Genomic DNA, 72,089 nt, shown 5'->3' with positions numbered 1-72,089 from the left:
AAAGAAGAAGTTGAATTGTCCTTTGAAGATGCACGCCCTATTTTTTCTATAGAATCATCCTCAAGAGAAAAACCTATGGATACGAGTGGTCTTCAACTTTTTGCTGAAATTTTGGCCAGTTTCCTTGATAATACTGCTCTAAATCCACCAATTGTTAATAATTCAGTACCTAATGTTCCTTTTCAGCAGCAACCTCATAATCTAATACCTCCAATAATAGCACAACCTACTTTTCCATTTCCTCTCCCAAGCCTCAAAAAATATTGATAATCTTAAGAATATACCTGCAGCTACTCTTCCAAAGTTTTATGGCCTTGCAAACTAAAGACCCTCATACTTTCTTGTTTGAATTTGACATACTCTATCATAGTTTTTGACTACAACACTGATGCCCATAAGCTCAAATTATTTCCAGTAGCACTAAAAGATTCAACTTTATGATGGTTCATGGGCTTAGGAGCCAATGCAACATGAACTTGGGATGAAATGCAAACTCTATTTTTGGATAAATATAAAGAGTATTGCAAAGCATCTAGTTCAAGAGGAGATGATATCTTTAGGATATCACAAAAGGAGGAAGAAACATTGGAAGACTATCTTTCACATTTTTTGTATACACTGCAGAAGAACCCTCAGCATGTATTGTCTGAGGATTCACAAAAGCTAGTCTTTTTGAGAGGTGTGAATGATAATTGTTTAGAAGCACTAGACCTGATGGTTGGTGGTGATGTATATCAATCTTCCTAGGCTGACCTCAAGAAGATCTATCAAAACTATTCAAGGTCAACTATGAAGAAAGACCGAGGACCTTGTTCCACAGCTACTAAAGGAATTAGTCAGGGTATTTCAAAGCTCAAGATATCTAACCTATTGTCAGATTTCAAGTAGGACATCATAAATGATGTTGCTACACATCTCGACACAATGAATGCAAAGAAGAAGCATGTAGAAGTTGAAATACAACTAGTTGAATACTGCCTTCATTGCCAAAAGCAAAAGAAGGATTGCCAATGCAAACTGGTTGCGAACATGGAGAACCAAAATCTTCCAACTGAGTACATCAAGGTAGATGGAGATGATGAGCAAGTATTCTTTATTTCTCAATGCCGACCATGGGCCCAACATTAAGGTATGCCTCAGGACCCTTTGCAAAATCCAAATTTATATGATAATCAATGGAAAAATGTAATCAATGGCAAAATCGTAATCCCCAAGGCCCCCCACAATATAATCAACCTAATTGGAGTAATGCTTGGCAAAATAATCTACAACATCCCCAATGGCCTTAGAACTCCCAACCATCCTGGCCCAACTAATAGAACCAGTGGCAGAACTAGCAGAACCAATGGCAACCATCCTATGGGAATTGGCAGTCTACAAACCAATGGAGAGGACCTCAATAGTGGGCTAACCAAAATACTAGTACTCCACAATTACCACCCCCAGCTCAACAACTTGCATTAATGCCACCACCTATGAATCTTGGACCTCAAAAGTAGACACAATTACCTACACAACCTCAGCCAAATCCAAATAACTAGTAGCTACAACAACCCATGTGTATTATTGATGCTCAACAATATCCTTCTTATGCTTTGAATGTTGCAAATATACATCTAAGATATGGTACAACTTTATGAGCACCTAAACTGCCTCTTATAATTGAAATACCATATACTCCTATAGCATTAGAACCCCAAGTCCCTAAAGAGGTTGACCCAACCAATGTCACTATCTCAGCCCAAGCTCAGCTAGTGGTGGAACCTCTTTTTCCAAAGAAGCTTGTACAAAGTAAACCTGTACAAACAGAGGAATAGTCTTTTGATATTGTTGATGAGTTGAAGAACATGCATGTGCAAATACCCCTATTCCAAGCTATTAAAGATGTTCCTATCTATGGAAAATTCATTAGAGAAGCCTACCTGAAGAAGATTGGGAGGAAGAAAAAGGACCCAACTATAGTCAATGTTGTGGGACAATTGGCTGACATTATGTTAGGAAAATTGGTCACTCTAAATTATTCTGATCTAGAGAGTCTAGTTGTGAATGTGAGTATAAATGGTCAGTCTATTAAAAATTCTTTAATAGATCTTGGTGCTGCTATAAATGTCATGACCAAGGATACTGTGAAGAATTTGAAAATAGAAGGATTAAGGGCTACTCCAACAATTCTACAACTTGTAGATAGTTCTACTGTCACTTCTGATGGAATGATAGAAAACATAGTTGTAACCTTAGACTCTCTAGAGTATCCTGCAGATTTCATGATTCTATCTTTCAAGAAATACGACCATATGAAATGGTCAAGCAACAAAGAAATTTGATTTGTATCCTCTAGCACAACCATTACCAGATTTAAGCACATATGTCTAGCCAGATTTAGGGGATGAAGAAGAAGAATTAAACTCTATAGCACAGCTTATGATGTTACATAGACAATCCTTTCTAAAGCTGTAGGAAGAGGATTCAGTACTTCAGAGTATTCTTACTAAAAATTGTATGGTAGAAAAAGATGTATCTAAAAGTTCCATGTTAGAATTAACCACATATGAGGAATGTGATGAGAATTGTACTTTTCTCAAAGAACCAGACATTCTTCATCAACTTTTACCATGTGAATTAGATACAAGTCCAATTTTTGAAGCTACTATGATAGATTCTACTAGTATTGTTGAGCTGTCCAAAGGTCATAATCTTCATGTTAACCCCAAATTATCATCCGCACAAATGGAACAATTAACAAAGTTATTTCAAAAGCATGAAAAAGCTTTTGCATGGGATTATGGTGATATGAAAGGTTTGAGTCCTACATTATGCACTCATAGAATATACATCAATGAAGGGTGTTGACCGCTCTGTTAACCCTAAAGAAGGATAAATCCAAACCTTAGAGAAATAGTTCAAACTAAATTGCAAAAATTGCTTGTTGCTAGTTTTATTTATCCTATATCTGATAATAGACGGGTGTCACCCTTCGTCATAGTGCCCAAAAAGGGAGGGAAATGGTGGATTTGTGTAGATTATAGAGAATTAAACAAGGCCACCAAAAAGGATGACTTTCCTTTACCATTCAATTTCAAGTTCTAGGCACTCTAGCTGGAAAGAAGTATTTCTCTTTTCTAGATGGGTATAGTAGTTATAATCAAATCAATATTGCTCCTGAAGACCAAGATAAAACCACATTCACATGCCCATGGGGTACTTTTGCATACTCTATTTTTCCATTTGGTCTATGTAATGCTCCTGCAACATTTCAACGAGCTATTATTAGCATCTTTTCTGATATATCACATGATTGTATGGAAATATATATGGACAACTTCACAATATTTGGAATCACCTTTGAAGAAGTAGTGATGAATCTTGAAAAAGTTCTGATAAGGTGTCAAGAACATAATTTGGCACTTAATAGTGAAAAATATTTCATGCTCATGTAGGAAGGTGTGGTACTTGGTCATTTCATATCAGCTACAAGAATACAAGTGGATCCAACCAAGATAGAGGTAATTCAAACATTGCCCATACCTACAAAACTGAAAGATGTAAGATCTTTTCTAGGTCATGCTAGATATTATAGACGTTTCATAAAATTTTTGAGCAAAATAGCTAGTCCCTTGTATACATTATTGACTAAAGAAGTTGAATTCATTTGGACATCAAAATGCAATGAAGCCTTCCTACAGCTTAAGAAACTTCTCACTACAACCCTAGTATTATAAGGCCCTAATTGGACTTTTCCTTTTCACATTTATACAGATGCTTCTGACTATGCCATAGGTGCAGTTCTAGGACAACAATCTCAACATCTTGAAAATACAATATATTATATTAGCAAGAGCCTTTGTGGACCAGAATTAAACTACACAGTGATTGAAAAAGAGCTATTAGAAGTAGTTTATGCTTTGAACAAATTTTGGCATTACATAACTGGCTATCCCATATTTGTTCACACTGATCATGCAGCAATTAAGTATCTCATGAGCAAACTTGCTATAACAGGTCAGTTAGCAAGATGGTTACTATTGTTGCAAGAATTTGATATCACCATCATTGATAAGCTCGGAAGAACCAATGTGGTAGCTGATTATTTATCAAGAATCCACCATGATGAGAATGACACTGAAGATTTATTTTATATTGTTGTTCAAACTCCATGGTATGTAGACATTGCTAACTGCAGTGTAGCTAATAAAATGCCAGAACATTTCTCATATAAGAAAAAGAAGATGCTTGTAGAGAAAAGTTTCAATTTCTCTTGGATTAATAATATCTTATTTTGCACTAGACCTGATCAAGTTATGTGAAGATGCATGAGAGAAGATGAGACATATGACATTCTACATGCATGTCATAATGAACCATGTGGAGGGCACTTTGTAGCAAAAAGAATAGCCTTGAAAATTTTAACAACTAGTTTCTATTGTCCTATGCTTCACAAAGATACAACCAACTATACACGGAAGTGTGATAAGTGTCAAAGGATGGGGTAACCAACAAGAATAGATGAAATGTCTCTCAATTCACGACTGGCATTAACACCATTTGACAAATGAGGTATGGACTTCATTGGTCCAATTGATCCTCCATCCAATAGAAAATCATATATCCTTGTGTGCACTGACTACCTGAAAAAATGAGTTGAAGTGAAAGCCATGAAGCATGCTCATGATCACAAAGTTGCAAAATTTCTATATGAAGAAATATTTGCTCGCTATGGTGTACCCAAAGAACTAGTCACTGACCAAGGTGCTCAATTTACTTCTAATCTGATCATAGAATTAATGAAACAATATAATATCAAGCACTAGAAATCAAGTCCCTATCACCCTCAAACTAATGGACAAGCAAAAGTCACAAATTAGGAGATGGAGGCTATCTTAAAAAAAATAGTTCATTTGCACCATAGGGATTGGAATAGCAAATTACTAGAAGTTGTTTGGGCCTATAAAACAACATGGAAGACTACTACAGGGTTCACACCATTTGAGCTCCTATATGGGAAAATAGAAATGCTTCCCATTGAATTTGAACAAAAAACTTTAAGAACCGCATTGGAGTTGAACATTGAACTTCCTGTAGCACAGAGAGAACATCTTCTACATCTTAATTCCTTGGATGAAATGAACAAAGCTGCTTTGGAACACACTAAAATTATATAGAAGAAAAGAAAACAATGGCATGACTCCCACATTAGTAATAAAAAATTTCAAGTTGGTGATTGGGCACTACTATATGATTCCAAATTTAAAGATATGTTAGGAACACTACAAACAAGATGGTTGGGTCCATATGAAATTAACCATGTCTTTGCAAATGGAATCATCCAATTAACTACCCTTGATCTAGTGCCTTTTACATTATTAGTCAATGGCCATAGACTCAAGTTATATAAATGGCCCCAAACAAAAGAGGACTTCCTGCAGTAGTTTCAACGACCCAATTCAAATGCACACCAAGTAACTCTTCCTGCAATAAAAGGTACTGACCTCCTACCTGTAGCTCTTCACTATTAATTTCTTTGTGTGTGCCCATAATAAAAACTTTATGACCACATAAAGTTCAAAATTTCTCCATTTATCTTTTAATTTCTTCTTTTCCAACTCATCTCACTTCTTTACCGACCACCCACCCACCTTCCACGTCATTATTTTCCAATGCTTTCAATAAACATTGCAAGTTTGTTGATGTATTTTGTCAATGCTGATGTACTTTTTGCCACTTTTGGTACATGCATCAATCAACTCATAGGTATAATCTTTTCAAATCTTAATTCATTTATAGTACATTAATTTTTTTGGTTATATATAATACTACATTATTTATATTATGGAAGTGTTATGCCAGTTCCATACCCCATACTAAGTCTGACAAGTGTGGGCACTTGTCCATATTTCGTAGGGGGCAGGGAAGGTTACTAAAACCCAATGACATTTATATTTATTCATAAAGATTTTTTTCCAAATCTTTATACTTCCTTTATGAAACTCAATTGTTATAAGTATGCAAGTGTCTAGGTGTTGTACCCCTTATTCTTGAATGATTCCTTACTATCAGGCTATGATGTGACCCATATTTAATTTTTAAGTGATCCAAATTCCATTTTTGGATGATTTTCACATATCCATGATAAACCACATTATTTCTACTCATAAAAAATTGTTATGACATTAATTAGCTAAAAAAACAAAATGTGAAAATGGGTCTAAAAGCCTAAATTCATCGAAGGGAAATAGCTTAAACAAAGCAGAGAGTGAAATTGTCAGGCAGAATGGGTGGACAATTGCAGCGATGAGAACCAGTGGAGCATACTATTTTACTCTTAGATGTAGAGACAGTGAGGAGATTTAATGCATGTGACTGGTTAGGGTATTTCCTAAGTTTAACTATGTTTGATGAAGAAACAACCACAAAGTTTACAAGAACATTTAATGAAGGGGAAGCTATTATATGGGGTTTATTAGTTGTTGCTATAGAAAGTGAATAGAAAAAGTAACTGGGTTACTAGCAATAGGAGAACATTATCCTAATATGCATGATGCAAGATCAGCTAGGCTTAGTTTGTCATACCAACTAACCCTTAGTTGGATATTACCAAGCAAGGTTGCAAAGGGATGTCTCTTCTACCACCATACAATGAGCTGGCTATGCACATTATCAGGTACCTCACATTTGAAGGAAGATTTTCACATTTACATGCACATCATTTTAAATTGCTTAGTTGTATAAGGCACAATTGTCCAGTAAATGTTCCCAATTTCTTTTATAACATGTTATGCATTAGTGCTAAAGAAACCCAAAAGGGAAAGGACAATTCTGTCACCTATCATGCCCTAGTTAAATTACTCATAGAAAGATCACTTAGGGATGTCTCTCCTTTGTCATGGGCAAAATTTTTCCAAGCTAAAACCCTACAACCCCATGTTGTCCTTAATGAACAACCTAGTGAGGAGAATGCAGTTCCTACTAATGAACCTACTAAGCAAAGCACTCAAAATGCTGAAGCTGGCAATGTGCAAGAAAATGTGCCTTTACCTATTCAAGAGACTCAAAAACCTACCTCTGCTTGAGCAAATAGAAAATAGAAATTATAAGAGGAGACCTCAACTCCAGTAGTAGAAAACCCAAACCCTGCAGTCGCAAAATAAAAGAAAAATAAGACAGGTCCTGCAACAGTTACTCCTACAGTAGAGACACCAAAAGGAAGAAGTAGGAAGAAGGTTGTGATACTAGAGGAGACCCCTGTGAGAAAAAGTCCTAGAATGAGGAGACAAATTTCTATAGTGATAGTAGAAGCTCAGTCTACTTCATCCTAACCATCTACTAAAGAATCCTCAGTACAAATTATTCCTGATAATTCTCCTTCTCACCCTAAAATTGCAAACATTCCTAAAAACCCTAATGAGGAATATAGGGTTGAAGTAAATGAAAAGCAAAATGATCCTCCAGTAGGCCAACAAACAGTTCCCATAATGAATGAGTCAGTTTATTCAAACACTAGCCTAGTTCCCTATTAACCAACATGGCATACAGATTTCATAAGGCAGTTATGGAAGAAATAGAGGAAGAGGAAAAATAACTATCAAGAGGACAACAGTTCCATTACCCTGCAAAAACTTCTTTTCCAGTTGTTTGGACAACATATATTTGTTGCAGCCCTATGGGAAGAAGAGAGGAAGAAAATGAAGAAAGACATAGTGTCCCTAGGTGAGGAAATTATAGATTTGAAAGAGCAATTAGCAAACCGAAAATAAAGAATGGATCATGCCCTCAAATTGGCTGATCAAGCACTTGCTTGTAGACCACCACCTTAGATTTATGCTATGTACTTGAATGAGCAATTCCTTTTATTCCAACTTATGCTAACCCTCAAGAACATAAATGTAGAATTCAAATCAGCTCAGGAATTCTATGGTTTATACCAGACTCTACCATCCTGACAGCAGAACTTGCTCTGTGAGTTATATGTGCACAATTTTATCATTCCGGTAGAAATCAATGGAATCCATTACTCTATATAGGGGATATAGATCTGAGGGCTTTGATGTCCTAGATGCATAATGAAATTAATTATGACAGAAAATTGAATAATTACAGAGATGAGGAAAGAACAAAGCCCCTGTCATTAAGAGCTGAGAGCAGTAAACTAGAAGAAGTTCTTAGGGACTAGTTTAGATTAACTTATGGGGATAAAAACAAGGGAATAAGGGACAGAATCTTCATTGCTAGAACCAAGGTGTATGCAAAATATGAGAACCTACCTTACTTTTCCTTTCAAAGAGCCATGGTTGGTGATAAAAGTAGGTGGGCTAGATTACCTGAGACACTTAAAAGATTAGAACCACATAGTTCTATCAACTTAGAGGTCACCCTTCATCGAGTTCCAAAGTATATAGAGTTGGGGAAATAGGCTAGTCCAGAACCATGGAGCCCACTCGCTATGCAACCTCCAATGCTCATGTGGCCTCTATATGATATTAATGTTGATAGACTTGACAAGCTGTAGGAGGACAATAGAAGGGAAGTTTGGGAGAGAACATCAAGATTCTACTATACCTTCAAGAGTAGTAGGAAAGGAAGGATTGAAGTTGGGGAATTTAGGTCACTGATTAGAAAATGCAATGCTTGAGGACAAGCATCAGTTTACTAGGGGGCAAATGATGAGGCTAATTATTGCCTCTATTTTATGATAGTTTTAAACACTCTGTTTTACTTCCACAGAGACATTTTTGAACTTATGTTTGCTTGAACTAATGATTAACCTACGGGTAGATAGTATGTTAGATTTTTCCAATATTTTATTTAATGTAGTATTTCATATAACCATCAGAATGTGTGTTCTCATATTTGAATTTAATTTGATAATGCTTATTTGCAAATATCTCTGCATAATAACTAACCTATTAGCAAAAGGAGTTGAAGATGATCAAAAGCATTCAAAGAGAAATGTTGAAGACAACTAATAGCATTCGAGGAGAAAATACATTAAGCTGCAGTGGAAAGAGTCATAATGGTACCAAGGGACACAATCGCTAATATGGAGGAGCTATGAAGAACTATTATATTCCTCTGCATTTATTATTGTGACAAAGTGGTTGTGCAGACTTTATTATTCCTGCCTTGAGCTATTATCTTTTCTTCATTTTTCTCTAGTGGATTTGAAGTTAGTTAGTTTTTCTTTTATATTTCTGAATAAGCGTCGATCTTCTATTTATAGAGATCAAACCAATGGTGTTAAAAAGTTAGAAGGAAATTTATGACAAGAAATTGTTGACTCTTGCAGTGAGTTGCTTTTACAACTTCATGTATTGTTCTCATGTAATGAATTTTTGGAACATAATGAAATAGCTCCTGGTTTGTATTTTGTGTTAGTAGATTAGTAGAAGCCAACCAAGGGGACCCACTTAGGAGGTGGATTAGGTTAAAGTAGTATAGATTTGTTTTCAAGCATCTTTAGTATTGCAGGTAGAAGTTATAAGTTTCTTCCTGTAGCATCATACTTTGTGAGTGTTCCTGCAACATCTGTAAGAATAGTTACAGTAGATGAATCAAGTTGGAATATATCTTAGTATTTAATTTCATTTCTAGTATTCATTTCAGTAAAGAGTTATGTGTGTTAGTTTCATGTAGCGCTAGTGTAGGTTCTTTCCTTGCATTTTATTTTCCTACAGCATAAGAATAATGACTCATTTAAGAAACCTAGTGCATGTACTATACTGGCCATTTCAAGTATACGTCCCTAGGTTGAAAAAATTAAATGCACCTCATGGTTGGAAAAAATAGTCCTTAGATTGAATACACTATTCCTAATTATGGCCTTTGGCATGATTATTATACACCTATTGTGAAGCGGATCAGTTACTGGTGGTTTTTCCCAAATTGGGTTTTCACATAAAATCCTACTATCAAATGTGTTATTAAATTTGTTATGTTTCATGTTTACATTTCTATAAAGTTGTTTTGACCTAGAGTAGTAATCTACAAGTTTAAGTGATTGTATGACCTAATGGATGCATATATAAATATGTTTTATGGATATGGGTTCACTAAGATATGAAAATTGTTATTTGTACATTTGGACCTTGGATAACTAATTCACCCCCCTCTCAATTATTCTAAAGGATTCTAATAATTGGTATCAAAGTCATCTGCTTAAGTGAACTAGTTTCAAGGTACTAGAAGAAAAAGATGAAGATGTCAAAAATAGATGTACCCAAGCTTAACAAGGACTACCTTCCTACACAAAAAAGTCTGATGAAGTTACACCTAGGATGTCTTGGAGACCATGCACAATCTACCATTGCCACTAAGCATGTTGATCCTATTGGAGCCCTAATTGTTGAAGATCTAGAAAAGAAGAAAGAACACAATCAAGAAATGTTGAAGATTTCCTCTGCCCTAAGTTATGCCAAGTGTGATGACATCAAGGGTTGTGATCGTGAAAAGATGTGGGATGCTCTTCACACAATAAATGGAGGAGATGCAAATGTTTTGAGAGCCAAATCCATAAGTCTTAGAGGTAAGTTCGATAATATGAGGATGTAAGAAGGTGAGAATGTTGCTCAATATTTCTCTAGAAAAAAAGATGTTGTTAATGCTATAAGAGGTTCTACTAGTAAGATAGATGATGATATTGTATTAAGCAAAGTTTTCAGAACACTAATGTCCATCTATGCTATTAGAGTTTTTGCAATACAAGAAATGAGATGTATACCAAGTTCTAATCTGACTCTTGAAGTTCTGGTAGGTAGGCTCATTGCTTTTGAGCTATCTAATTTTGATAACTTCAAATCCGACAATGTTGAATATTCTTTCAAAGCTAAGTTGTCACTTAAGGAACCTAATGAGAAGGAGAATAAAAAGGTAAAATATGTTTCCAGTGATAGTATTACAGATGAGGAGGATGTAAAAGAGCTTGAAGCACTACTAGAAATGAGATTTCACAGAGGCAAAGGAAAATTCAAAGGATAGTTACTTATCATGTGTTTTAATTACAATGAGGTTGGTCATATTGATGGTAGATGTCTAGAGAAGAAGAACAATAGAAGTGGAGACAAATACAAAAGTAGAAGAGATGAGGACAACAAAGATTACAAAGACAAAGATAAGAAGTCTCACTACATTGTGAAAGAGGAAACCAAAAATGGATCTAACGATCATGATGATGAATTGGTGTATGTTGCAATGAAGGATGGTTCTGATGAGGATGAGACAACTGCACTAGTGTCTTGTGTGAACAAGATTGATAGATGGATCATTGGCAGTGGGTGTTCACATCTCATGACTAGAGATAAAAGTAAATTCATTACCTTGAATTATTATGATGGAAATAGTGTAAAGTTTGGTAATGATGCACCCTATCTAATAAAAGGAAAAGGTTATATCAAATTCACATAAAAGATTGTATGTGAGAATGCTTATTATGTTGAAGGACTTAACTATAATTTGTTGAGTGTGTCAAAACTGAATAATTTAGGTTGCAAGGTTGAGTTTGAGAACAAGATAGCTAAGATATATGATACTAATAGAAAACTAATTGGAAAAGGTGATCAAACTAGAGGTAATCTATTCTACCTTGATATGGATGATGCTACATGTCTAGTTGTAGAATTTGATGATGTGTGGTTATGGCAAAGAGGTTATGTCATGTTAATTTTGATAACTTGGTTAGTATTAATAACATCAGAAGAGTCAAAGGTTTGCCTAAGTTGAAGAAACATGACAATATAATTTGCAGAGAATGTCAGTTAGGTAAAATGAAAAAGTCTACTTTTAAGAATAAGACTCGCACCTCTAAAGGAATTTTGGAGATTGTTCATACTAACTTGTGTGGACTAATTGATGTGCAAATTTACAAAGGTGATAAGTACATTATGATATTTGTTGATGATTATTCTATGATGTGGAGCATCCTAAAAATAAACCAATTAGTGGGATACATGTTGCTCCCTTCAAAATCTATGAAATGATTTCATTAGATAGAGCCATTCTAAAAGGTAAAACATTACATGTTTTAACAAAAAAAATATTGACCTTTCTCCATTTGCATATCTGATTCCATTAGTCGTAACTTTTGTTCTAAATGTCTTCTTGCAAAACCTTCAAGTGGAATTGTTCCAAACTAGACCTATTAAAATATATCCAAATATTTGTACATTTCAATACACCAATTAAAAATTATGTTGTCTACATCGAGACCCATTTTATCTATCAAAAACTAGAAGTAAAATATGTAATCTTGGTTAGGGCATCCAATATCTTTTAGAAACCAACTTCAAATGACACAAAACCAATTCCAAAATGTACATTTGTGATTATAGTGTCCAAATATGTAAGCCATTAATTTTTCCAATACATAAATCATTATGTATGCACAAATCTTTTCCTATAACACCATTGAAAGCATGTAAAAACCAGTTTTCACTCAAATCTTCATAACATTCACAAATCTGCATAAACATGTCTCAAACAAAAAGGAAATGGAAGATAATTGACATATATTTCCAATTAATCCATTTAGAGTTCCTTAACCATCCATATGTGTCTATACTAAATTTTGCAACATGACTATTTTGTAAGAGTTCTCAAATTTGAAAACAATAACTTTCACCAAAATGATCATAACTTCCTCAAAACTGAATGAAATTACTCCAAACCAAAGAGAGAAGAAACATAATTCATACCATTATTAAAATATATAGATTATATAGTGTTTCCAAGCCATAAATGTCTATAAAAATCCTAGAAACCAACACAAATCTAGAAAAAAAATCAAAATAGCAATAGTATATAACACCAAAATTACTCCAAAATGATTCTTTCTTCTCCTTATTCTCATTAATTGATTTTTAATGACCATTAAAATAATTTTATAGGATTTTTGATAGTCAAGAACTTCCCAACCAACTTGCTACATTCTTTAACCCTTTTTTGCACTTTTTGCAAAATTTTAAAGTTGCAACATTTAAGCAACTTTTACATTTTAGAAATTTTGACCCCACAACTTTTTTCCAACCTTAAAAAAATGGAAAATTAATCACCATTTACAATAATTTTACCCTTCCTTGGGTTTACAAACAAATTTTGACCTCTTGACCAATTCATGACCTTACTAGGATAACTAAGGCAAATTCATAACTTTTACAATTTCTGACAAAATGGATTCATAGCCTTTACATCTTGACCCAAATACAACATAAATGACTCAAATGGATTTAAATATCTCAATTAAAGAATCTTAATCTTCTCATGTTCGTGTACTTTAGGTGCTCTTGCACCATTCTAGGATGATGACAATTATGTTTCTGAAACAGAAATTTGATGTTTTCCAAATGTTTAAGTGGTACTAAGTAAGAGTTGAGAATGAAATAAGTAAAAACCTAAAATGTTTGAGATATGATAGAGGAGGAAAATTTACATTAAATAACTTTGATATTTTTGTAGTGATAGAGGAATCAAAGGACAAACATCTTCATGTAGGACCCCTCCCCAAAATGGAATTTGTTGAAAGGAGGAATAGATTTGTAATAGACTATGCTAGGACACTCGCGATGGAGAAGAATGTTTCTTTGAAATACTAGAGAGATGTTGTAAGTATAGTTGTCTATACCTTGAACTATGTGCATGTCAAGAAAGGTATTCATTCAACACCTTTTGAACTATGGTATGGATACTCACCTAATATAAAATATTTTAGGATATTTGGAAGCAAGTGTTATATTCTCAAAGATTTCAGGAATCATAAATTAGATGCAAAAATTGAATAAGGTATAATCCTTGACTATTCTACAAGAAGTAAAGCTTATAAGTGTTTAAATACTAACACCAACAAAGTTGTGGAAAGTGTAAATATGAAATTTCATGAACATATAGAAGTACATGAGGTTGAACCTATGAAGGAATCAGAGGAATACAATTTTTTTGCATACTTTTATGAAAGTATGCTTGTTGATGAAGATATTGTAAATCAAAAAGTTTCAGTGATTGTCAAGTCACACACAATAAATATCGAATTGCATTCAGGAACCGAGTTACAATTAGTTGTCGATTTGCAAAATGAAGTTGAGGTACATTTTGATTCTGAGATTAGTGTACATGAAAGAGATGTTGAATTAACAAATAGAGAAGTACATAGTGATTTAGAAGTTAATAGACTAAATGAGGAAAATAGAGCAAAACCAAGATTGTCAAAGTATGTCAAAAGACATCACCCTGTTGCACAAATTATTGGAGATAAAGATGCAAGACCAATGACAAGAAACAAGCTAAGGAGTGAAACATGTTTTCTTAATATGCATGAACCTAAAATAGTGAAAGATGCCTTAAAATATATGGATTGGAGTAAAGACATGAAATAAGAGATTGAACAGATTTAGAAGAACAAGACATGGACTCTAGTTCTTGGACTAGAAGATAAAAATGTGATTGGCACCAAGTGGATGTACAAAAACAAGTTAGATGAAAATGGTGAAATCACAAGAAATAAGAAAAGATTATTTTGCAAGGGGTATGCACAAGAAGAAGGGATAGACTATGGAGAAACATTCACCCTTGTTGCAAGATTGGAAGGACTAAGAACTTTGCTTGCTTACTCTACATACAAAAGTTTCAAACTTTAGTAAATGGATGTTAAATTTTCATTTCTTGATGGCATATTGGAAGAAGAGGTCTATATAGAATAGCAAGAAGGATTTGTTGATGCTAACAACAAAAACATGGTATGTAGACTACACAAAGCTTTATATGGTTTGAAGCAAGCACCAAGAGCATGGTATGAAAGGCTTCATAATTATTTTATGAAAATTGGATTTAAGAGGACTAATGATAACATCAATCTTTACTTCAAGATAGAAAAAGGCAAAGGTATTTTACTATCTGAAATTTTTGTTGATGATATCATATTTGGTGGTCGAGATACTTTATGTAAAACCTTTGCAAATGAAATGAAGAAAGAATTTGAGATGTCTATGTTTGGAGAGATCAAGTTCTTTGTAGGTTTGTAAGTACATCAAATGAAATATGGTATATACACCACTCAGTCTATGTAAAGGCGATACTAAAAACTTTTAGATTGGAAGATTCCAAGCCAACAAGCACACCTATGATGATAGGACACAAATTGACAAAGAATGATGATATAGTTGAGGTGAATCAAACATTTTTTAGGTCTATGATTAGAAAATTGCAATATTTAGTGCATAGCAGACTTGATATTGCATAATTTGTTGGGATAGTTGTAAGATTTTTTGCCAATCTCGGGAGAATTGCTTAATGTTGTTAAGAGAATAATGAGACATTTGAAAAGAATAGAAGACTTGTTGGAAGTATAAGAGGAGTAACTAAGAGGGGAGGTGAATCAGTTACCACTAAAACAAATTCTAGATCCCTTAGATGTCAACTATAAAATTCAGACTGGTAAAACTAATTACTGTTAAAACTCAGCAAACACATAGAAAATTATTTTAACTAAGTAAATGCAGAGTGTGAATTACTTTAGTAAATCTTAAGATGTTATCAGTAATTACTTGCAAGCATGAAAGAAATAACATGAACACATAAGACACTAGGATTTAACATGGAAACCCAATTTGGAAAAAACCACCAATATAAATAGTTATTGTTTTTCACTCTTCTAAAGTGAGCCTTGTTAGGAGCCAACCCTATTAAAGGTTACAAAACACACTGTTAGGTGTGACCCTGTTAAAAAATTTAATCACCTTGTTAGGAGTGGCCTTGCAAAAGGTCTTGAAACAATTCAATGGAATTGCCACCTTGTTAGAGGATTTACAAATTGTTGTTAAACAAACTTTGTTAAGAGATTTTAGTCCACTGCTACAATGGTTAGAGAGTAACAATGAAATGACCTGATTGTGATGCAACTAAATTGCTGATTATAGATTTCTATTTTGGTTCATATTTGATCCTTCCTGATTGAATAACACTTTTCTATTCCACAAGGGTATCTGTTTATCCTTCAAGTTCACTTCTTCTCTTTTTATCTCTTCAACTCATTCAACTTGTATTTCACACACACTAAAATCACAACTTGAAATTTTAATTATACGTTCTAGATTGTCAAGTCAGCTCAAATAAAAATTAGAATAACCAATATCCATTACCTCAGTTGGCTAGAATCAATAGGTAAAATAATTAAGCTTTACATGCCAAAATAAGAAAATCCTTTGGTAGCCGACCCAACTCAGTAAAAACTAATTTTGAAGTGATTTCATGTGTTAACCAACAGAAGCTCAGTTAACACTACAAACTTACAAAATTCCTTTGGTAACTGACTGAGCTTGGTTAACACTGACTCTGTTTAATTTTCCCTTTGTTAACTGAGTGAGCTCGGTTAACACTCTTTTTTTCATAACTTCCTTCTTCACCCAAGTGAGCTTGGTAGATATAGCCTTCTATATAGAGTAAACTCAGGAAAGCTCAGTAAACTAGGATAACCGTTTTCACTGATCAAGTGAGCTCGATATGCACTGACTATCAATTGATATGGCATTTGTGTAACATCAAAGATAATGCACAATTAATCAATTGTATCCAACAATCTCTCTCCTTGGCATTGATGGCAACATAATATGTCATAACACAATGAAATTTTGAGAACAAGACTCCCTCTGTCAGAAATTTTCTCCCTCTTTGATTTTATATAGAAAAATTCTCCTATAGTGTTCTCCTTATGTGAAGGAACTACTTAACTTCTCCTTCTACAAAATTTCAGAAGAAAAAAAATGACAGTAAATTTCTCCCTCTTTGACAACACATGCCAAAGACAATTCTAATTAGTTCCCATGTACCTTAAATACAAATTCATCTGTAATATGTCCTTGCCAATACTACATCAACTAATTGATCTTCAACTTGGTTCCTGTTGATGCATCACTAAACTTTATTTAGTGAGCTTCAGATAGGGGAATGACCCCTAGCTTACCTCTTAGATACAAAAATGCATCCTTAGGTAGTGGCATTGTGAATATATCTACAATTTTTTCTTTTGTATACACATATTCTAATCCGATTTCATTGTCTTGTACTAATTCTCTTACAAAGTGATATTTTTATAGCAATGTGCTTTGTTTTGGAATGCATCACTAGATTATTTGACATGTTGATTGCATTGGTGTTATCACAATACATGACTATTGGCTCTTTGATTTCAACCTTCATTCCTTCCAACAATTGTTTGAACCAAACAATGTTAGAACAATTCATTACTACTGCTACATATTCTGCTTCTATTGTGGATTGAGATATGTAGTTTTTCTTCTTGCTTGTCCAAGATACCAACCTTTTACCAAGAAAGAATGCTTCACCATTGGTGCTCTTTCTATCATCAAGATTTCTTGTCCAATCAACATCAGTAAATACTTTTAGGTCAAGGTTGTCTCCAAGTTTGTACCATAAGCCATAGTATTCAGTATCTTTTAGATGTCTCAAGATTATTTTTATTACCATCATGTGGTTTTCTTTGGGTTTAGCTCAGAATCTTGCTACTATCCCAACTGCGAAAGCAATATTAGGCCTTGTATGTACCACAAACTATAATTTTTCAATCATTGATCTATATAAGGTCTGATCTACTTCTTTGGAGTCATCATCTTTTGTAAGCTTAAGTCCAATACACATGGGAGTTCCAATTGGTTTTGAATCTTTCATTCCAAATTTCTTGAGTATCTCTTTGATATACTTGGATTGAGTGATATAGATATCATTTCTATTCTATTGTATCTGCAATCCAACAAAGAATTTTATTTCACCAAACATGGGCATTTCAAATTTTTTATTCATTTGTTCTAAAAATGCTTTGCATAAGTCATCATTTCCTATGAATAGAGTATCATCCACAAATATTTTTGCCAGTACAATCTTCTTATCTAGTCCTTCCCTAATATATAGGCTACTATTATCATTTGTTCTTTGAAAACCAATCAGTATCAAATAGTTATGTAGTCTTTCATACTAGGCTCTAGGAGCTTGTTTTATACCATATAGAGCTTTGTGTAATTTGCAGACCATGTCCATTTTGTCTAGATCAACAAACCTTCTAGTTGTTCAACATAGAATTTCTCATCAAGAATTCTATTCAAGAATGCAGATTTAAAATCCATTTGATATACTTTGAATCCTCTATGAGCTACATAAGCCAGTAAAGTCCTAACACCTTCTACTCTTGCAACAAGGGAAAAAGTTTCACCGTAATCAATACCTTCTTCTTAAGAATAACCTTTACATACCAACCTTGCTTTGTTTCTTGACACTTTTCCATATTCATTCAACTTATTTCTAAATACTCATTTTGTACCAATCACATTTTTATCTTTGGGCCTTAGTACAAGAGTCCAAGTTTTATTCATTTCTATCTATTCTATTTCTTCATTCATAGCCTCAATCCAACTTTCATTTTCCAATACATCTTTAACACTTCTAGGTTCAAATTCAGCAAGTAAACATGTATCTTTTAGTTTTCTTGTTGTCATTATTCCATTTGATTTGTCTTCAATAATCTGATCAGGTGCATGATGCCTTTTGACATAATTAACCAATACAGGTTCTTTGACTTTTGAATGAACTACACTGTCTTTATTTTGAATCTCAACTTCAGACTCGGGTCCTTCTATCTATGGCTCAAGTTCTTCAAACTATGGCTTGGGTTCTTCAGACTCAGTATGCATTAACTCGATAGCCTTTGAATGTGACTTGGGTCCCTGTGACTCAGTTTGTACTTCCTGCAACTCAGTAACTGATGGAGATTTGGAGAGTTCAGAAGATGAAGTCTCCTTTTTGTCAAATGTGTTTATCAATGTATCAGGTTCATAGTAGAAAAATCTTCTGTAATCTTATGGCTCCTTTTTACTTTCTTCTTCAGTCTTTTCTGCAAACTCATCAATTCTCACATGTGCACTTTCTATGGTTTTGTGAGTGGATAAGTTTAGACATTTGTATGCTTTACTTCTGCGGGAATATCCTAAAAATATATGTTCATCACCTTTTACATCAAATTTTCCTTTTCTAGATTCTTTCAAGATGTAACATTTGTTACCAAATACTTTTAAGTAACTTACATTGGGTTTGTAGCCATACCATAGTTCATAGGGAGTTTTGTTTGAGTCCTTCAACTGAACTCGATTCAAAGTATGAATTGTAGTGTTGATAGCTTCATTCCAGTATTTGATAGCAACATTCTTTTCAATCATTAGTGTCCTTACACAATCCATAATGGATTTGTTTCTTCTTTCAACTATTCCATTCTGTTCAAGAGTACTAAGGGCTGCTACTTGTCTTTTGATTCCTCTTTCAATGTAGAAATTGTTGAATTCATTTGAGATGAATTCACCACCTCTATTTGATCTTAAGAATTTCAATCTTTTTCTAGTTTCTTTTTCTACTCTAGCCAAATACCATTTGAATTTCTCAAAAGCTTCTGATTTTTCTTTCAGATACATAACAGTCATCATTCTAGAATAATCATCAACAAAAAGAATGAAAAAAATTTCTCCACTGTAAGTGTCTATTCCAATGGGTCCACATAAATTAGTATGCACAATTTCCAAGACATATTCTGACTGATAGTTTTTGCTTTTAAAACTAGTCTTTCCCATTTTACCAATTTGGAAATTCTTGCATAATCCAACATCAAGTTTCTTCAAACTAGGAAGACCTCTTACCTTTCTGAGTTTTCTTATCTTGACCATATTATCAAAGTTTACATGACATATTATTTTGTGCCATAGCCAACTTTCTTCTACTTGAGCAATAAAACATGAGCAATCACCAAGGTCAAGATAAAATAGGTTACCTTTTGTTTGCCTGCCTGATCCAATCAGATTTCCTTGGTTATCCAGTAGTCTTGCCTTGTCATTCATGAATTCTACCTTGAATCCATTGTTGTTTAGCTATGTCATACTCAGTAAATTATGTTTCAGTCCTTCAACCCAATAGGCATTGTCACATACAAGTTCATTGGTTAATGAGATTTGACCTTTTCCTTTTATGCAACAAGGTTCATTATTTCCAAACTTTACACTACCTCCATCATAGTGTTTAAAATGTTCAAACTTATTTTTGTCTCTAGTCATATGGTGAGAACATCCACTATCTATGATTCATGTGTCATTTTTGCTAACATGAGAGACAAGTGTCGTCTTATCTCCTTCATCATCAGATTCATCTTTTACAGTAATATATACTATTTCATCTTCACAATTATCAAAATCTTTAGCCATAAAACAAGTTTTCTTACCTTTGTCTTTGTAGGATTTGTAACCTTTGAATTTCTTCTTGCCTTTGTACTTGTGGCTTTTCTTCTCTTTCTTGCCTTCTTTGTTTGGACACCTAGCAACAATATGACCAATTTCTTCACAAGAAAAACAGATTAGAGGGATTTTACCTTTGTATTTTCCTTTCCTCCTAGAATATTTCTTTGCAAGTAGAGCTTCAACAATTTTAAGATTACTATTAGAAATTTCTTCAATTTCTTCCTCACTTTTTGATTGATTATCTTTCATTTTCTTGCCCTTTTCTTTGAGTGAGAGTTTAGCTTTAAATGCAAACTCAATATTCTTGGAAGCAAGAACATAGTTGTCAAAGTTGTCTAGTTTAAAAGCTATCAATCTTCCTACTAGGGCATTCAAGCCTATCTTGTTATTTGGATCACATCTCTTTTCTTGAATAGTAGACACTTTGACTACATAGATGGGAAGCAAAGTTCTAAGAATTTTACTTACAACAATTTTTTCTTTGATTTCTCCTCTAGATGCTCTAATTGCACTAACACTGGCCTTGATTCTTTCCACATATTTTGTAACATTTTCATCTTCTCTCATCCTCATTTGATCAAATTATCCTCTAAGGCTTTCTACTTTGGTTCTTCTTACATTGTCATCTCCTCTATAGATTTCTTTCAGTTTGTTCCACATATCAAAAGTAGTTTTACAGTCTTTGATCTCATCAAATTCAATATAACTAAGAGCAGATGCAATGTCAATCATCATGATGTTATGGTTCTTCTTCTCAACACTATCTTCAACTGATAATGTTCTAGTGGGAGTTTTATATTCTTCATCAAGATATTTGCATCCTGAATCATTGATGGTAGCCAAAAGAAGCCTCATAACTCTTTTCCATGCTGCAAAGTTATCTCTATTCAACTTTGGAATCTCTCTCTTGTAAGACATCCTGATCTTTAGCTTAGGTCCTTGAAACCTTCTCTGCAAGCACCAAAAGCTCTGATACCAATTGTTGGAAATATAAGAGGAGTAACTAAGAGGGGGGGTGAATTAGTTACCACTAAAATAAATCTTAGATTCCTTAGATGTCAACTATAAAATTCAAACTGGGAAAACTAATTACTGCTGATACTTTGTAAACACACAGAAAATTATTGTAACTTGATAAATGCAGAGTGTGAATTACTTTAGTAAATCTTAAGATGTTATCAGTAATTAATTGCAAGCATGAAAGAAATAACATGAACACATGAGACACTAGGATTTAACATAAAAACCTTCTTTGGGAAAAACCACCAATGTAACTAGTTACTATTTTTCACTCTTTTGAAGTGAACCTTGTTAGGAGCCAACCTTGTTAAAGGTTACAAAACACGTTGTTAGATGTGACCCTATTAAATAATTTAATCACCCTATTAGGAGTGGCCTTGCAAAAGGTCTTGAAACAATTCAATGGAATTGCCACCTTGTTAGAGGACTTACAAATGGTTGTTAAACCAACTCTGTTAAGAGATTTTAATTCACTACTACAATGGTTAGAGAGTAACAATGAAATGACCTGATTGTGATGCAACTGAATTGTTGATTACAGACCTCTGTTCTAGTTCATACTTGATCCTTCCTGATTGAATAACACTTTTTTGCTCCACAAGGGTATCTACTTATCCTTCAAGTTTTCTTCTTCTCTTTTTATCTCTTCAACTCATTCAACTTGCATTTCACACACACTGAAATCACAACATGACCTTTTACTTGTACCTTCCAGATTGTCAAGTCAGCTCAAATACAAATTAGAATAACCAATATTCATCACCTCATTTTGTTAGAATCAATAGGTAAAATAATTAAGCTTTACATGCCAAAATAAGAAAATCCTTTGGTAGCCGACCTAGCTCGGTAGAAACTAATTCTGAAGTGATTTCCTATGTTAACCAACAGAAGCTCAGTTAACACTTGGAACTTACAAAATTCCTTTAGTAACCGAGTGAGCTTGGTTAACATTGACTCTGTTCAACTTTCCCTTTGTTAGCCGAGTGAGCTCAATTAACACTCTTTTCTGCATAACTTTCTTCGTCGCTTGAGTGAGCTCGATAGATATTGCCTTTTGTATAGAGTAAACTTAGGAATGCTTAGTAGACTAGGAAAACTCTCTTCATTGAGCTCGGTATGCATTGACTGTCAACTAATATGACATTTGTGTAACATCAAAGACAACACACAATTAATCAATTGTATCCAACAAGACTATGGTCTATACTTCAAGAAAAATGAGAAGTTTGAGTTGAGAGCCTACACTGATGTTGATTGGACTAGAAATATTGATGATAGAAAGAGCACTAGTGAAGGAGCATTTTTCTTAAGAAAAAGGTTGGTTACATGGACTACCAATAAACAAAACTACATATGTCAATGTACTAGTGAAGCTAAATATGAACCAATTGATTGCTATCACAAATAGAGAGAGCTTTAAAACTAAGGAAGCTAAATGGTAGGAACCATAAATGATAGCTAGCTATTTTAAACAATGTGTTAAAAGGAGATCATATTTTTATGTACATGTTGAATCGGAAATTTTCTAAGATTGTAACTTGATATGATTGGTTGGTTTCTATTGGGATCATTAAGAGAAATTGAATCTATAAGTCAAGGCCAAATTCATATTTATGAAAAGATAGGTAAACCATTTGAGAGTTATTTGCATCTAACGTCACCCAATTTATTTCAATTTATTTTTTATATACATTTGAGACTGACAACTAAAGATGCCTTAAGGGATAACTGTTATGTCACAAATGAACATGTTCGCATTGGTTGATCTTCAAATGTATGTGTGCAAGATTAAAAGACAATTTGATTTCAACCGCACATAGAATGCAAAATGATGCAATTAAGTGTCAATTTCTTTTTAATATACATTTGAGACTGACAACTAAAGATGCCTTAAGGGATAATTGTTATGTCACAAATGAACATGTTCGCATTGGTTGATCTTCAAATGTATGTGTGCAAGATTAAAAGATAGTTTGATTTCAACCGCACATAGAATGAAAAATGAATGCAATTAAGTGCCTTAACATACAAGGACATAAGAAATAACATATTTAGAGTGATAAATGAGGAGTGATGAGTGGGAAAGGGAGCGGGTCTGGAGATTTCAAACTGAGGGTTTCTTATAGATACGGGAGTGTTGTAGGGGTGTCTGAGATTGGTGATGGGGAAGATAACAATGATGATGAGGATGATGATGCGCTTGGTGGTGAGGGAGTTTTTTTTTGTGAGCTTTTGGTGGACTTTTCCCTATTGGACCTAGTTGTCTTATTGTCCTAGTGCTCTCTGTTTGTTGGTTTGAAGGCAAGGGTTTTCTAGACACATCATCTTGATCTTGTGTGGTGTAGTTCAGCTGGGAGTTTTTTCCATTGAGTTGGAACTCATGTTGATTGTGGCCTTCATTGTTTGAGAAGGATGTGTAGAGATTGGGGTTTGGTCTTCGGTACCATTCCTGCTGGTGACAGTGTTGATGGGTTCCTCCAGGGTGTCACTCTTTGTTGGGGGCAACTTTCTTTTGAGGGTTGTTGCTTGATTTTTGTGATGGTTGGTTCCACCCTTCTATGGCTATGGGGAGAGAGGTTTTCCCCTAGATCCATAGCAAGTTGTGATGGTAGCATGGGCAAGGGTAGGGGTATTGGATTTCAAAACTTGTTCCAAGGCTCTCATTCTCCTTGGTTCATCTTACCTTGGAACGACATTTTTTGGATCAAGTCTTTTGGATCCTGTGTCTTCCCAAGCTTTGGTGGGCAGTTTAGCTGTCTACATGGTACTCCTCACTTTTATGTTGGTAAAGACTAGGTTGGGATGGTTCCTCACCCCCTCCCTATGCTAGATGGTATGATGGGTTGCTACCTTTAAGGAAATCTTGGGTTGTGGAGGCTCATGCGGCTTGTCTCTCTTGGGCACTAGTAGTTTCAAGCATTAAGTTCTTGTGCCTTTATGCTAGTTGATCAAGCTTGGGTTTCCCCACTAGTGGGTGGTTGGTTCTTTGTTGGGAAGGCTCTTCATTGTCTTCTCGTTATGAGTAAAATGTTGTTACAAAGGTGGTTGGCTTGGATGTTTGTCTTCGCTCCTTCTCGCATGGCTTCTATGGAGGTGAAGCTTCGCTCCTTCTTGCATGGCTTCTATGGAGGTGAAGCTATCTCCTATTGAGGTGGAGATCTGGTGTGAGTTGTTGGTTGTGGAGGAGACTCCTATTAAGGTGGACATTCTTAAGGCTGCTATTTTTGATAGGTTGGAGGGTTGGTGGTTCCATCTTCCTAACCTTGATGTTTGGTTCCTTGTTGGGAGGGCTCTCCATTATCCTCTCATTATGAGTAAAATGTTGTTACAGAGGTGGTGGACTTGGATTTTTGTTGTTGCTCCTTCTTACATGGCTTCTATGGAGGTGAAGCTATCTCCTATTGAGGTGGAGATTTGGTGTGAGTTGTTGGAGACTCCTATGGAGGGGGACATTTTCAAGGCTGCTACTTGTGATAGGTTGGGGGGTTGGTGGCTCCACCTTCCTAACCTCAATGTTTTGATCTTCTCCCCCCCTGTTTCTGTTGTGGGGGACCCTTTCACTATTGAGGTGGGAAAGGAGACTGCTGTGTGGTGGAAGATCTTTGAAAGTGCTGACTTGAGAAAGGGGCCAAGATGGTTATGGATCTCTGGTTCTAATAGAGAAGAAAGGATAGGTAGGTTGCTGCCTTGTTTAGTTGTTCAATTTTTATGGTGATGAAAGGACCTCATTCTTCCTAGTTCTTGTCTTCTTGTGACTGGATGTACGCTGGAAGTTTTAAAGGGCTCATCCAAGTCCTTGGTTCTTGTTTTTGGTTATGTTTCATAGCTTGTATGGGGGCTTGTCCCAGGGTGTGTCATTCTCAGACCTTTGTCTATGACAGAGGTAAGTCTATTGTAGATCCTTGGTGATCCTGGATTTGGCATTAGGTCCTGTTAATTCTGTTTAGCAGTATCTAGTGTGAGTTGTTTGTACCACGAGCCAACACCCTCTTGCTGCTTTTCTTAATAAAAAACATACAAGGACATGACAAAAAATTACACTAATTGCATGTTTTGTTTACCCTTAGCACCAAATGAGGTAAGGAGTAAACCAATTTTTTAAAACTTGAATATAAAAATTCTAAGGGTCAAGTCCTTACTATGACCTAGGCCATAAAAGAGTATATAGAAAGGGAAGTGTATGGATAAACATTAACTATTCAAAACTATAGTTAGATAGATCTTACTAAATGAAATTATAGTGCAAAGGATAGAAATAAAAGTGTATGGATAAGCATAACTATTTCAAAACTATAGCTAGATGGATCTTACCAAATGAAATTTTAGTGCAATGACCTAATAGATACACCATGAAATTAGGGTTCATTATTCTAAACAAAACTCAAAAAATAAAATAAGTTTGATGAGCAAGAAACCCTTTGTAAAAGATGAAATAGAGGACTTATTATATTACAAACCAGACAAAATAGATGAAAAATTGGGCATTTTATGCGAATGCCTCAAGTTTATTACATTATTAACTGCAGTTTTAGATTTAATAAAGTTTAAAGACCACCAATAGCAGTGCACAAATGGGAGTTTTATAAAAAGGTCTTGAGTTGAAATGACGTTTATATGAAACTATAAGTTGTGTTGATATGTGTTTGTTTAGGTTTTGAAGCTATAAAAAGATTAATAAAATAGTACTAATTTAAAAAAAAAAAGAAACATTGACTTTTAAAATGGAAGAAACCATACACGCGAAGATCATAAAATAAAGATTTGATAAGTAGATTACCTGGAAGACGAAGATTTATATCTATTCTTGTTCCTTTGTTGGTGCTACCTCCTCTCTGTAAAAGTTATCAAAAGAATAACTATCTTTGTTATCAAAAGAGATGAAAACAATTTCAATTTTAGTAACAATCTATAGATATTGCAAAAAAAATTAGATTGAATAAACAAAAACAATAACAACGAGATAGAAGACATACACTTAGGCTTTATGGTCGATGGACGGGTTCCACTGGCAGCAAACAGACATAGAAGAAATCCAAAACAAAGTCAGCTTCACAAATTGAAGTCCACCAACTTCTCCGCAATGTAACCCTATTAATACACTACTTCCCTTCACACCCAAACATCCAAAACTCCCTCTTTCTGCAGTGTTTATATTCTACATGTGAGGACAACAAAAGTGACAAAAGCGGCTATGAAATAATTTCTGGTGTTGGATGGGTTGGGCGTGTCAATGGCGGTACTGGAGTTTTTGGCAAGCAAAGTGAGTCCTCCCCACACTCACCCTTGCGCTTCTAAACTCTTGATGCACACAAATCTCGCAAATGCTAAGCGTAGAAATAATGGCCAAATGGACGCACCATAGAAGCCCATGGATGATTTAAATTCACATATATGAGATATTGGTTAGGTATTTGACAGCTGTCGGTCATCTATCTAACCGTCAAATGCACAGCTGTCAGTCCCCAACTAAACAATCAATCCCCCATTAACCACAGTCAGGTAACAAATTGTGATTGTCTACAGACCGTCTATTTCATGCTAAGGTTAACGCGGCATTTTCCGATGAGACGATGACTAGCAAATTCTCATACTCATGTTAGGGGTTCGATGCACTGACAAACTGCAGATGTTGCAGCTGGTATCCTAAAGTACTAGTACTAGTGTTGATGTATATGTATGTCTTAGGCATGCACAATTATGATGGAGGATAGCTAGTCCTATGATAATTTTCTACATAAACACTTCAAAGCACTATCTTATCCATTTTTGATGAATAGTCCTTTTCAATTAATAAAATTTACTAAGATTACAATTCACAAAAAAGGGTCGGGGGATACAGGATCACCCCGCGAATGAGTTCAATCGGCCGAAGCCGGAGTAAACAACATGGCCGCAGCCAGGAACTATAAACTATTCATAAAAAAAAAATATTTAAAACAACCTCATGCTGCCAAGGTAGTACCGGCAGAGGGAGGAGGATCATCTTTATCAGGAAATCCCCACGCATCAGTGGGATTGTGAGGCGGACTAGGAACAGTCCAGCTGTCAGCAGCATTTGCAGGATCTGGGGTAGTTGCAGTCTTCGCATCCTTCTTGTCTGGCCGCGAAGGAGAAATTGCTAGGGTCAGCTGGGGAAACTTGCCAGTGTGCGCCCGTCCAGGGGGAGGAGCCGGAGACCAGCCAGAAGCCCGCCCAGGGGGGGGAGCTGGGGACCAGCCAAAACCACCATGTGGTGGGGAAGCGGAGCGGCGCCTCCAACCACCATGACCACCGCTGGGAGAGCGGTGGCAGGGACCCTGGGAGCGTAGTGTGTGTGAATGGCGACCAGAGGACTAGCGTTTGAAACGGCGACCGCGAGACGAGGAGGCATTAGCTAAGGCATTCAGAGGCATTTTGGCAATGGTACAAGGAGCATTGCCCCAGTGGTTTAACAATTCCTGTAAGTGGGCAACCTCCAGGGCAACTTTATTAGCTTGCACCTGTATCTGCATAATGACATTGTTACAAATGCATGCCTTAGTGTACATTGCAATGTTAACATCCAAAAAACTGTGAGTGAATAAAACTGCATTCCTATCTTTCCATAGAGAAAAAAAAATTTCTATCCTGAATGTATGCCAAATCTGGGAAAACTTTCGACGAAATCTGAGGGAATCACCCAGTGCAAATAATTTTGAGCATGCTTGCAAAACCAAAAAATATGCAAAAAGGACTCAGGTTGGCCACAGAAGGGGCATCTGGGATTAGGAACCCCAATGTGCTTGAGCTGAGGCCCCAGGGGAAGACCTTGGAAAGCAAGGCACCAAGCAAAGTGAGCAATCTTGGGTTCTGTAATGGCACTCCAAATGGTGTCGAACCGTTTTCTCCATTGAGAAAGCGAAGAATGCAAATGCCACCGTTGATTAAGCGTGTCCACCATCGGAAGGTGGGGCGAAAGCCATCTGTATCCCATATTGGGCTTATAATTGGTAAATGGAGTGGCAAGAAACCACTTCCAATCATACCACCAAGGTCGAACAGACTGAATCCCCACTTTATGAAGTAAGTGCACAGGGATGGAAGACAACAGAAGCTCATAAGTCTGGCGATCAGCAAGGCGGTATTGAACTTAAATATCCTTCCAAGACCTGAAATTCATGGTGACTCTTGAAAAAATGTCCTTGGTAGTGCGAATGCCACGTTTATAGAAACGCAGAGCACTGGCACCTTGAATCTTGGCAAGAGGAATACCCTGGAAAGCAAACAAGGGAGACCACCAAATGTTCTGCTGATTTAAGGACAACCCATTGCGAAACTCATCACCAGCCCAACGAAGCCAAGGTTTAACAGCTTCCCAGGCTTTCCAGATGCTCTTAATAACGAAGGAGCCCTGTATGACCACTGGCTCACGCATAGTGAGAAGGGTCTGAAAACCAATTCCCTTCCACGTCGGTCTGTTAGCAGGGAAGCCGGAAGAGATGCAATGCCTGACAAGAATTTTCCAGGCTTCATCTCCAAAAATAGCTCTGATAATCCATTTAGCACAGAGGGCAAGGCCCTGCTTTCGAGTGGAAAGCAGGCCGAGACCCCCAGATTCCCTTGGGAGACAACAGAAATCCCAAGCAACTCTGTGAAAACCATGATGGTCTGAACTAGAGGCCCAAAGAAAATATTTGAGCAAACGTTCTAATTTGAGATAGGAAGCTTTAGAGGGAGCCCAACAAGAAGAATAAAACACATGGGTAGCAGCCAAAATCTTAGAACAAATCTGGAATTTACCAGCCAGAGAAAGTGGCTTAGTGATCCAATAATCAAGCTTTTTGGTAATCTTTGTAAGCACAACATTCCAAAGTTCCACAGGGGAAGCCTGGAAAGCAAAGGGAATGCCAAGAAAGCGAAAAATTTCTTCATGAGTAACCCATTTCCATTGGAATTGGTTGAGCCAAGGTGGAGCTGGCAAAAAAGACTGTCGGTAACAGAGCGTTTTATGCCATTGAATGGCAAAGCCAGAGGCTTGACAAAAAGTGTCAAGACAATTTAAAGCATTTTTGATATTTTCTTCATCTTCAAGAAGAGTAAGAAAAGAATCATCAACAAAATGACCATTGACTAACTGGGAGGAAGAATCAGGCAAGGAAATGCCACGGACCAGCCCTGAAGACACATAGTGAGCAAGTAAATAACCAAAACCTTCAGCAGCAAGGACATAAAGCGTTGGAGCTAACGGACAACCTTGTCTGATGGAGCGAAAAAGTCCAAAAGCTTCAGATTGCAAATTATTGATGGTGATGCAAGCATTAGCGTCACCAAAGAGCATCTCTACGGACTAAAAGAAATTGGGACCAAAACCCAGAGCTTGGAGCATAGCCAAAATGAAAGGCCATTCAATGCAATCATAGGCTTTAGCAAAATCTATCTTTAAAAAGATAGCCTGCTGCTTGGACTTACGGGCCCATTCCATACCTTCCTAGACAACAATGATGTTATCAAGAATATACCTGGATTTGATGAAGCCAGTTTGTTCAGGCCGCACAATTAGAGGAAGCATATGGCGGATTTTGAGAGAGAGCGCCTTAACAATGATCTTATAAGACACATTCAAGAGGGTGATGGCCTCCAGTTGCAAATGTCCTCAGGATCACCAGCTTTAGGTATGAATTTAACATTGCCTTTATTTATGATCGCTCCTAAGCTTTTAGAATGGTATGCTTCAAGATAGACTTTGTGCAGATCAGGACCAATTTGCTCCCAAAGATGTTTGCAAAATTCATAGGAAAATCCATCACACCCAGGGGATTTGTCATCTGCCATGGAGTAAATTGCCTCTTTAAGGTCTCAGAGGGAAATAAGTTGCTCACAGAAAGCGCGTTGCTCAACCGCAAGGCGGTTTGGAGTAACAGTAATACACTTTCTGAGAGCCTCCTCCTGAGCAACCGAATGGCCCTGTAAAGCAAAAACGTTCTCATACTGAAGAACAAAAGCTTGCAGGATGTCTGGCAGACTGGAAAGAACATCAGTTCCCTGTTTTATCTTTTTAATCCCAATATTGGTATGACGGGCTCGGAGAGCTTGGAAGAACTCCTTCGAGGCTTTGTCGCCAACCTCCAACCAGTGGAGACGGGCTTTGATTTGAGCTCCTCGGGCAGCATAGTTATCAACAATTTGCTTTTCATGGCGAAGCTTGGCAAGCTGAAGTTGAAGATCCACATCAAAGGGGTTGAAGGTGAGCGCTTCAGAGGCTTTTTTGAGGGCAAGGGTGTTGGCTTCATAAGATCGTTTTCTGAAAATTGCCAGCTGACGCCCGTAGATGTGCAAAAAACGAGCCGTTCTGGTAATGGCATCATTTCACCATTGAATCCAACCTCGATGGGAATGTGGACGTGGTTCCAAATTCTAGACACGTATGTGGGAGATGGTGGAGGCATGTAATAGTACAGACGTGTTGAGGAAGAATTGAGACTTAACCACTTTGGGGACAGCTGTTTGCCAAGAAATGCTAAAATAAATGGGATAGTGGTCTGACAACGTCACATCTGTCAGGGGAATGACAGGTAGATCACGATCTTCAGAAAAATAAAAAAAAGATTGCATCGAGATCATAGCACGATCAAGACATTTCAATATGCGGTCAGGACTGGCTCGAAAATTGGACCAAGTGTGCCAAGCCCCATTATCATGACGACGGCTAGTATTGGGATCAAAGAGGCCCAATTTATGACGCATGTAAAACCAGGCTTCTCTTTCCCCAGCTATCCAACGGACAGGCAGAATGCCATCTTTGTCAGAGGCCACTTCAACCATATTGAAGTCCCCACACAGGACCCAAGTAGCTGGCCGCAGGTTGTCAGCAAGCCAAACCCACATTTGCGCCCTTTCCACAGCATCATTGGAGGCATAAACTGTAATGGACACCCAAGAATGCCCAAAAGCTGAACCAAAGCTCGAATTATATTAATTCTAAAAATGTTGCAATCAAGTACAAAGAGATGTATTCCAAAGGCCAAACCTAAGGGAATGACGTCTAGAATGTTACAAGAGAGGATGAACGTCCTCTAATGCCGAGAAAGATATGTGATTCACACATCCAAACTATTATCAAATGCAATTCACAATCATCCGATACAATAATCCCATGCTAAACAATGAGACTTTCAGCCCTATTTATCCTTTTCTTCATCCTTTTGGAAGGAACTAAAATATTAATTAATTGCAAGAGCTAAAAGCTTCTCCTTCCAATAATTAATGCATACCCCACAAATTCCTCCTTGGCAATAATTAATTAAATCACGAGAGGCTTCCGTCCTTCCAATAATTAATACATACCCTAAAAGCTACTCCCTTGTAATTAATAATTAAATTAATTAAATACAAAGTCACCTTTAAATTGAATGACTTTATAAGAAATTAATTTAATTTTTTCTTATCCTCCACTTAGACTTTGGAGAACGTGAGAGCTAAAAATGGGATCATTACAAATCCGCCCTCCTTGAAATTGCTTGTCCTCAAGCAATCTGGCAATACAATGAACTCCAACCTCCACCCGGATCCCAATTGAAGTAGTATGTGATATCCATATGGACATTAAACCAACTACAAATCAGCATCATCAGGACCAACCACATGTCGTGCAACCTAGCACCCAATACTTGTGCTGATGGTGAAGAAGTCAGAATGTCACCAAAAGGTAACTCCATATAAGATCTATGAAATCTCTTCTTCCCAACTGCTGCAACAGAAAACTGTATCTTTGTAGATGGTGAAAACTCATAATCATCAACTTGTGTGGCTTCATTAGAAAATACATCAACCACTGCATTTATACCATTAAACTCCTCATTGGATGCTTCAACTGACATAGAAGTGGCTGCTGATATGATAGTATCTTCGCATTCTCCTAATCCCATTATTGTTGCATCGCCATCCGCTAACAAAGCTTCATATGTGGACTCCTGACTATCTCCAATAGCATAGCCTGGTGGTGTCTCGATCCCATCTGAAGAATCAACTACCTTCTGCTTTGGAGCAACATACAAATCATCAATGTTGATGCCCATCTTTCTAGCCATAAGTTGCAACATCATATCCATTCGCCTATTCTGCTCCTGTTGCATACGTTGCCTCTTCTCTAATGTACCCAATAACTGGCTGAACATCACATCTTGATCTGGACTAATATACATCTTTATCCGGCTATCAATATGATCTCCACAGGATGGCAGGACTTATAGCTCTGATACCACTGTAATGGACACCCAAGAATGCCCAAAAGCTGAACCAAAGCTCGAATTATATTAATTCTAAAAATGCTGCAATCAAGTACAAAGAGATGAATTCCAAAGGCCAAACCCCAAGGGAATGACGTCTAGAATGTTACAAGAGAGAATAGACGTCCTCAAATGCCAAGAACGGAGCTGCAACTCACACACCAATTTCTTCTCATATTCAACCTGTCTAATGAAGTCACAAATGCTTCCTTTTATTCTATTTCCAAGGGTCCGCTCAACTCATATGGGCAATGTGGGATAAAAGATGTGTAACATATAAAACATATATTAAAATACCCCTTATGTCTCCCTTGGGTACACATCACCATAAAATAAATATTAAAGTAACACTTTAATATTTTACAATTAAATTAGATGTTACTTTAACAAAACTTCAGGCATTAAAATGTATTAGCAATCGGACTCCGAATAATGCGAGTGATAGCTCATCGGAAAGCTCTCACCGAAGAGTATCAAATCCAATCACCAAAATTGACCTGCACTGTGTCCTGCCAACTTACTAAAAAATAGTAAGTATGCCTGAAACTGAGTAAATCAACTTCGTTTTGGTCCAAACTGGAAATGACTAGGCCAAAACACTCCAGGATCCCATTAAACCCTTCGTTAGCCTTCGGGACCATGTAGAACAAGGCTAACGCACACACACTTGGTCAACTACTAAAAGAACGTGAAGGCCAAAAGATGGGATCATTACAAATCCGCCCTCCTTGAAATTGCTTGTCCTCAAGCAATTAAGTAACATAATGGACTCCAACCTCCACCTGGATCCCAATAGGTGATATCCATATGGAAGTTAAACCAACTGCAAATCCGCATCCTCAGGACCAACCCCTGTAGCCTAGCATTCAAAACTTGTGCTGATGAAGTCAGAATGTCACCATAAGGCAACTCCATAGAAGATCTATGAAACGTCTTCTTCCCTTTATCCATCCACATAATATATATTGGACTGGAATGCATATTATCACCATCATGCATTGAAAAAGATGTAGTTGTAGGTGAACCATATGTACTCATGCTAACTGTATCAACAATAGGTGTTGCCGCATCGAAATATATGGACATAGGAACAACATTAACTGCTACAACAGAAAACTGAACTGAATTTGTAGTTGATGAAAACTCATAATCATTAACATGTGTGGCTTCATTAGAAAATACATCAACCACTGCATTTATACCATTAGACTCCTCATTGGATGCTTCAACTGATATAGAAGTGGCTGCTGATATGATAGTATCCTCGCATTCTCCTAATTCCACTATTGCTACGTCATCATCCCCTGACAAGGCTTCATATGTGGTCTCCTGACTTCGCACGCATGTCTCTACTGACTCTGCCGAAATGCCCACATCACCAACATCATAGCTGGCTGGCTCTATACGTGTCTCGATCCCACCTGAGAAATCGACTACCTTCTGCTCTGGAGCAAGATACAAATCATCAATGTTGATGCCCATCTGTCTAGCCATAAGCTGCAACATCATATCCATTCGCCTATTCTGCTCCTGTTGCATATGTTGCCCCTTCTCTAATGTACCCAATAACTGTCTGAACATCACATCTTGATCTGGACTAATATACATCTTATCTAGCTATCAATATGATCTCCATAGGATGGCAGGACTTATAGCTCTGATACCACTGAAATGGGCACCCACCGGTTATAACTTTATGAAAGACTTTGCAAGGAAGTTCTGATACCACTGTAATGGGCACCCACCGGTTATAACTTTATGAAAGACTTTGCAAGGAAGCTCTGATACCACTGTAATGGACACCCAAGAATGCCCAAAAGCTGAATCAACTGCTGAAATTATATTAATTCTAAAAATGCTGCAATCAAGTACAAAGAGAGGTATTCCAAAGGCCAAACCCTAAGGGAATGACGTCTAGAATGTTACAACAGAGAATGAACGTCCCCTATTGCCAAAAAAGAGAGTGTGATTCACACATCCAAGCTCTTATCAAATGCAAGTCATAATCATCCGATACAATAATCTGATGCTCAACAATGAGACTTTCAGCCCTATTTATCCTTTTCTTCATCCTTCTAGAAGGAACTAAAACATTAATTAATTGTAAGAGCTAGAAGCTTCCTCCTTCCAATAATTAATGCATTCTCTAGAAATCCCTCCCTAACAATAATTAATTAAATGACGAGGGGCTTCCGTCCTTCCAATAATTAATACATACCCTAGAAGCTACTCCCTTGTAATTAATAATTAAATTAATTAAATACAAAGTCACCTTTAAATTGAATGACTTTATAAGAAATTAATTTAATTTCTTCTTATCCTCCACTTAGACTTTGGAGAACGTGAGAGCTAAAAATGGGATCATTACATAAACATTAATGACTCCAAAAGAATGATTGTTGATGGAAAACAAAAGCCAAATAATACGGTGTGTGGGGTCAGAACCGTGCGAAATAATAGCAGAATGAAGGCGAGGTGACAGGAGAGTAACTACACCACCTCGGCCAGCTTTATGCTGAGAAGAAAACATGACGCTATCCTGCCAAATGACGTGGCATGCAACAAAAAGCATGAAACCAGAAACCTTAACTTCTTGCAGGCAAAGAAAATCTAAATTCCCAAGTCTATGACGGGTATCCCGGACATAGAATTTTTTGGGGAGGTCTGTAAGACCTCAAACATTCCAAGAGAGGAAGTTCATGAAAACTCTTCCATATCATCCTCGTCCTCGAGAGAGGAGTAACTATTCTGCAAAAAGGTAGAAACCGGGTGAAAGTCAGACGGAAAATCCTCTGGACTTACAGCGTGCCGTTTGACCCCTGATATCTCCGCACGTCCAGGAGGACTGTGAGAACGCCTTGTTGCTGGTGGTACTATGGAAGAAACTGCAAGAGGAGAACAAGCCCCAGCCAAGGACGAGGTCCTGGAGACTACCTTAATCCCCTGCGAGCCATTAGGGTTTGAAACTTGCGAAACCGAAACAAGTGCAACAGAAGCCGCTGGCGTCTCCACGCCAGCAGGCACTGACACTTCGGTGGAAGCAGGCGGAATCGCGGTAACTGCCGCATAGGATGGCTTGGGGGCCAAAGGATTCAAAGCAGGTTTGCCTTTGCGCCCAACAGTAACCCATTCTTCTTTTTTTCCTTCGACCTGCTTGACAGGCGTCGCTTTTGTATATTGTCCAAAAAAACAAATAAAAAAATGTAAAAGACCAGTCAAAGAGGAAAAAAACATTGAATCCCAAACTAATAAAAGTTCAACGTGGGCCACGTGGCAGTTGCAGGTCACACCTAATCTGACCGTTTATTCAAACGGCTCCTTTGACAACAAAGCCAACCGATCCCCAAGGTTAGAAGCACGCGCATACAGCTAACCCCAGGTTAACAACGAGGGTTAAAAATACATGGTCAGCGCTCAACTACGCAGAAATTAGTGGCCGATATCGATGATGGGACTGCCTAAACGCCAAAAAGACATTAAATTCAAGTTAATTTTTTCCTCGTTTCTGAACAATCCGTCTCATATTTGTTTCTTACCCAGTCTTGTTTAAATCTGTCGTGCCTGTAGTTTCAGTAATTGTTTTCTCTCTGTCTTTCTTTCATTCTTTCTTTCCTTTCAGTCGATCAGTTTTTTTCGTTGAGTTGTGAAATATAGTCTAGATCTGTTAGTAATGGGAGGAGCAGTGCTTGAAGGGTTTCATCCTACTTCTCCAATGACAAGGGGAAATCCAGCAGAAATTGATGGACAATTTGATGTCAGTGATCTGCCCGGTGTGGAGAAGATCGAGTGGGAGAATGTAAATGGGCTTGCAGATCAGCAGAGGCGGGCATTAACGAGATTGAGCTCGAAGGGAGTTTATTGGAAACACCCCTCAATATCTTCCTCTGTTTCTGCTCTGTATGCGCTCTTTCACGGCGGCGATGTGGAGGCCGACGGGAATTGTCTTTTCACAGCAGCACTTAAGGCAATGCGGCTCAAATATACGCCTCGGGAGTTGCGGAAGAGGGTTGTTAAGAGATTTAGGGAGGATTATGAAAGGGGCGTTTGCTTGAAGGAGGAGATTGATTTGGTAATAAAGCATTTGTATGCTGCAGATCTGAATGATGGGTGGGGGGTGCACATTGTGCAGGAGGTGAAGCTTCTGGCCGTCAAAGCCCAGAGGGAAGCTCTCGATGAATCCATCAGTGATCTTGTTCGAGTGGGCGTTTCCAGGTATGGATGTTGCTTCTATTTATTAATGTAATGTCTTGAATTTGTTATTGGAGATATCATTTCTCAGGGGAAGGTGCTTTTACATAGATTTGATAGTTTTAGAACATAAGTTGTATATGAATTTTAGCCTTAAGAGTTGAAATCCACATGGATTTGTTGTTCGCCGTTGATTTTCAAATGGGTTTAGCTGTTACTGGTTGAAATTCAATTGGGCTTAAATTTGAGCAGCTAAATCCGCAATGGGTTTAAATTTGAGCAGTTGAAATCCATATAGGTGTTAATTTTCTCAGTTGTTGACATAGATGAGTCTAGAAATCAACCTCTTGATTTGAAATAGGTTTTAATTTTATCTGTTAAAACCCAACTGAGGTTTTCTTGATTTAGGGCCTCCTATTTTGGGGGTAAACATGTTTACCACTATAGATGATTCAGGGTTTTCATAATGGACTGTAGAAAATTCTTTACCCAGATTCCATAAACACCGAAAATGCTTTTTATATCTATCTGATTTATTGTCAATCTAATTTTACATGTCTCTGTGTTATTTTCGATCTGGTTTTCTATTTCAGCTAATTGCAGTTTTGGTGATTTCTGGGCAGATATTGTATTAGGTTTTTTTCGGTTTCTGTCTTCTATATTTGTACTTTCTTCTAAGGGTCTCAATACTGATTTTGAAGTTTTGAAATTTAATTCATGGATTGTACACAACGTGTTTTGATGATCCAACGTTATATTAGTTCTATGTTATCTGGTTTTTGCAATGCATTTTTCAAATTGACTTCACTACTTTGAAGTATAAATATCATGCAATGTTTTTTGTCAACTTGCATTTATAAATCATACGGTTTAGTTTGCTGGATAGCCACGGGGTAAGCTTATGACAGGTTATCCGTTTGTCTTTCATTTTACATGCTCACTTGTTTTTTGTCCTTGATTTTTTCGCATTTTCTGATAATGGTTGAAAACAGGGGTTAGTCTTTTTATATTAGTACCTAAAACTATTGCCCGGGTGATTTGGACCTGTTATATAATATATTCCATAGTGTATTAAAGAAATGGCTTATGTCATTTTGAGTGTGGTATAGTTATCTGTCATAAGAAACTATTAGGAAAGGCAATTTTTAAAAATTAATTGATATTTTTTTATTTTGACATTTTAGGTCACATTTGGTTATCTTAATTTCTTTCTTATTTCACCCCCTCTTCTTCACAATTGTCCCTCAGTTGTCCCTCATCTTGGATTCTCTTGTCACTTCCTCGCCTACCTCTTTTTAAGACAGCCTGCAATCCAATTCGTCTTTCAGCATTATCTGAAATACTGATACATACCAAAATCTTTATATAATTTTACTAAAATTATAGAGAACTTATAATCAAGGATTAAAATTTTGGGTCGTGTATCATTTCTAATATGGAAGACCATCATTTTATTGAAGTTTAATTATTTTCTATTCTACTACTTTATGCTGATTGAGGTGTCAGTTTATTTGTTTTTTCGCCCTTTTTTTTTTTAACGAAAAGTGCCTGCTATTTCAAGCTATATAATAATATATTATATGGCTCTAGTCTCGTTTTTGGTGTAAGGAACCCATGATCAAGTGGACTGACTGACCCACATGCCGATTCAAAATAATCTGCACTGTTTCTGCCAAAAGCCTGTATAGCTAAAACATCATTCCTTTGTGATCTACCGTTTTTCCCTTTTGCGTTAGCAAAAACCTTCCAACTCATTCAAAATTCATAATAGGACTTGGGTGTGTTCGCGTTTTTATTAATCCTTATTGCCTTCAGTCAGACATTTTAGTAATCCTCTAAAAGCTGGCAATAATGTGATTCTGAAACAGGATTGTTCCCAACAACCTGTTCCCAACTAGGTCAATGAGTGTTCTCTTTATGTGATTCAGGAACAGGATTGTAACAAATTAAGTTGATATGTGTTTTCTCTTATCTAGGCTTTTACATTATACCCTGTTCTTTCTTTTATCAGAATAATTTGTATGATACCCTAAAGGCTAGTAATGGAACAAAACCAGATTCAAGGATCTAGTTAATAACTCAAATCTTTGGTTATTTATTATTTTTTCAGAGAAGCTGCCGCGGAGGCTGTCTACAAGGAACGATGCATTGCTGTAAATGATGGCAATAGCTGGGCCAAGTACATGTCTGTTACAGGGAATGCAGATGATGAACATGATATAATCACGTTACAGTATACTCAAGAAGGTCTAATGAACGTGGAGGAGAATAGGGAAGGTCATGCGGCAGCATTTGGAGATGATATTGCCATTGAGAGTTTAGCAACAGAGTTCAAGCGAGAAATATTTGTGGTATGTCCAGCAAAATAATTTTTTGGGTTATCTTTAGTTTGACTGAGGTTGCCTGAATTGACATATAGGAGGGCAAAAGAGATATTTTTGGGTAATCTTTAGTTTAAGTCAGGTTTTCTGAATTTGTTTTATCAAAAACATAGAAAAATAGAGTTTTGTTGTTGTAATAATTGTTTAGTTAATATTAGTTAAATTAGCTATAGTAATGGGTGGGAATGACGGTTAATAGCACAAATGGAGGGTGACTTCTTTTTAATGTTCACTTGGTTTTATTGATAACAGGTTCAAGCTCATGGATCTGATGGTATGGTAGGAGAAGAAAATTGTCTCTTCTTTCTTCCTCATAGTCCTAGAGGCGAAGTGTTGGACCCTCCTGTGTTCCTCTTGATGAAAGGCACAGGTAATCTTATCTTCTGTTGCAAAAGCCAAAAAGTGCTTTGGACTTTTTTTTGATTATTATATTTATGTTTCTGAGTAAGATTGTCAGTTTATCAGCATCAATCTTTTGTATTATATTCAATGATCCATTATTCATCATCAGGATGAGCGCCCATCAGAGGATGATAGAGCTCTTCAGGGAAAAGAGCACTTTACATTCTTAGCTCTCTCATTCTGATAATGGATTATTGAGTATGATCCAAAACATTAATACTAAGAAACTCGTATACAATCTTACTCAGAAATGTGAATATATTATTGTGGATTGTGGAAATCTGTCATCATTAATCTTTTGTATCTGATGTTAGAAATTATCACAAAGAAATTTAACAAAACTTTTCAGCCTTTTACACAAATCACATCCTCTTGGCCTGTAAATTTAATCTCTCTTCCTTGTTAATTGGATTTGTGAATTGCAGGGTGGTGTGGGGCTGGTGCTGATCATTACGAGCCATTGATTGCCTTTGCTGCACCAGTGGCCTCACAGGAGAAAGCTGCTATTGTTTTGTGATAAATGTTAGGAACTAGTTTGAAATGTTAGGTTCAATCTGTGTTTTGGCTGATACCTTCAATGATTTTCCTGTGGAGCCATTTTTAATTTCCACAGAAAGTTTATATTTTTTGTCGGCTCACTTCTCTGTGAGACTTCTATCCACAGAGGTTCTTGGAAGTTTGAGAAATATTGAGAAGATTCTTCTAATATTGTAAGGTTTTGGTTTTAAAAGGTTAAACGGGAGCTGAAACATTGCACAATTTGCTTTCTCCAGAATATTTTTTTCAGCCTTTCTCAGGATTTGGAACGGAAAATAATTTTTTTTCCAGTGATTTTTGAAGAGAGGAATTGTTTAGTAGTGGTGGGGTCGGCAGAATATAAGATTGTAGCTATTGCTCCAAAATCATGGGGCAACATTTTTTGAAAAATCGTGGGAGTGTGACATTACGTGTCATTGTATTTTGAAAGTTTTATTTAAACTATTAATTAGAAGATTAAATATCAGCATCAATATTTTCAGTTGGGAATTGTACTCTATTATACTACTAAATTGGGGTTTTATTCATCCTTTGTACTTAGCACTCAAAATAATCTCCATTTTAAAATAAATTCTTCTTCTGTAACATGACATCATGATTTTAAATATTTTAAAAACATTATAAAATAATAATACTATTTGAATAATTTTAGATTGTTGAGTATGTCTTGAAGTTTGGTTGTGTATATTACAATTTGACTTGGTGTGGAAAATATCTACTACTTATCAATTGATGAGCTTAAGGGGCTTTGCGAATGGTTCATAAGGCACAACACTTGGTGAAGGTTTTGTGAATGGGGTTGCAAGCAGAGTGGATTTAACCCAAGGAGAACTTTAGTGGTTAATATTTGCCAATTGGCTAATCTTACTCATAGGGACACCAAGTTTGACTATTTTTTTTGGCACTTTTAAGCTGGCCATGTCGCCTTCACTTTATGAAAATTGTGTCCTAGGCTTAGGAAGATTGCCAATAATAATACAAAATTAAATTTTTATAGTGGCGACTTTACCAATGGAATATAATTTTCCCATGTGGTAAATTAAATATTTTTGCCTACAGTTTCCAAGAGTTGTTTTAATCAATTGTATTCACCAGTGTTTGCTAAGAATTTAAGTTAGGTGATAGGTTAATTAGTAGATTTGACATGTGTCTCTATTCCATAGACTTTCTCTAAAACTTTTCATCCTTTCTCACTTTGGCCCAAAATAAATTTGTTTGGAGTAGCAAGTCTTTGTGTCTTTATTTTGGGGACTTTCTTTAAAACTTGGTATTGTTTTAAAAGTTTGGACCAAAATAGGATATAGTGATTTAGGATCATCCCAAACCAAACCAAACCATTCAATAATTTGGAGGGAAATTGAAATGATTAAGGTAGGCTAAATCTAACCTTCCAGTTTTATAATTAATTTGGCTTTATATAATAAGAATAATAAAATCATTATTTTGAATTATATGTACTTCTATCCATGATTTTCTTAAATAAAATAAGATTTGTCAATATTTTATAGAATTTTCATATGATTGAAAAATAATTGCCAATAAAATAAAAAATTTTCCTACTTCAAAGAAAAATTTGCCAAGATAAACCTCAACTAATATTTGATTTGCCAAAATTTTGTACTTTTTTTTTTTGAAAGGGAGGTTTTTTAAAGTTATCCCTAGTTTAACCATGGAGGGAACTTCGTACTTAGTGCGCTCGAGCTAGAGTAGTATTGGAATAGTTGACCTCTTTGAGAATCACCTAGATCCAATGATTGCTTAGTGTTCCATTTATTCTCATGAGATAAAGATTCATGTGTGAATCACTAATGATATATTGGTCAATGAGTTTGACTCAAAAAATCACTAATGATATACTGGTCAATGAGTTTGACTCCAAAAATACATAGTTAAATCTTGATAGCAATATCACAATTTGACTTGCTATGGAAAATATCTCCTACTTATCAATTGATGAGCTTAAGGGGTTTTCTAATGAATGGTTTATAAGACATCACTTGGTGAAGTTTTGCAAATGGGGTTGCAAGTAGGTTTAACCATGGAGGGAACTTTGTAGTTAAGCACACTCAAGCTCTAGTAGTATTGGGATGGGTGACCTCTTGAGAAGTCCTACGCTTCATCTCTGTGAGCATCGCCTAGATCCAATGAGTGCTAAGTGTTCCTTTTGTTCTCATGAGAGATGGATTCATGTGTGAATCACTACTCATCATATGGGTCAATGAGTTTGACTCAAAAACTACACAGTTAAATCCTGATAGTAATATAACAATTTGACTTGTTGTGGAAAATAGCTCCTACTTATCAATAGAAGAAAATTGTTTGATGGAGCTCCCATTTGACCCTTTGTGTCATTAACAACATGGATGACCATGTCATCAATAATTGTAAAGCTAAGTTTTTGCCATATATTCCATAAGAGATACCAAGTTTCAAGGTCAAGATCAATACATCCATCCTTATTCATCTTACTTTGTTTTTAATACACATGAAGATAGTGAAGAGCAATCATCGTCTAAGTGAGCCTTCCATGAATGCACATTATAAATATTAAACACATGATAAAAACTAAACACAGTAAAATTTAAACACAAATCATTATCTTACAAGAAGTCTATAGGTAAATGTTGTAAGAATTTTGTCCAATAATATTATTATTGTGTATAGTGTTTGTGTATCTTGCATGTAAAGAGTCCTAGAATGTGCATTTTAACACATGTTTTTACCTCTTGAGATCATGATTTTGCCTTCAAGAGCAAAAATGTTCATGTTCTTGCCCTTGGACAACACATTATTGTGAAGAAAGAACAGATCTGTTCATTTCATGACATGAAATCCATTCAATAATGGGCATTTTTGCATTTCCATACCTTCTCATGCCCTGGGAGTGGCATTTCCTTGCAAAAATGTCACATTTCTTTGTATCTAGAGGCACGTTTTAGCAAAAATCACCCAAATTTGGTGTTTCTAGCTCACATTTCGAGCTCAAGAGGAGTCATTTTGGCATTTCAATCCATGCCATTGCTATTGGTGACCATGTTTTTACATTCCAATGCTAAAAACTTTTCATGCTCTTGCATATTGAGAACATGTTTTAGATAAAAATGCCTAGATACAAGTTGTAGTGAGTTTGTGCAAGAATCTGTAGTGAATTGTATGTAACATTGTTTACTCTAATACAAGGAAGTTTCATAGGTTCTTGGGTGCTGGGTTTTTCGCGAAAGAGTTTCCCACATTAAATCTGTCTCCTTTGTTTGTCTTATGGGCATCATATTATTATTTTTGTTTCTTCTGCATATCTCAATGTGATGAAGTAGATTTAAAATTGATGAAGTAGATTTAAAATCTTTCTTATTTCTCCTGTAAATTGACATTAGGAAGGCATTTCTGCATGTAGCTTTCCTAACAAGTGGTATTAGAGCCAAACCAATTTTTGTTATCCTTGTGTAGGGTTGGTCATTTTGTCAATTTGGTTCCTATGGGATTTTGCATAGTGTTCATCTAAAAAAATGACATGGCAAGAGCAGACATTGAAAAATTCACTGCCACAAACTTTGAGTTTTGGAAACTGAGAGTTGAAGATATGCTAGTTCATTGAGATTTGTGGATCATTGTGTGTGGTAACAAGCCTTCCAACATGAAGCAAGAAGATTGGGATCTGGTAGATCAAAAGGATAGAGGAATTCTAAGCCTTGCAGATTCTGTAGTGTTGAATGTCCATGAAGAGAAAATTGCATTTTCTTTGTGGAAGAAGTTGGGAGATATTCATTAAGGAAAATCCTTGGTAAACAAGCTCTTCCTAAGAAAGAAGTTATACTCTTTAAAGATGGAAGGAGGAACAACTCTGGCATATTATCTAAATGCATTCAATATGGTGATTACATAGTTAACATCTATTGGCATTTCTATTAGGGAAGAGACACATTGCATGTTATTGTTGTGATTGTTGCTTGATTCATGGGATCACCTTGTGATGGCCATCAAAAGTACTACCACCCAATTTAAAATGGATGAAGTAGCTATTGCACTTTTGTCGGAGATGTAGAGGAAATCTTTCGAGGTGGTTAAAGAGGCTCTCACGGTTTGAGACAGATCGAAGGACAAAAATAAGGACATGAAGGCTGAGTATTCTAGAAAGAAGTCCAAAGGGACGTGTTGGAAATGTGGGAAGATTAGTCATAGTCAAAAGGATCACAAAGAAGAGGGGAAGAAGAAGAAGAAAAAAATGAAGAGTTCTTTGGATTCAAAGTCTTCTCAGAGTGATGATGAAGACACTAGCAATGCTTCTTTGGCTAATTGATCATCAGAGGATGACTGGTTAGAGTAATTCAATCTTCATCTGCAAGATGTTTGTCACGATGCCATGTGTAACTCAACACCATGGTTTAGTGGGAGTTTTTGGCAATGACAGTGTGAATGATCTTCATTAGTATTGCAGATATTGAAGGCATGCGATTTTGACGTTGCAAAAGGATCTTTCCATATTTGTTGAAGTATTGTTCGAAGATGTTAATTTGCATATGACTGAAGATGTTGACATTTTGAGGGCTCAACAAAGTATTTGACAAAGGTTTAGATTATAATATGTTCATTTCGAGCATGTTATCTCTTTGGTTGAGATGTTTTCTAACATCATGTTATGTTTATATTCCTGAGGCCATAGTTGGAACTTTAACATCGATCTTGGTTTAGTTTCCTTCTATTGAGTATATTGATCATTTTTTGGATAATTTGTGATATTGAAATGTTGCATTTGGAGTTGGTATGGATTGATCAGTTATAGGTGCTCATGAATACTTAGATAGAGACTGCACTAATGGTGTTTAATGAATTCTTATCAGATTGACATTACCTGTGTAGTGGGAGCTTCTTAGTGTATATGTGGCAGATTGGTTTTGAGGCTTGATACTGTATATTATAGGTTGTATATATTGTTGATTCTAAATTCAAGTTGTATACCTTGGAGGTATCAAAATTAGAAAAATTATGTTTGAATAGCATACATGGCCTTGTTGAGTAACTCTATGCATATTAGTATGTACTTTGTCAAGTGGGAGATTGTTGAGGTGTGATGAATTATGGTGAGCTCATCGTACATTAGTCCACCTTATGACATTTAGTTCATTGCATGGGGGTATACCATAGACCTATCATAGTGGTGATGACTATACAATGTAAGGGGTACCCAATAGTGAAGTGGGATGATGGTGTAGAAGTACAACAAAGTTGTTAAACTAAAGCTGGTGTCACTCCATGTGATATTTCCTTGTGCAGTGATGCTCACACACATAAATCTTTAGTGAACCTTGGTTTGTTGGATGAAGGAGTGATTGCTTGAGGGAGTGAGCACCTGAAGGGAATGACCCGTTGTTGAAGGGAGTATTTGAGGCCGAAGGGAGTAACCCAATGTTGCAGGGAATGGCCCAATGTTGAAGGGAGTGCTTGAAGCCGAAGGGAGTGACTTGATGCCAAAGGAAGTATCTGAGCCCGAAGGGAGTGTTCAACGCTGAAGGGAGTGACTATTGGGACCATCAACTAGAGGAGTGGTTGTATGATAGATGAGTGACTATTGAGACTATCAAATGGAGGAGTGCTAAGGCTTTTAGTAACTATTTAGTTTCATGACAATTAATGCACTAGATTGCATATTAAATTGTAGTATGTATAAATTATTGCATGTTTCGTTGGACTTGCATGGTGAGAATAAGGTTGATTGTAACATAATTTGAGCTTTTGAGCTTGTGAAAGAATCCATAGTGAATTATAAGTAACATTGTTTATTGTAATACAAGGAATTTGCTCGAGTTCTTGTGTGGTGGGTTTTTCCCGAAAGGGTTTCCCACATTAAATATAGTCTTCTTCGTTTATCTTGTGTGCATCATATTTTTTACATTTTTTGTTTCTTCAAGGTATATCGATTTGATGAAGTAGATTTAAAATCTTTATTATTTCCCCTATAAATTGACATTAGGAAGGTATTTTTGCATGTAGCTTTCCTAACAATAATTATATTTATCAATGTAAATAGGGTTGGTGTTAATGATTAGTGTTATAGTCATGACTAGAATTCTAGTTAATATAACAAGTAATTATAGCATTATACCTAGGGTTAATGGTATGATTAGGTTGATTGGTCTAAACTTAGGAGTAGTGGTAAGGTTACTATTATGACTAGTGTTACTATTATGGTTAGCTCTACCTATTATGATTAAGGTTAGTGGTAGGGTTATGGTAATGGTCAATGTTGTAGTAATAATTAGGTTCATTAATGTAAATAGAGTTAGCATTAATGATCAAGGTTACAATTATGGTTAGAATTGGAGTTAATCTAACATTAACTTCAACATTAAACTTGATGTCAATAGTATGATTATGGTTACAATTAGGCTGATTTGTTTAAGTTTAGGAGTAGTGATAGTGTAATGATCAAGTTTACTATATCAATTATGTTCAATCTTGTAATATTGGTTTATGTTGAGGTTACTATTATAGTTATGGTTACAATTAGGTTTATTAAAAGAGTTATGTTTAGTATTTCACTTAGGGTCAATGGTATGTTTGCCATTACAATTAGGGTTAGGGTTTAATCTTAGGAGTATTATTATGTGGATGGTTACAATTACAATTAGTATTAAGGTTAGTGTTAGGGTTAGGGTTAAATTTAATATTATTGTCTGCGCTAGTACTACTATTATGGTTAAGGTCAGTGATATTGTTACGATTAAGCTTATTGTTAGGGTTAGTACTCATATTACGATTAAGCTTATTGTTAGGGTTAGTACTCATATTACGATTAAGCTTAGTGCTATTGTTACAGTTAAGGTTAGTGTTATGATAACAATTAGGTTAAATATTTTAACTAGGTTTAACTTGTTAATATTATTATTATGGTTATGGCTATAATTACTATTAGTATAGTAGTTAACTTTATCATTTAACCTAGGGTCAATGTTAAGGCTATGGTTACAATATAGATTCCATGAACAATTTAAACTTTGGAGCAGTATCATGCTAATTATTAGAAGGAGATTTTGGGTTAGTAATATAGTCTAGGTTACAGTTAGAGTTTCAATTAGCGTAAGGTTTAGAGTATGGGTTAAGGTTAGTACCATGAATAGGGTGAATGATCAAATTAGGGTTAGTTCTACAATTATGGTTAAGGTTAGTGGAGGTTTTATGGTTAAGGTTATTGTTAGGGTTAGTATTCCTATAAAGGTTAAGGTTACTGTTGTAGTTATGCTTAATGCTAGTGTTAGGGTAATAATTAGCTTAAATGTTATAATTATGGTTAGTGTTGAGGTTATTATTATGGCTATGGCCTATGCTTAGTGTAGTAGTTAATTTTAACATTTCACCAAGGGTCAATGGTAGGGTTATGGTTACAATTAAGATGAATAGTTTGAACTTCAGATTAGTATTATGTTAGATTACAATTAGAGTTCAGTTAGTAATATGGCCAGGATTACCATTAGAGTTTTGATTAGTATAAAGTCTAGAATATCAGTTAAGGTTAGTATGATGAATAGGTTGAATGATCAAATTAGGTTTGGTGTTAGGGTATATTATTGAGATTTTTGAATAGTAATATGTTCATGTTGAGGGTAAAAAAATGGTTATTGTTAGAATAGAGTTAGGGTTAGAGTTACAAGTAAGCTTAAATGTGTTGTTAAGGATAAAATTTGAAATAGGGTTAGTATCAAATTTAATCTTAGCATGTAATCTATGGTCAACATTCGAGACATGGTTGCAATTAATTTGAATGGTTTAAAGTTATGATTAGTATAATGTTAACAACAATTAGATTTAGGGTCAAGGTGAGGGGTTAGAGTTATAGGTAAGGTGAGATTAATATCATGGTTAGGGATAGGATTTTTTGTGTACAGTTATGATTAGTATCATATTTAGTGTATTATTAAAGGTAAATGTTATGACAAGGGGTTAGGGTTAGGGTTATAGCTAGTAGCATGATTAGGGGTACAATAGGAACATTGATGAGGTGTAGAGTGATGAATTTGGATTAGCATTAGGTTTTAGAGTATGGGTTAAGACAAGTATGATGAATATGGTAAATGATCAAATTAGGTTTAGTGTGAGGGTGTAATGTTTAGAGTTATGAATAGTAATATATAAATATAATTAAGGGTAGATAAATGGTGAGGGACATGGTTAAAGAGATCATTATTCTAAGGTGTATAGTGTGGTTATGTCTATGATGTATGTTTTAGACTTAATATTAGTATCATAGGTAGTGTTACATGTAGGGTTATAGTTTAGATTTATAATGGACTCTTCATGACAAGGTAGTGTGTCATGGAGGGTTAGGGTTAGGTTTAGTTTAAGGTCATGAGAAGTGTTATGATGCACAATTAACAATAATAGTTAAATCATGCATAGTGTTAGTAATACCGTTAATTATAGGGTGAGTTTGAGAGTAGTAGAAACATTGACATAGTGATGGAATATAGGTTTAAAAGTTTGGGTTAGGATCATGTCAATAATTAGGGTTTCAATAGGGATGTGATAAATGATTATATACAAGGTTTAGAGTTAGGATTAGTATCATATTTAGCATTATAGTTAGAGATCTTAGAGTTGGTGATCCTATGTAGGTAGTAGAGTTAGATTAGGATCATAGTTAGTAATATAGTAAGGATTAGAACTAGTTTTAGATAATACCTAATATGGTTATTATGAAGGATAAAATCTAGGGTTAGTTAATCTCAATATTATAATAGGTTTGATTTAAGTTTAGGATTCACATTAATGTTATTGGAATAATGGAACTACACTTACTTTGAATATTATCATTAGGCTTAGGATTATGGTTAGAATGAGCTTATGGGTTTGAGATAAGATATAAGATAAGATAATTTTATTAATGTCCAATAAAAGACCACAACGTGAGTCTATGAGACTGGAAGCTTACACCAAGAAGAAAGAAGACAAATGGAGCACCAAATGGTGTCCAAAAAAGAACAAGTACAACAAAAGAAGAAGAAAGCAAGAGACATCATGGAAAATATTAGGTATCTATCCTCATAGGGAAAAAGTCCAATAGTGACTGATCTATAGTGGCTACTAGAGGCCCTATGCTGAAGCTGAGTGCTATGAGAGGAGTGTCATTGGTGAAGAGATTCCCTGCAGGGTCTCACAGATCTAGAAGAGAAAATTGAGTACCTCACATATCTGTGACATGTCCATTGTAATTAAAAGAATTATTTTTATGGAGAACATTTTTGAAAGTAATTAATATTTTAAATAAAGAGTTCAACAAAAGATTTTCCTATACTTTGCAAGTATAGTAGCAGACATCACTTCAATATAAAAAGTCAATTATTTTTCTCTTGTTGTTAATTAAAATTACATAGATGAAAGGGGAATGTTAAGTCCAATCCGTAAACCAAGATAATAGCTAACCATATATATGAAAAAATATCCAAACTGATATAAGTACATCACATATTCTTCAACAATCAAGAGGGCATTTCAACCTTTATTTGAATAATGGCTGTGATAAACTTCTTTCATCATTGACAGAAATGCATCTACTTTTGTACAAATTTTATAACATCTTCCATCTTCAATATTCTAGTTCTTCAACATAGTCAATGGACAATGTTGCATTCTCAACAACTTTGATCATATTTGTGTGCAACTCTATAATTATCTGTGCACATTTGACCATATTAGTTTCATAGAAATTATTTAAAGCCACATATGCAGTTGAGATCATAACAACAATTTGTGACTCTTCATCAGATGCATTCATAACTTGAACTTTATGCTATAAAACTTTAAACAAACATTAGTGTATAGAAATAATTAGAAGAAAATTCTAGAGTATTATTGGAAAAAAAAATCAATAATATTTACAATACACAATAGAACACAATTAATGAAGCACTTAAAATAAGACATGAGTTAACTTATTATGATGAAATGTCAACGAAATCATATTAATAAAAATAATAAATAATAAATAATAAATAATAAAGTAATCATGTTGCATTGATCATTTGGAACATTACTTGTTACTTAGTGTCGAGTAATTTGAATGAATGTGCATAACCTTTTTATTTAAATTAATGAAAATATGGGTATCACAATATGATATGATTTTGATTATTGATGCACGATAAATATAACACATATTTATAGTGTTTAGAATATCTATCAAATTTCTAAAATAGCTTTAAAATCTTCTAAATTTAGATTGAAGCATACTGTATAGGTTTGGAATATTTTTCGTAGTACCTTCGACATCAACATTCATATGCATTTGATTTTCATATTATGGTGTTTTTGAAATATATTCTATAGATGTAGATTTTTTATTTTTAACATCCGACTAGATGTTTTGATTAGGTGGATGGTTATATTTGACACTTGTTTGAGGATGGCCTTGTTTCCCTTCATGTCTTTATTCATTTTAAAGGATTTATTAAAAATTTCATTGATGGTTCTTTCTTTCTACATTTTTTTCATCTCATTTTTTATTTTCTAATAATTCCTTTGTTACTTCAAGTCTTCTTCTACCAAACTTTTGTCTATCAACTTCATTTCTTTTGTATGAATAACTGATGGAGATGTCTTCAAGAGTTAATAAGAGAGTTTGATGATGTATTGACTCATATGTTTGATTATGATTGAATTAGTTATTGTGTTGTCACTAATGTCAACTTGATAGTTTATGTTGAATTAACTTATTAGGAAGGGCTTAACTTATTTTTGTGTGTGACAAATTAAATGTGTAGTATAGGTGAGTTAGTGTGTGTGCTTGGTATGTGAGACTTAGAGACATTCTAGTTACTATGATTGTAATTTCATGCACACCACACAATTAATCAATGACTTATGAATGATTAAAGTGCAATCTTATTGTGTTGGTTAGTTTATGATAGTTAGGGATTGATTTGATGGGTTTATCAAACATATTTCATTTTAAGTGATTTAATCTAGGATTTACTAAGTTCACTAATTTTTTGGATCAATTTTAGAGTTATGTTCAATTTTGTTTACAAGAAGAGATGTTTTGATTGATTGAATTAGAGTTCAATAAGGAAAATGAAGAATAGGTTGAATGTTTAGGCTTGATCTTGAAACAATAGCGTGTAGGTTATTTCTAATAGAAATTTTGAGTTAATGAGTTGGTTGATGATGTTGAAATCATGTGGAATCACATAGATTTGATGGATCATGTTATAATGAAGGCTGTGATGAAATTTATTGGAATTGTGTTTGTTTATTAGAAAAAGTAAAAATGATAGACATGTGTGATGTTAGGTTTTTGTGGGGTGGAAATATTGTTCATGAGGTAACATATAATGATGGATTTGGGTTGTGTAACATGTTTTGGTCTAATGCTGGATTTTCTTGGAGAATATAATTAGGGTTAGGGTTATCTGTTGTCACAAAAGTTTGCACCCACGTCCATTTTTTTTACCTAAGGAAAACCTTGTGAAACATGGAAACAACCTCCAAGCTGTGGGACTTGAACTATGAGGTTGAGACTCTGGAGAAGGCCAGCTTCCTTTACTATCAGGGTGCACCTAACTACTCTTGGAGAGGAAAAGGGAGAAGGGAGGCATAGAAGAAAATCTACCTATTCTAATCTAAGGGGGTGATGCACCAAAATAGAGTGTTCAAACCAATCTCTTCCCATACATGCACTATTGAACCATCATGACACCAAAAGATATACACATTCAGACTTGCTTTAATCTAACAATCACACACAGATCGAAAAACCCAAAATGAATGACACAAGGAAAGAGAAGATCCACTTATATATCATTCACAGGCCAAAAGAGATATAGTCATGTAGATTATAGATCTCTACAAAACACCAATGAGAGGCAAATAGCTCTTGCACTTTCACATTAATGGCTGAAGGAGATAAGGTAGAATGTCATACAGTTTAGAGGCAAAGGGAATTTACACTAAAGTTGTAGAGAAATATTAGAGAAGTCAGAGAAGAGTCGACCTTTTTAAAATCTACAAAATTTACCTTTATAGCTTAGGCATAACTAAGATATTTTCCAACTGAAATTACTCTACAACCACTGCCATTAAGCCCTACAAAGAATAATCATGGAGATTTGAAGAAAATCTGATCTAAGCACAGATCCAGATGCAATGATATCCGATCTTTGTTGGAATAGGGTCTTGAGAAGATAGAAATGACACTATTAAATTGTCTACCCAAGTAGATGGATCGGATCAGAGGTGATGGAGTGTTTTCCCGCATTCACTGAGTTCAACATTCATACAAGAGTGGTTGACATTGATCACAAGGATTAGATTGTGCAAAAAGACTTGATTTCCCCTATTTCTAGCTCGTGAATCAACAAGGTCAAACAATCAACTAAATTTTGGCACCAGGATGAGCCATGTGGACCAACAATCTTCTTTTGTTTTGCCACTTCACAGAGTCTCCACGCAATTCACTATGTCCTTGCATCTCCATGCACCACCTCCTCAAAACCTTGATTGTGATGTCACATAACCGCCATCCTTAACTGTGCTGCCTTCACTGTTAATACCTTGGCCAGGCTCACAAGGACACGTGTTGTTTAGGCACTTCCTCGCAATGTTTAATCTTCATGTACTTCCATATTGTGGGCAAGCGCTGATCGTCGATCTACAGAAGATCAACGATCAAGAAAGATTCTCCGTATTACTGCGCTTATTCTTCAAAATTTAGGGCCCACAAAACACTCAGCATCTGTCCTGGCATCCAACTAGCACCACCCTAGCATCGCCCTACAACATATGAAACCAACCTGGCCCCACAAGGACACGTGGCAACAAGGCGCTTGCCTGCATTGCTTAAAGTCCTTGCATCTTCATATTGCAGGCACGCGCCAACCCTTGATTTCATTTGAATCTATGACGATCAAAGCTTGACAGAACTACATACCTGGTCAGTTGGATGGGCCAATGAGATACCTTCTTTGTACTTTGATTTTCTTGAAAACTACTATAATACCCCAAAATTGGCTCATTGCCATGATACCAATTCTAGTCTATTTCTGATTAATCCTAAGTCCTATGTCATTAGGCAATTCTTATTCTGCTACTCGCTACGTGACTTAATTATCAAATGCAAAAAACCTAAATCTGCATTAATCATACTCTTTATTTAATTCTTATAGTATTGACTCACATTAGTCACATTAAACCTATTAATTAAGATTTAATTTAATTATTAAGTATTTATACTTTAATTAAATTAAATTATCTCCTAAGGCTAATGTACTATTTAAATTTATTTAATTTAATAAATACTCGTATTTTTAATTAATTAAACAAAATTATTTAATTAAATGGAGAAGCTACTTCTAATTAATTAAGCAAAGTTATTTAATTAAATGGGAAGTCATTCCTAATTAATTAAATGAAGTTATTTAATTAAATAAGAAAAGTGCCTCTAATTAATTAAATAGAATTATTTAATTAATAAGAAAAGGTAATTATGAGAGCATATCTCATTTTATTAAATTAAAAATCTCTCCAAAATCTCTCTTCAGTTCAAAAAAGGGAAATTCCTAGTTCACTACTGATCAAATTGGAAATGACTCAGATCACTTACTCTGACACTAAAGTTTGTCTGAGTAGACTGACTCTTACACTCATATATGAGCCAGTTAACTCCCTTTGATTTGGGAATCTTCCTTTATGACTGAACTTCATCTTCAATCCCGACCGTTGATTGGAATCGATCTCAACTATTGATGAATTCCAGGGAAATCTATTTAAGAGACCCTCATCTCTTCATTTTTAGAGGTTGAATAGAATTTGCATCGAATTGCTGTCAAATTGCACACTCATTTGAAGCTTATTGCATTTTCAATTGATTCTCATTTAGCTTAATTTTCATATAGAAGTAATATGCATACATTTTAGCACAACTTTCTTTTACATGTTCTTAGATTAAATGTGCATACTCCATTCTAGATTAGTCTACATTCTCATATAGATTAGTCACATTTTATTTTAAATCCTTTGTTCTTAGAGGGTCTAGTTTCTTAACACCTCAAATCTAAGGATATCTAACAAGAAAAATCCCTTTAGATAGAAGGCAACAGGTCACCTTGCCAGCTGATTTTCAAATGAACAATCCAATGTTCATTCTGAGATGAATCCACAAATAAAGACCATGTTGGAGTGTGTGTTAGCATAGGCCACATTTTCACATATACAACTACCACTGAGGATGAGCCATCAATACCTCTGAGAAAAGTGGGCCCATGACATCACACCAACTATGTGTCACAAAGGGGCATGCCCTTAATGTTTAATTTCCTTGTAATTTCATCTTGCGGGCATGCACCAACCATTGATCCTAGGAGATCTGACGGTGCCTGTAACACACTTTCTAAACCTGCGTTACTACCCTCTGTGATGTCACATGGATGCGTGTCACCAGGGCGCTTGCCCGTATTGTCAAAAAGTCTGACAAAGCTCAAAATGCAAGAAAGCAGGCACCAATAGAATCACCAACTCACCAGCCACCTTGTCCACCTTGTAGCCCACAAGAGAACATGGACCCACCTACCACGCATCGCTAAGGGGCTTCCCCACAATGTTTAAAGATCGCTTGCTTTGATAATGCGGGAAAGCGCCCACCATAGATCTAAACTAGATCTGGCGGTGTAGAAAGTTGTAGGCTAGCGAAAAACTTAGGAAATACCATATGTTTTAAATGTTTTATTTTTCATATTTTCAAGGCATTAAAATAATATAAAAGATGGAAGGTGACCATTGGGCGGGGTTTGCATTCAAATTCAAATTTTGGCGAAAGGCAAAAAATGGTAACATTATCTAATAATGAAAAATATATGTATATGGAAGAGATTCATTTTGTAAGTATAGGAAAAGAGTATCAATATTTGTGATTGCCAAGGGTTATGTGATCAAGATGATAAATGAATGTATATAAGGAGATGCAAATGGTAAAAAAAGGATCTATACAAGCAATTGTGCAGTTCTATTTCTAGATCATTCTACTTGGTCAATCCTAATAGGTTGCCAAGTTAAAAGCCTCTAACAAGGTCACTTTTAATTGTTGGTCCCAACTGGTACTTGGGGGGGGGGGGGGGGGAGTGAATTGGCACTGACTGTAAAACTAGTTATTATTCTAACTGCTCTAAGTATACTAACCAATAACCATATAAGTGCTAATATAATTAGAAACACATTAAAATAGAAACAAGTAAACTCACACACAAAAGAATTCATAAATGGACACATATTTTGTATGTGAAAACTCTTGATGAGAGGATCAAAACCATAGTTAGGATAATATACCCACTAGCCTTTTACCACAAATAAAAGGTTGCCCGATTAAAAGCTACAAATTGTTCTTTCTCAAAATACACTCAGTTAGGAATGTCAATAACCTATTAAGATTACAATAAACCTACTAAGACTACTTGGTTACAAGATTTAACACTTCTTTTGAGAGGAACCTTGTTAAAGGATTTAACATATGCTTGCTTCTAAAGCATTCTCAGTTAAGAGATTACAAAATGATAACAATTATTAGAGAGAAATAAAATACTTTCTAATGTGAATACAAATTCTTTCTTGATAGATCTCCAATCAATACCTTTTGAGATGATGAAATAGCCTCTTTCTACTTGGGTGCACTCTATGATATCCCTTGTATCACTTTGTCATCCTCTCTCTGATTACCCCTGTCTACATTGCACAACTTCTTCTTCTAGGTAGATGTGGATTTCCATCCCAATTATCTTCTTAAAAGCTCTCATCTTTCATTCTCCCATTCCTTCTAAATGACTCAAATCATCATTTTTGCCTTTCACTATTGCTTCACACTATTCACATTCACATACAGAAACTCTCTCATTTTTTTTGGCATCAACCTCTTCTATTATTGAATGTGTAAAGTCTCCTTTTTAGCTTTGGGCATCAAAACCCTATAATATTATCCCACTTGAACTAGTGAATTCAAAATTAGAATTTGATTTGCTGAGTGGTTCATGAGAAACTTGTGACACCTACAATGTAGGGTCTATACTGGTAGTGCTACTAGTATATTTTTGGTCCTGCCTCAATTCATTTTGTCCTTTCTACATTCTACCATTCTTTTCAGAATACAAACCAAATTTAAATTTTTTCCATGCCTTCTTTTCTATGTCATAGTGATGACTCTTCATGTTGATTGTGATGGTCTTTTCCTTGCTTTTTTCTCTTGTTCATACTAGTGAAGATGTCTATCGATACTCATGAGATGGTGTATTCTCCTTGGCTGATTTCCAATTAATGACAACAAACTTACACCAAATACTCTTCATTATGCCAATCTGACCACTTGGGTCAACAATCTCCCGCTTTAGCATTGACGAAAAAACATACGATCCTTCATGATTTTATCATCTCTATACTTTTTCTTATTGGGATTGTTGCTAGTAGACTCTTTACTGGTGAATTGACTTTTTCATTTTTTGTTTCCTTCCATATCTTCTTACATTTTACTCCCCCTATGCTTAATTTTTCTTTGAATCTTATCTATGTCTCCTTTTCTGATCCTCTTATCATATCTATTGTTCTTTATCTTCACCCCTTTTCTTCTCATCTTCTCTATTATCCCCCCTTTTGATCTTTTATCTCCCCACTTAGGCTTCATCTTCTTCTTTTTGTTATCAATAACAAATGGTATCTTTCCTTTGCATATTATAGTAGTGTCTTCCAAGTTTCTAGGATTTTTTCTAGTGCCAATGTTAGAGTTGTGATTTATGGTAGGTGCTTTTCCATATCCTCAATGGTGTCCATGGAGCCTATGGATAGCATGGACTCTACCTCTGGAATATAACCTTGGATAAGTTCTATTATGGGGAATAGGAAATATTATAGCTCAAGGAGTGTAGAGGTCCTCTTGTGTTTCTCTGTAATGACCTAATTGATCAAATGAAGCTTTTCTTGAATCTTACATGTGTACTCGATGGGTGATACATAAAATGTGGTTTGAGCTTCATGTAGACCCCCATGATTTGTTTTAAGAGTATCACTGAGATATATTAGAAATTTTTTCAAGTCTGATATCCTATGAAGGATTAGAGATAAGTCCTTAAATAATTCAACAACCATGTTTCTTGCCCTTTTGAGGTTTTATAAGCAATGATCAATGAGTTACTTGGGATTTCTCCTTTTCTTCCCTTATTGCTTCATTGATGTATGCAATCTTGACCATGTGCTCTAGTTGATCAATAAGATTTATATTAGTATAATATTACACATCACCAAGTTTTCCCATGACTATTGTTCTTGCTTTTATGAAAGTTTGTGCTCATTCTTATCTCAAGTGAGCTTTCTTGGTTGCATTAAATCTCTCTAACAAGTTCTTATGATGGTTGAGTTATTTTGTGCTCATCTCCTTTACTTCTCTTGCATACTTGTTCAATTCATTTTGAATTGTCTAGAATCCTCTACTTCCTAAGCATGCCATTCAAAAAGTTCTCCTTCAGAACTTCAAGATGATGATGATGAGGATGGTGTTCATCTCTTCTTTGTACTTTTCTACTTTGATTGTTTAGGATTATCTCTTCCTAGTTGTAGCCTTCTCTTTGTAGATTTGGGTCTTATCACGCTTTTGGACCATGGGGGTATTCCAACAGTCATTCTAGACTTCTTTGATATTGTTTTCTTAACTAGTTGGTCAACCTCTAGCTATATATCTCTTTGAATAGGGTCTTGTAGGGACCTCTCAGTTGTGTCCCTTCTTGGACTTCTTTTATCTTTGTCCTCTTATTCTATGGAATTTTTTGATGAAATTTCCTCTCCATACTGAGTCAATGTTTTCATACTAGGTTGAGTAACACCTTCTCTTCTCTCTTCATGCTTAACTATGCATTATTTCTTTGTATCTTCCACCCATACAAGCTCCTCTTTTTTGGGGGTCTAAGCTTATTTGTGTGCTACCAAAGTGACTTGAAGATTCATTAATCCTAGTGATATTTCACTTTCTGAAACTACTACACTATGAGTTATTACATATTCAAGTCTCCTTAGCAAGGTTAGAGGGTTGAAGTTAACAATTCTTTAGCTAGTTCTCCAACATATCCTTCAAACTCTACTGCTTTGCTAGGAAAAATGGATACAATTTTCTTTACTTTTCCCTTATCATTCTGACCTGCCCAGGTTAGAGATTTTATTTGTTTGGATGAATTTTGTGCACATATGATCTCCATTTGGTTTGAAATTTATTTTTATCATCTAATTTCATATTCAAAGATCTCTCTTATTTTCCTATTGTAATTAGTGTAACATTTTTTTGAGTCAGTAGTTTTGAGATGTATGCTCCCACATACATTTGTCTTTTTGTTGGAGTGTACTCTGGTTTAAATTGTGACATCACATCACTAAAAATTCATTTGAGTTTGGTTACACTAGTTCATCACTTCTTAACAATGACATTTTCCAACTCTTTTGTAGAACCTTCTTTACCATTTTTGGTGTTTTTCTATAGGTCCTCATGCTGCCTAGTACTACACTTATAATAGAGTTCTAATCCTTCTTATTGATAAGTGCATATCTATATCTTATTATGCTGTAGTTTCTACTATGAACAAAGTCATTTATTATGTCATCAATGGAAAGTTGAGGAATAGGATTACTACTTCTTACAAGTTTTATTATTCTCGATGATGATTCACTTGTAGATGGGTTTGGTCTTTTCTATATAGGTGTTTGTTTCTCCCTATCTTCTCCTTCAATTTTCTTCTTCTTTCTCACATCTTCCTCACTTGACTCTAGTCTTGGTGAAGTTGAATCTCTTCTCGAGTCAATATTTCTTTCTTCACTCTTTTTCCTCTTAGGACTTATATGCATGTTACCAATGATATTCCTTTTCTTTCTTTCCTTCTTAGGTTTTTTCCTATTTTATTCCTTGTCCTTTTCAATTCTAGCCACTATACTTTTTCTCACTATGTTTGTACCGGGTGATCCCATGTCATGTCCCCTTTTCAAATAATTAAAAATAATAATCTTTGCTAAGGCAGGCAGGCCCAAAAAGGTGAAGTTTCAGCAAAGGGGGATAGTCTTTGGAAGCAAATGGACTAATAAATGAAAATTATTATTAAAATATGTTTCATTAACCCCTCTTGGACGTGAGTTAGGGTTATGCCCTCTTTTATGGGGTTTGGAGGCATTTTGAGCTCTTTCCAGAACTTGATTTTGCTCATTTCTTTGTTATTCTTCAGAGGCTGCCAAACCTGTGGAGAAGGAGACCCAAGAACGGGAGTTTGCAGGTTTCCAGGGAGACCCAAAAATGGGAGTTTGCAAGTTTCCAGGAAGGCTCATGACGGGAGTTTGAAGCCATTCCATGTGCATGCTCATGTAGAGTTTGCCTTTGTGCTGAACAGTGCAAATTTGTGAGTTTTCGGGTGTATTTTTTGTAAGAGTTTGGTGTTTCCGGTTGAGTATTTTATATCAGTTTGGGTTGCTGCTGTATATCAGACTTTTAAATGTTAAAATAGAGCTTAAAATATGTATTTGGATATGATTATACTTTCGTGATAGATTATTAAGTTTTTGTGGTGATTTCGGGCTATTTTGTGCTATTTTCGGGAGCCCGATGAGCATTGTTTTTGTCCTCCGTTTGGGAGCTATTGTGTGCATGTTATAAAAATTTGGAAATTTCATTTTATAGGATTTTATGCTGTTCAAATTTCTGTAAAAATGTCCACTTTCAGATTTATTAATAATAGGTGAAGCTGTGAAGCTTTTGGCACTATTTCTGACATACCCGATTTGGGGTTTATTGAGAAATTGGTGGATCTTTGAAATATTGGTTGTTTGATCTTAAAGATCTGATTAGAGGTTGGAAATATCATACAAAAATAGAAAAGGGACATTTCATCCCACAATAATGGGTTCCACTTTTTGACCAATTTTGACACTGAAATCAATATTTTTGAAACAAACCTCGCATTTGAGTGACTATATCTTTAAAAATATGAATAATTTCAAGATGACATAAAATAGTGATTTGTAGTACTCTATTCCTACTTTGTAACCATATTTTTTAATTAAAAAAAAAATATTATTTATGTCAATTTTTTCTTCTCCTCCAAAAAGTGGTACATGTTAAAATTCAATATTTTTAAAGAGTCACAGTCTGTATGACACACATAAATTTTTTTCTAGAAAAGATAATGAGGTAATTCTTTTGGCGTTGGATTTGTAACATAAATATCGAGAGGATGCATTTGGTTTAATTCAATTTGGTTGAATATTGTATAGTTTATTAAGTTTTGAAGTGACACCAATTGTAATTTAGACATATGTTCGTTTTGACATAGATAACTTGAACTTAATTTATAATAATTTTTTTTTTTTTTTGAATAGAAAGCTATCTCAACAACCTATTTCCTAGATTTTTTCAATTTTTTTAAACCTAATTTACTAATTTTCCCGAAGTGTCAAAGTCAGTTGATGTTCAATCGGTAATGAACCTATAATGAGTTAAACTCATATTTGAAAGTCTTAATGAATATAATATGTATTATAATTATAGTCGTTGTAAAGCTTGCTCCGAGTAGCACAAATTGGCATTTTTTATTTTACAGTAGGAGATCATTCAATCTCAATTTTAGGGGTCAAAAGAGCCAATTTCATTTTTTTTCTAGGAAACAACACCAAAAATTTGTAATTTGACATGTTCGCCCAAACATAATGTTCGCACGAACATATTACACATGTTCCCCCGAACATAATGTTTGTGCAAACATATTACACATGTTCGTGTGAACATATGTTCGTATGAACGTATGAGAAAAATAATCTGGTGGTTAGAAATTTAAGTTAACATGTTCGTGTGAACATTTAAAATAATTCATGTTTGCACGAACATACAAAAGAACCAAATTTATCAAGATCTCAAATAGAAAAATGGAATTTTAATCGCAAAATTGCCATTAAAATATGTTCACATGAACATATTAATAAGGTATGTTCGTGTGAACATACATTATTTAAACTCAATATGTTCGCGTGAACGTATAATTGTTTTATGTTCGCGTGAACATTGTGAGTGCGTTCACGTGAACATACGAAAAATTCAATATGTGAATTTTTCCTCATTTTGCGATTTCCTTCATCCCCCAAAAGTGGTACCCAATATTGTGGGTTCACCCTACCGTGTATAGGTAGCTTGCTATCAAAAGGTATTGACAATATCAACCCTATTGTGGTTCTTTCCTCTTCCTCTATCATCTCATACTAGAATTCTACAAGCCAGTGGGTTATGGGCTTCATAGTTTGTATCATGCAAGTTTCTGTCCATGCTAGGAAACACAACTCATTTCAATATTCTTCTACTAGAGTAAAGTGTATCCTTTCCCTTCTCCTCATTATATCCCTAAATATATCAAAATATATTTTGAACAAATTATCTCTATCATCTCCTAACATCATGTATGATTTACAAAATTGTTGACATATGAGCTTATCCCTAAACCAACTTATTACACCTTATCTAAGAAATTTTTGTATGAAGTATAAAAATATACATACCAAGAGTTCCAAATTTGAATGGGTGCACCTTATGCTTTTCTTTGATCTTAATCAGGTTCATCATTAGCTGCTCACATAACCATCTACCTAAATCAAGTGGGGAATTTTCATGAATGATTTGGCACACTGTAGGTACCACTCCATAGGGAACATTGTTTGGCTTGCTTGAAAAATATAATCTATATGAAATTTCCATTACGATAAACCTCATTTTAGGATTAGGTATCTTATCTATTTCCTTCTTTTCTTGCCCTAATCAATCTAGTAACTTCATCAAGTGTCAACTTCCTTTTGTTTAACCTTTCCACCATGCCATTGCATCCTGTCACCCTAAGGGAAAATAAGTTTGTAATATCACAAGGCATGTCCAACCATATGTATTTTTTGTGTACTCTGCTTAGCACAAGTTTCACCTAGGCTTCCTAAATCAAGTCATGAATCTCTATTATTTGGTGTAATGTTGTGTTCATCAAGTGTTTCCACTCCTCCTTCATTATTCTATCTTCCAAAAATATAGTGAATGCCCCATATACCTTTTCTACTCCTAGATCAACAATATTTTCCTTCAGGTATGCACTGACATCTTCTACAAGAAGAATCTCCACAAGCAGTGACGATAGTACCACTATCTGGTTTCCTGTATCTCCCTTTAGTAAGTTAACCACATATTTTGGTTCTGCAAGTTCCTCATTGTTGACCAACTTAATTTTGTGAATTCCATCTTCCATGATTCCTTTTGTGCTTTTCTAAAACTATAGAGCTCTTTTAACTTTGATCTTGTACCCTCTTATGTTAGGAAGCTTCATTGTGAGCAAAATGGTGTGCAATTGCTTAGTTAGGTTTTCTTAGGTTTTGTTCAGCTCAAGAATTTGAGTTTACAATGTGATCAATCAAACCCTTTTAACATACTTATATCCTTTGATGAATGATCATTAAATCAATTTTAATGAGAAATGGTAAACACTAGTCCGCCTCACAATAGGCGTATCATAGTCATGCTCTGGGCGATGGTTAGGAATAATATATTCAAACTAAGGACTATTTTTCCTACTATGAGGTGCATTTAATCTTGTCAACCCAAGGACGTGTGCTTGAAATGGTCGGCACAATATGTGCACTAGGTCTCTTAATGAGTCACTAAGCTTATGCTGTAGGAAAGTAAAATGCAAGGAAAAGAACTTACACTATTGCTGTAGGAAACTAACACACTTAACTCTATGAATACTAAAAATACAATGAAAGGCTAACAAATAATCCAATTCAGTTCATCCACTATAACTGTTCTCACATATGCTACAAGAACATTCACGAAGTGCGATGCTACATGACTGACAACTTCTACTTACAATACTAAGAATGCTTGGAAATAAATCTATACTAACCTAATCCAATCCACCTTCCAAGTGGGCCCCCTTGGTTGGCTTCAACTAAGCTACTAACACAAGATAGAAGCCAAATACTTATTTCATTACATTTCAAAAATTCATTACATAACATAGAGAATTGTAAAAACACAACTCACTGTAAAAGCTAATAGTCTGTTATCATAAAACCTTTCTTCTAACTAAACTAACACATTTGGTCCAATTCCTATAAATAGGAGATTGACACTTATTCCCATAATAGAAAAGTAAATAACCTAGCTATAAATCTAAAGGAGAGAAAGAAAGAAAATAAAAACTCAAGGCGTGAAGTAGATATAATGGCTCAAGGTAAGAATAATAAAGTCTAAACATCTGCTCGCCATAGGAATAAATATAGAGAATGTAGTAAGTCTTGATAGCTCCTCCATACTCGCTGCCATGTCCTTTGGAACCATTATGACTTTCCTCCACCATGGCTACACCTCAGTGTTCTTTTCTCCTTGAAGCTATTGGAGGTCATCTTTGAATTATTCCAATCATCTTTTAGCTTCATTGCTAATAGGTTAGTTATAATACAGAGACATGTTTGCAAATAAGCATTTTCAAATTAAATTCAAATATAAGAACTCACATTTTGATAATTATATGAAATACTGCATAATATATAATACTAGCAAAAGATGGCATAGTATCTACCCAAAGGTTTATCATAGGTTTCAGTAAACATAGGTCCCCAAATATTTTGACAAAAATAAAATAGAGTATCAACAAAGTATTTTAAAACTATCATGAAATAAAGGCAATTTTTGGCCTCATCATCTGCCCCGTGCTAAACTAATACTTGTCCTCAAGCATTGCACTTTCTTGTTAATGACCTGAACTCTCCAATCTCAGTCCTTCCTTTCCTGCTACTCTTGAAGGTATAGTAAAATCCTCTTGTTCTTTCCCACACTTCCCTCCTATGATTTTCCTGTAGCTTGTTGAGTCTATCAACATTAATGTCATATAAAGGCCATAGGAGCGTTGGAGGCTGCATGGTTAGGGGACACCACAATTCTAGTCTGGCCTACTTCCTTAACTCTAGATACTTTGGAACCCTATGAAGTGTTGCCTCCAAGTTGATGGGACTATGTGGTTCTAACTTTTTAAGTGACTCAGGCAATCTAGCTCATCTACATCTAACACTAATCATAGCTCTCTGGAAGGAAAAATAGGGTAAGTTCTCATAATTAGCATAGGCTTTGGTTCTTGTAGTAAAGATTCTATCTCTTACTTCTAGATTCTTCTTTCCATAAGTTAATGTGAACCAATCCCTGAGAACTTTGTTTGGCTTGCTACTCTTAGCTCTTAAAGGCAAGGGCTCTGTCTTTTCCTCATCCTGTAATTATTCAGTTTCCTATCATAATTTGCTTCATTGGACATCCATGACATGAGGGCTCTTAAATGTATATCCCCTATCTAGAGAAAGGGATTCCATTGAGTCTTTGAAGGGATAATAAAATTATGAACATATAATTCACAAAGAAAATTTTGCTGGCAGGGTAGCAGAGTCTGATATAATCCATAAAATTCTTGTGCTGATTTGAACTTTGCATTAATATCCTTAAGAGTTAACATTAGTTGAAACAAAATAAATTATTCTTTTAAACAGAGAGCATAAACTCTTGGTGGTGGTCTACAAGCAAGTGCCTGATCAGCCAACTTGAGGGCACGATCCATCCATTGCCTTTGACTTGTTAATTGTTCCTTTAAATTTGCAATTTCTTCACCTTGAGGTGCTATGACTTTATTCATCTTTTTCCTTTCTTCTTCCTGTAAGGCCTCAGCAAACATATGCTGTCCAAACAACTAAAAAAGGAGTTTCTGCAGTGTAATAGAACCACTGTCTTCTTCATGATTTCTTTTCCTCTTCCTTTATTCCTTCCATAAATGTTCTACAAAACCAGTAATCCATGTTGATTTATGGGGAACTAGGGTAGTGTTAAGATAGTTTTCCTTAGGAACGGTTTCATCTTTACTACTTGAAATATCTGATTGACCTACTAGGGTATCATTTGGATTTTCTTTGATTTCATCCCTATATTCCTCATTAGGATTTTTGGGATTGCTTGTGATTTTAGGATGGGTAGGAGAGTGATAAGAGACAATTTGCATAGGGGATTCCTTAGTAGATGTTTTGGACAAAGTAGAATCTTTAGAAACTTTCTCTCTCATCCTAGGGCTTCTCCTTATGGGGGTTTCTTCTTGTATCACAACCTTTTGTCTATCTTTCCCTTTGGGTGTCTCTACTATAGGAGTAGTTGCTGAGGACTCTTCTTAGTTCTTTTTTGTCTCACAACTATAGGGTTTGGCTCTTCCTTTTCGTGAATAGAAATTTCTTCTTGCAATTTTCATTTCCTCTTTGCTATGCTAGAAGTAGGTTTCTAGGTTTCTTGAACAAGTAAAGGTATAGTTTCTTGAATAGGGATAGTTTCTTGCACATTTTCTTGGGTATTTTTGGCTTCAGCCTCTTGGGTATTTTGTTCAGTAGGCTCATTGGTGGGGACTACATTTTCCTCACTGGGCTGTTCACTAGGGGTTGCAGAGTTTTGGCTTGTACAAATTCATCCTATGTCATGGGAGATACATCCCTAAGCAACCTTTCTATCAGTAATTTAATTAGGGCATCATGGGTAATGGAATTATCTTTTCCTTTTTGAGTTTCTTCCACACTAATATAGAGCATATTATACAAGAAATTTGGAATGTTTACTAAAAGATTATGCCTTATACAACTAAGTAATTTGAAATGATGTGCATGTAAGGTACCTGATAATATGCATGGCTAATTCATTATATGGTGGTAGTAGTGACATTCTCTTGCAAACTTGCTTTGTAATGTCCATTTGAGGATTAGTCGATCTAGTAAATTGAGCTCTTTCTAACCTCGCATCATGTGTGCTGGGATAATGTTCTCCAATTGTAGGCAACCCAGTTACTTTAGCAATGTGTTCTCCTATTACAATCACTGTTAAACCCCAAACAAAAGCTTCACCTTCATCAAATGTCCTTGTGAATTCTATGGCTGCATCCTCATCAAATGTAGTTAAACTTAGGAAATACCCTAACCATCCACATGTATTAAACCTTCTTACAACCTCTACATCTGAGAGAAACATAGTATGTTCCATTGGTTCTCTCCTCTACAATTGTCCACCCATTTTCTTAACACTTTCTCTATATGCTCTATTTCGCCCCTCTTGAATTCAAGTTGCTTTGTTGTTTTATAGACTCAACTCACATTTCTTTGTTTTAATAGGTAATTAATGTCATAACGAATTTTTATGCACAATAATATGGCTTTAATGAAGGTAAATCATGAATATGTGTGAGGATCATCCAAAAATAGGGTTCAGATCACATAAAATTTAAACACAAGTCACATCACAACTTGACAATAAAATCATTCAAAAATAAGGGGTACGATACTTAGCCACTTGTGTACTTAAGGAAATATGAAGATTTGGAAAAATCTTTACAGATAAATAGAAATGCCATTAGATATTAGTGACCTTCCCTGCCCCCTACTAAATATGCATAAATGTCTACACTTGTTAGACCTAGTATGGATGAGGGATTGGCATAACACTGCCATCATATAAAGAATGCAATATTAAATATAATTAACAAATCTACGTACTATAAGTGAATAATAATTTGAAAATGTTATAGCTATCAACTGATCATCACACGTACCTAAAAAGGTGGTGAAAGTTGCATCAACAGTGATATCATCCATCAACAAGTTGCGGCATTTATTCAAACATTAGAAAATGATGACATGGAAAGTGGGAGGATGGAAGGTAAAGAAATGAGATAAGGTGGATGGGTGGAAGGTAAAGAGATGAGATGGAATGAGAAAGTTAACTTTATGTGGACATAAAGTCTTTATTATGAGCATGCACAAAGAAATTAATGTTGAAGAGCAACAGGTAGAAGGTTAACACCTTTGGCTACCAGAAGAGTTACCTAATGTGTATTTGAATCCAACCACTAAAACTACTGCAGGAAGTCCTCTTTTGTTTGGGGCCATTTATATAATTTGAGTTTGTGACTATTGACTAATAATTTGAAAGGTACTAGATCAATGGTAGTTAATTGAACAACTCCATTATCAAAGACATGACTAATTTCATACGGTCCCAGCCATCTTGTCTATAGCTTTCCTGGCATATCTTTAAATCTGGAATCATATAGTACTTTCCTAGTCACCAACTTGAAATTGTTTACTAATAATATGGGAGTCATGCCATTGTTTCCTTTGTTTCTATATAAATTTAGTGCATTCCAAAGCAAATATGTGCATTTCATCTAGAGAGCTAAGATGTAGAAGATGTTCACTTTGTGCTACATGAAGTTCAATTTCTAGCTCCATTGCAATTGTCAAAGTTTTATGTTCAAATTCAATGGGGAGCATTACTACCTTTCCATATAGGAGATCAAATGGTGTGAATCTTGTAGTAGTCTTCCATGTTGTTCTATAAGCTCAAACAACTTCTTATAATCTACTGGTCCAATCCCTACAATGTAGATGAACTATTTTTGTTAGGATATTCTCTAGTTCATAGTTTGTGACCTTTGCTTGTCCATTAGCTTGAGGGTGATAAGGACTGGAGTTCTGGTGCCTGATGTTATACTATTTCATCTACTTTGAAATTAGATTAGAGGTAAATTGAGCACCTTGGTCAGTGATTAGATCTTTAGGTACACCATAGCAAGTACAAATTTCTTCATATAGAAATTCAACAACTTTGTCATCATGAGCATGCTTCATGGCCTTGACTTCAGCCCATTTTTTCAAGTAATCAGTGCACATAAGAATATAGGATTTCCCATTAGATGGAGGATCAATTGGACCAATGAAGTCCATGCGGCATTTGTCAATGTAGACACCTAAAAACCTTTAGAAAATAAAGTATTTTTATTTTCTGAAAAAGTCCTGATGACATCATCATTAATTAATTAATTTTTATGCCATTAAATCCCTTTATCTTAATTAAAAATATTTAATTAAGGAATCCCTCCCAAAAATGTTTAAATCTTATTTAAACATTATTTCCTTATTTATTAATTATTTAATTAATAAATTGACCAAAAAACCCAAAATAAATAAAAAATTTATTTTTTGCCCAAAACTTGGCCAATTTCCTTAAGACCACTAACCTCTTCCAAAATCTTCTAATCCTTCTTTAATTTTAATTAAAAGCTAATCCCATCATTTCCTACCCCTAATCCCAACTCAAAATATTTAATTAAGATTAAATATTAATCCTCATGTTTATTAAAAAAGTTTTAATAAATATCTCCTCAACCCAAAACTTTGAAATAAATAAAACTTTATTTATTTCCTAAAAATCTAATTTATCCTCATCCTAAGAAGTTCTAGACTCTTCTAGAAAGTCTTCATCCTCATCCTAGGAAATTCTAGACTATTCTAGAAAGTCTTTATCCTCATCCAAAGTCTAGACTCTTCTAGAAGATGTCTTTAAACCTAATCCTAATCCCCTCCTAACCTTGTCACATTCCATAAACATGGGTTAAGAATTACTAACCCAAGCCAAAGTTAACAAATATCTCCTCCTTCACCCACCCTCATTAAATGCCATCCACTTGCCTATCCCTAAGCTAATCCTAAACCATCCTAATCCATCCTCTAATCATTTGCACAAGCCTAAGCAAGCTTAAAACCCTCCTAATCAAGTCCAAGTCGAAATTGCTCTCATCACCCTCAAAATATCTCAACCATAAAACTTTATGAAGCCCACTAGGCGATAAATGACTCTTCCAAGCCCTTTTATTGCTCTTACAAGTCATTATGAGGGTCTTTATGAAGATTTTATCCCTCGAGCCTCCTTTGTTGACTCATCCTTCCCCTTTCCTCCATCCTCTCACCATGTGACATGTGTCACTCCCTGATTGGTTGTAAGGAAGCACAATCCATGTGCTCTCCTCTCATGCAATCTGAGCCTTCTATAAGCTTTTTCACATCCTTGCATCCTAGCCCTTGATCCCTCAAGCCCTTTGCCTATTTAAGGAATCCTCTTCCAAGTCATTTTAACAAAATCAATGAAGTAAAGTCATAATTCCATTTTGAGAAGCCATTTTACATCAAAACCATACACTCACACCCAAATTCCAACTTCATTTGAAGCCCTTTTTGAAGCATAAGCTTGAGCATACATCCTATCTATTTAGACAAAGCCACTCAACAAGAGAGCTTCTCATTGAGAGAGTCCATTAATGGCTCATATTCTCAATTGAGAGTTCATCTTAGTCTATCTTGAAGTTTATGAATTTTGTTTAGTTTGTAGAAGCTTTATTTAAATTTAGTTTCTATTAGCATACTAACATTGCTCATATACAGTCAAATGGTGTTAATACCATATGACGGTTAAGAGGTATTTCATCTATTCTTGTTGGTTAGCCCATCCTTTGACACTTGTCACACTTCCATGTATAGTTGGCTGCATCTTTGTGAAGTGTAGGCCAATAATAACCACTTGTCAAGATTTTCAAGGCTATTCTTTTTGCAAAAAAGTGTCCTCCACATGGTTCATTATGACATGCATATAGAATATCATATGTCTCATCCTCTCTCACACATCTTCTCATAACTTGATTAGGTCTAATATAAAACAAGAGATTATCTATCCAGGAGAAACAATTTTTTTTTCTCTATGAGCAGCTTCTTTTCCTTATAAAAAAAATGTTCTAGTATTTTATTAGTTGCAATGTAATTAGAAATATTTACATACCACGGAGTTTGAATAGCAATATGAAATAAATGCTCATCCAAAAATGCATCATCTACCAAAGTAGTGTTAGTATCGTCATGATGGATTCTTGATAAATAATCAGCTACAACATTGGCTTTTCCTAGCTTATCAACAATAGTTATATCAAATTCTTGCAACAATATTAACCATCTTGCTAATCTGCTAGTTATAGCAGGTTTATTCATGAGATATTTAATTGCTTCATGATTAGTATGAACAAATATGGAATAGCGAGTTATGTAATGCCAAAATTTGTTTAGGACATAAACTACTGCTAGTAGTTCTTTTTCTATCACTGCGTAGTTTAATTTTGGTCCATGAAGGCTCTTGCTGATATAATAGATTGCATTTTCTAGATTTTGGGATTGCTATGCTAGGATTGCACCTATGGCATAATCAGAGGCATCTGTATATATGTGAAAAGGTAAATTCCAATCAGGGCCTTGTAAAACTGGGGTTGTAGTTAGAAGTTTCTTAAGCTACAGGAAGGCTTCATCACATTTAGATGTCCAACTAAATTCAACTTTTTTTTGTGAGTAACTTATAGAAGGGACTAGCTATTTTGCTAAAATCTTTTATGAAACATCTGTAATATCTAGCATGAATTAGAAAAGATCTTACATCTTTTGATTTTGTAGGTATGGGCAATGTTTGAATTACCTCTATCTTAGCTAGATCCACTTGTATTCTTGTAGTTGATATGAAATGACCAAGTACCACACCTTCCTGCATGAGCATGAAACACTTTTGACTATTAAGTGCCAAATTATGTTCTTGACACCTTACCAAAACCTTTTCAAGATTCACCATTGCTTCCTCAAAAGTGACTCCAAATGTTGTGAAATCATCCATATATATTTCCATACAATCATGTGATATATTAGCAAAGATGCTAATAATTGCTCGTTGGAATGTTGCAGGAGCATTACATAGACCAAATGGTAAAAAAAAGTATGCAAAAGTACCCCATGGGCATATAAATGTGGTTTTGTCTTGATCTTCAAGAGCAATACTGATTTGGTTATAACCACTATACCCATCTAGAAAAGAGAAATACTTCTTTCTAGCTAGAGTGTCCAGAACTTGGTCTATAAATGGTAAAGGAAAGTGATCCTTTTTGGTGGCCTTGTTCAATTCTCTGTAATCTACACAAATTCTCCATTTTTCTCCCTTTTTAGGCACTATGACTAGGGGTGACACCGATCTATTATCAGATATAGGATAAATAAAACTAGCATCAAGCAATTTTTGCAATTCAGTTTTAACTATCTCTCTAAGGCTTGGATTTATCATTATCTAGGGTTGACAGAGTGGTAGACAACCTTCATTGATGTATATCCTATGGGTGCATAGTGTAGGAATCAACCCTTTCAATGCAAAGGCCTTTTTATGCCTTTGAATCAATTCTTTTAACTGTTCCATCTATGTGGGTGTTAATTTGGGATTAACATGGAGATTATGACCTTTAGTCAGTTCAACAGTACTTGTGGACTCTATCATAGCAGCTTTAGAGATTGGACTTGCTTCTAATTCACATGGTAAGAGTGGATGAAGAATGTTAGGTTCTTTGAGAAAAGTACAATTCTTATCACATTCTTCACATGTGATTAATTCCAACATAGAACTTTTAGATACATCTTTTTCTACCACACAATTGTTAGTAAGGATATTCTAAAGTACTGAATCTTCCTCTTGCAGTTTTAGAAAAGATTGTCTATGCAACATCATGAGCTGTACTATAGAATTTAACTCTTCTTCTTCATCCCCTAAATCTGGCGAAATAGATGTGCTCAAATCTGGTAATGGTTGGGGCTGGAGGATATAAATCAAATTTCTTTGTTGCTTGGCCATTTGACATGGTCATATTTCCTGATCCACAACTTATATTTGCATTAGCTGTGGCTAACCATCGTCAACCTAGGATTACAGGGTAACTAGAAAGATTAACTTTGGGGGATAAAATCATGAAGTTTGTAGGATATTCTAGAGAAGCTAAGGTTACAATTATATTTTCTATCATCCCATCAGAGGTGATAGTAGAACTATTTGCAAGTTGCAGAATTTTTGGTGTAGCCCTTAGTCCTTCTATTTTTAAATTCTTCATAGTATCCTTGGTCATGACATTTACAACAGTACCAAGATCTATTAAAGAATTTTTAACAAACTGACCATTTATAGTGACATTCACTATTGGACTTCTTGGATCAAAATATTTTGGTGTGATCAATTTCCCTAACATGATGTCAACCAATTGTCCCACAACATGGACTATGGTGGAGTCCTTTTTCTTCCTTCTAGGCTTCTTCATGCAAGCATCTCTAATGGTTTTTCCATAAACTAGAAC

The 72,089-nt window shown here is 35.3% G+C and overlaps 1 protein-coding gene across 1 annotated transcript; it reads left to right on the top strand.

The window, feature by feature from the left end:
- Positions 1-36,078: 36,078 nt before the first annotated feature.
- On the top strand, positions 36,079-40,521 carry LOC149531403 (uncharacterized). The gene is made up of 4 exons (XM_089809367.1): positions 36,079-36,736; positions 38,823-39,063; positions 39,346-39,463; positions 39,921-40,521. The coding sequence occupies exons 1-4, from the start codon at positions 36,195-36,197 to the stop codon at positions 40,010-40,012; spliced, it is 993 nt and encodes a 330-aa protein (XP_089665493.1). The 5' UTR covers positions 36,079-36,194; the 3' UTR covers positions 40,013-40,521.
- The last annotated feature ends 31,568 nt before the right edge of the window (positions 40,522-72,089 follow it).

The sequence above is a fragment of the Cupressus sempervirens genome, chromosome 11 (assembly GCF_028749045.1).
Source record: "Cupressus sempervirens isolate cs-2001-9-10 chromosome 11, ASM2874904v1, whole genome shotgun sequence".
Taxonomy (NCBI): domain Eukaryota; kingdom Viridiplantae; phylum Streptophyta; class Pinopsida; order Cupressales; family Cupressaceae; genus Cupressus; species Cupressus sempervirens.
This window is presented reverse-complemented; position numbering and strand designations above follow the sequence as displayed.

Coding starts and splice junctions, on each gene's coding strand:
- LOC149531403 (XM_089809367.1), top strand. CDS start 36,195: ATGGGAGGAGCAGTGCTTGAAGGGTTTCATCCTACTTCTCCAATGACA. Junction 39,064..39,345: donor TCAAGCGAGAAATATTTGTG/GTATGTCCAGCA, acceptor TATTGATAACAG/GTTCAAGCTCATGGATCTGA. Junction 39,464..39,920: donor CCTCTTGATGAAAGGCACAG/GTAATCTTATCT, acceptor TGTGAATTGCAG/GGTGGTGTGGGGCTGGTGCT.